Below are 69,841 nucleotides of genomic sequence, written 5' to 3'. Positions count from 1 at the left end.
AGCCAAAAGCTGATAAGAAGGATCAAAAGAAAGCCACTGAAGAGCCTCCCACAGGCTACATTCATGTAAGAGCCAGGAGGGGTCAAGCAACAGACAGCCACAGTCTAGCAGAAAGGGTACCGCAGCACTGTTTTTCTTTTTCTAGCTAGTCAATGTTTGGGGGTTAGAGAGTTAGAATCCCAGGCTTTTGCAGGGGCTGGGCTCAGCCCTCAGCTCCTGCTGAGTCAATCCCATCGCCTAGGGAGAGTGGGTGAACGATGGGACCAAGCTACCCCGGGGTTCGGTTACCATCATCATTTGACGTTAAAAACCCTTGGACTGAAATAAAAGTACGAAACTTTAGTTCACTATTATACCCACACTAATAGGCATTATATTTAATATTACAACTTTATCAGGTCGACCTATTATTTATTTCTTGTTGGTTATAACTCCAAATGGACTGCAGGTAAGAAGAGAGAAAATCAGTGAGAGGATGAAGATATTGCAGCGTCTTGTTCCAGGGTGTGACAAGGTGCGGTGCAGTACATTTGTCTTGACTTTGTCTTTCACAGGAAAATAATGCAATTGCTTTAGTTCATTTGGGTAATAGATCGACATGGTACATTTCTGACAGCTTTCATGTGGTTATGCACGATAATAGGTAACTGGAAAGGCCCTTATGTTGGATGAAATTATCAATTATGTTCAGTCCCTACAAAATCAAGTGGAGGTACAATAAACAACTGTTCACATTTGTAATCCAACTAGTTAACTCATTCCTCTAATGTAAGACCAAAGCAATGATATATTTTCTCTGTTGTCATGTCTTCAGTTTCTCTCAATGAAGCTTGCTTCTGTGAATCCCATGTTCTATGACTTTGGAGTGGACCTGGAAGCATTGCTGGTCAGACCAGAGGTAAGAAAACATGGGATAAGAAGGAAATTATTTTTAAGTTGTTTATATGTTCTTCTTATAGCCATTATTCATTACAAAAGCCAATGAAATCTTTGTCTCTGACATAATTATTTTAGAGAGTGAACGGTAGTATAGCATCACCACTGCCATCTCTGCAACAATGCAACCCCACTCAGCCTACAGCTTTTCCTTATACAACCACCACCGCCTTTGTCCCAGCTAATAACTATCCTCTTCTGGATACTTCAGCTGCACTTTTACTTCAGCAGGGGCAGAGGCCCAATGTCTTTTCTCAGGTATATACATATATATATATATACTTTATTTGTTTTAACAATTTTGTGTGCCATAAGTAGTAGCAGTAGTAGTATAGTAGTAAGAAGATTACAAAAGAAAATACTATATTTAATAAAAAAATATATATTCTAACTATTTGACAACACATCTTTTTCAGGATAATGGTAGTCTATTGTGGGATGTGGAGGACCAAAGACAGAAATTTCTCAATTCATCTGGGCTCAACGACAACTTGTGTTGTTTCCATTAATTTTAATACAGAGAGCTGCCCTACAAACATCTGGTAGTAAGCCCTCATGTCCTGTCTTTCATGCAATAAAATATTTATAAAAAAAAAATAACTTACATGTTAGTTTATCAACAAGAAATTTACTACATTCACATACTTTTTTTTTCATGTACTCTCTTTTCTGACTTTTGCTCTTTTTTTGTGGATTTATCTTATCCAGCTAGCTTGCAAAAGGAGATACCAAAACCAACCAAAACTAGAGAAAAGGAAACCACCAGGAAAAGAAGAATCAAAACACGGCTTCTCTTTTTCTAGCCAGTATCAGCTCAAGTGGAGGGGCCTTCTCCCTAAAGCTCTAGTTCCAAGTCCAACCGAGTAAATTAAGCAGCATCTGAACATGAATAAAGGGCAGCAACATCAATGGAGGAAGAACACAAAGGACAGATATAACCGACCAAATAAGACCAGATCTTTTTGTAGATCCCCTGTTCCTGTCCATTTTGACTCCCCCAAGTCTCCCATGCACAAATTCCTAGACCCTACGCCTATTTACTGTTTTAGCTTAAAAAACAAGAACCCTTTAATTTTTTTTTTAATTATGTAGTAAAAATATTGTAATATAGAGGTCGACCTTATAAAGCTCCTTTCCTGTTGTTACAGTTATTCTGTTATTACAGTTATTTTTACCGCTGTCTTATTTCCTCCTGTACCTTTGATTTTATCTATGATTAATAAATTCACAATTGAAACTTTGATGGATGGTTATATTTCTTTATTTCATTTCAACTATAGGGAATATGACTAATCAAAATTAATAATTAAATAGTACAATTAAGAAAGGTGATTAACCTCGAGAAAAAATGGTAAAAACAAATATCATCCACCCTTAAGAATTAAGCTGGACAGTGGACAGTAAAAATAAGATATAGCTTGGTAGGTTGTGGCGCTGAGGTGGATGTAACCAGTTCTGCAATTCAATGAGGAATCTTCTTGTGTTGTAGCATTTATGGGGACTGAGTTTTATTAATGAGATGATTTCCCCCCCTACCCACCCTTTTGTAACGGTTGTACACAGAGCATCTAAATGCAGTCGCAGAGGCTTCTTTTTCCCCGTGCAAATCTGATCCAAGTATTAGCCACTTGTTTACTTTTCCTCTTCCTAACAGTGCCAATTAATAATTGCTCTTTCTTTCAAGATACTCATCACATTTCCGCAACAAATATTCAAAATTAACAAATTCTTTAATTCCAACAAATTCAGAAACAATGTTGGGTATTTTTCATTTACGATGTCCAAATATATAGCCATAGCATCTTTGGATATGGATCAACAAGATTCTGAAGACAACATGTATTTGCTGTCCAAAGCACCAGAATTTTTTTTTTTCATTGACTGATGATGGCCATAGAAGAATGATGATCTACACACACACACACAAAAAATCTATTTTTGGGGGAGATAATTTGGCTTAATCACATCTATTTTTAGTGACTTTTGTTAACTGATTTTATTCCACGGGATGGATAGGCAGATTTTGAGGCTTGTAATTCGTTTGTATTGGAATATTTGGTTTTCAGTTGAGAAGGAGAATATTGTGGGGAGAATTTAGAAGAACATGGGAATTTTATTTTCAAAGGTCGAGGAAAGAATGAAAGCTAGGCAGTCAAACTATAATGGTCATGGAATTAGAAAAAAAGTGGTGATCCTGATTTGAGATTGTTACCAGAATAAATATACCCAAAAAGCTATGATAATAATAATAACAACAATCAAAGGTCCGGATTAAAGAGTAACAGCAAAAGCCATTGACTTTGTTGTCCTTGCAAAACTTCATAAAAAGAAAGTCAAGTTGTAACCGTCTTGATTAAAGATTTTAGTTTAAAGATTTTAGGCTTTTCTTGAAGTTCCCTCAAACTATTGAAAGCAAATGTAATTGAATTCTTTATTTTTGGTGACAAGACTTTGGAACTTGCCACTTGGCTAACTTTAAACATTTTTAATTCTTCTGTTATGCGAAAAACCTACCAAGGTAACTGGATTATATTTCTAATGATTGCATTATGATTTGATTAAACAGGTCATTAAGTACAAAATACAAAACCATAGGCCCCCCAAGAATGAGCATCAAAATGACTAAAAAGTGATTTGATTAAAGCATTCAAGTTAATTAATCCCTAATCAGATGGAGATTTAGGGGCCCCTTACACCAAGGGTGAGTCTGGCAATTATTTTCCAGGCCCCATATATGACAGTATTAAAAAGTGGGCTATAGAACAACCTGCTTGGAAGAGAAATTTGATTGAAAATCAAACTTACTGCAACAATAATGTAATTCCCAATTATCAGCATCCTCTGTATGACTCCCGTAACTAAACAGTTCTCTATTTTTTTTTTGGGTTGAGTGTTAGGTTCCACTGTTGTAGATGCAGACAATCCATGTGGTTCGGGTGTTCCACCTGTTTTTAACGCGGACCCACATGCCTTATTTCTTGCAGGAGTGGCTCAACTTTTCTAAATGCTGCAAGGAAACAAAGAACAAAGTTGGATCGTTATTCAGCATTTCAAGTCCCATCTGGAAAAAGTGAAAGAAAATTCTCAGCTCTAGAATCAGCTTGCTTCACCCGATCTTTTTACACTTTGAATTTCATTTCCTTCTATGTTTATCCCTCTAAAACACCTTTCTACTCTTTCACTGCAATGAAGATAACGTTTAAAAAAGAAAGCAAGACATGACAATATATATATTTATTTATTTCCTCTTTCATATACAACATCAAGCTGATAACGATGATTCAATTCTTAAAATGATTGGTAGCTAATAAATGCAAGAAGGGTAGCCCACTAAACTTTAATTTCTTTCCAAAGCTGGACGGACCGTCACATATTTGCCGATTGGCTCTTTAAAGAAACAAAAAAAAAAACTTATTTATGTCTTCAGATGACAGCTGATCATCATATCCTGGCTGTTGTCATTGTTTTTTGAAGTAAAATCAGATGTTTCTCAAATCAAAGCTGTTAACTGTCTCCAGAAGAGGAAAGTGTTGTCATCTGGATAAGGGGTGCTTATATTAGCATACAAATTCCATCCTCCACGCATTTGTAGGCTCACCTACTGATCAAATTGGTTTTCAGGGTCCCTCATGTTTTTCAAATCTTTCTTCAAATTTTCTTCTAAGTTAATTTTTGGGTCCCTTTGGTTATCAGTCGTAATTAAAACCCCCGGCAATATCATTTTCCGGTGTATAAAAAGAGTTCTGGAATTGTCGCCATTAATTAGGCTACATTGCTTTAATTAATTAATTTCTTCCAGATTCCAGCCATCGTACTATTAATGCATTGCTTGAATGAAAAGTTAGATTCGACGTAGAAGCTATCCTCTCGCCAATTGATAAAAATATTAGGCTGGTCAATCATAGAATAAAACAGGTTCCCTGTGATGTTACGATTTTATGTATACGCCTTGTCCATTGTCCTACATATATCGAATAGATATAGATAAAGATAAGAGTAAGTGCATAAAACTATATATGAATCTGATTCTAAACATGGAAGTAATCTATAATATTGACACTTGGGTAACACTTAGCTGTTTAATCTGATGAGATGTACACCTATTTTTAGTTTAAAATGATAATTTCAGTTTTCTTTTTTTTTTAATAAATTACGATTTTTAAAAGAAGCGTTATTGGAATTTAATTTTTTGAGTCAGAGATATATGTATTCTACCATTAAATTAAATACTTAAGTGCAAATCTCCTTTTTTTTTTTCAAAATTGATCTTAATAAAAGAAGATATTGATACCCTTTTAGCTAAGTAAATATTTACATCTGTATAATGAAGAAAAGCGTATCTCTAGCTACCCCAATTGGTCTCTTTTACCTTTATAACTTGAAATGAAGTGATGGTAGTTTTTGATATAATGATGAGGGAGGTGCCAGGATTTAACTCAAGGAGATGAATACTATATAATATAAATATTTATGTAAGACCGATATAATATTATTTTAGTACATTTTTAAACTGAATTCAATTATTTTAGAATTAATTTTTTTTGTAAAACATTGCTTTTATTGTGTTGATTATTGAAAATATATATTGCGATGAGAGTAAAATTTTGAAAGTTCTGAACAAAATAACACCTTATTTAATTGTTACTTTTATTACTTTTTTAATTTTTTGTTTCCAGAAATAAAAAATTACATTTTTAAGAAAAAGTAAACAATACTTTAGAAGAATTGGCAATGAAATGTTTGACTTTTTGACAGCAGCTTTTTTTAAAAAAAACTTTTATTGACAGCAAAAGAAATAACCTTTCTCCTTTAAATTAATATTGCATTTTTTTACCAATTTGTTTACTTTTAAATAATTATAATTTTGTTTCAGCTATTCTTTTTGTTTAATAGTAATTTTGATGAAGCAAAAAGGTACGTACGTAACTAGTGATTCCACAAAAACAAATTGAAGCATTTGGAAAAATAAATTTAAGCCAGTGATTCCACCGTTACTCTCTCCATTTCTTGTGATTTGGCCATAAAATTTATGAATTTCAGATTGGAAATAAGAGAATAAAATTATGATTTATAATTATAATTTATGAAGATGCTTCCAATGGATGGACCCAAAGAACCTTTCTCCTCTTGTCGCATCCTTGGTTTTCTTTAATTCTTCAACACTTATCTTATGCTTTGAATCATAGAAAAGTATTATATTATTAGATTCGTATATCTAGCTAAAGTCATAAAAAAAACCTTGGACATAATTTTTGTGCTTAATTCGTAGTATCTTCTCACAATATGTAATAAATTAACTATTTATGAGCGGCATTTATTGTTTGCTACTATATATTTCCATAAGAATGTTCCTCTTTTTTAGTTTTTTTTTTTTATATAATTAGAGAAAAGGAGAATTAAACTATATTTTTTAAGTATAGAGATCATGTATCAATTAATAAGGTAAATGCCCATGTGTTCTTTTTTCTTTAGTTTATATTCCTTATCTCCCTTTAATGAAACATCATTATTCAACTGATGTGATTTGTAATTAATACCAATAGGACATATTAAGCTTCTGATGAGTCCCCAAGAAGTTTATTTACACACTCAGTACCATTTTTTTTACTTGAATTATAGTAACGGAGGCAATGTTTCCTTAAACATTCTCATTTAAAGAAAAAGTTTCATCAATTTATAATTTCAAGTTTTAATATAACACCAAAAGACTATACTAATTAGTTAGGATTTTGACTCATTTCATGTATTTAATTCTAATTAAGGTCAAACAAAAATAGATTGTTTAGATTTCTCCAACTCCTTTGATAATTGGAATGTAAATTCCAACATAGCTAGTTTGCTGCTTTTACTACCGTTAGTGTCTCCTTGGTCCTTGCTATGGAACACTTTGGAATGTCTCCCGAACTTGCAAGCAAAAGCATTTGTCTTGAATCTTCGATCCTTTCTATGACGAGTCTTCATCCAAACAACAGAGATCGATCACTGCAGGTTTACATAAAGTCGCGAAGGTCAAGAAGACAAAGCCAGGGGGAAAAAAATAAGAGGAAAACTTTGCATATAAAAAGGAATATTGCATGGTAAAGCAACAAGGACGCCTGGCTACCTGCTTGACACTTGTCAAACATTCACGAAACAAATGTTTGACGTTAGGTATAGAAGAAAAGAAACAACCTAAAAGAGAAAAAATGATTTTAATTAATATTGTCTCCAAATTGGTGAAGCGACTCAAGCAAGGTATGAGCTAATTTTCTCTCCATCTGTTTTTATGCAGGAGCCACGTGAGAAAACCTGGAGAGACTTCCTTCATTCACTTTTTTGTTGTTGTTTCGGTGTTATCATCATGATGCGGTACATGCATGACCCATCAAAATCATGAAGGGGACATGACTGCCGGTAAAGGAGTAACCCATCATCTTTTCTTTTACTTATGTCTGTGTGCAGACCTTCATGGGTCATATGGCCATGCTAAAACTCTTTTCATCGTTGTTTAATGGTTTTTGTACTGTCGCGTTCCCATGTCATGTATGACCAAAAAAAGAACTAATAAAAGCTACATGTCAATGGGAATGCATATTTATTTATACACATAAGATTTTGGTTTCTGTTTAATCTTAATTAATGACGTGTCTATAATGTTGGCCAACAGACAACAATGTGTGGCCACTTCAAAAGTTGTAAGCTTGTCCTTTGGCAGACTAAGAAATCTTAATTACCATAGATTTTGGAAATTGAATTTTAATAATTGGACCCCTTTGGAAATATTTTATATATATATATATATATATATATATATATATATATATATATAAGAAATTGAAAGTATTCCTACACCTCATATATGTGAATGCAGGCACATTGTCATCTCCTGTTAAATCATGCGTACCTGAATGTAGCCCTGATATTGACCATGTATCCCATTGCTGGTGACAAATCATATGTAGAAGACATCAGAGCTTGTTATGAAAATTGAATCATTAATTTAACTCATAAGAGAAATTTCCTCGAACATATTTTCTTTTCATATTTTGATATATAGTACATCCATTATATGAGCAAGACAGATCAAATTTAAATCGATATCATAGGAAGATGCTTTGCATAAAAAACTTAGTGCACTTGAGACAAGGTATTAGATAATGACGCATTGATAAAAGTTAATATGCTAAAGTGGAGTACTTTTATTAGTTAGTATTGTGTTTATTAAACATAAAATAACCTTTGAAATTCGTTTATATAAAAGAGTTTGGTTAACGGTTGCTTTGAATACTTAATTAAAATTCATATTTTAGTGTATATTGTTATACAATATATTCGGATATAGTATTGAACAATAAATATAGAACAAATTAACAATGCTTTCTTTTTGGAATTCGAATTTTCTCATGATTGCTCTAACACCAAAGTCAAGCAACGAATTTATTCTGGATTAATATTTAATTAATTTGTATTTAAAGTAACAATATTAACATTGTTTATAGTTTATACTAATTTGAATCCTAGTATAATTTTTCTTTACTTTATATACTTGCATTCTAGTGGATAAATAGAGATGATGCCCTTGTGTTAAGATACAAGCTGTGTGTGGGGATGCATGAAATTAAAATGATTTGACTGATGGAATGGAATATCAAACAGTATATTTATATAAATAATTGAGAAATTTGACTTTGAGATATTTTGTGATTTCAACTTATTCTTGTGCAATTAAGAAAAGAAGAGGATCTGGTTATAAATAGAGTCTCAATTATTGTTTAGAGTTTGATATAAGTAGATTTTCCATCATTAATTGAGGAATATAATTACGAGTGTGTTGAAGTATTGGCCGACTGATATAATTCACTACACTGTTCAAAAAAATCATCAACTTTTATAGATAGAAATGACAAAAAGCGAGATTCATTCTCCGGAATTCAACCTCTATCAAAAGAATGAAAACTAAGGGCGCATGGGCATGGCATCGAAAGCTTGATCCCAAACAAAACAAAACAGAAAGAATTTGTGAAAAAATGAAGGGAGGCTTATTTAATCTTTTCAGTTGATGGAACGTTATATTCCATCTCTATCGGAGTCGGTAGGGGATAAAGGTCCAAAGTAAATACTGCAATGGATTTCTTTATCACGCGTTTATGTAAATCAAAATTATTATGTAATTAAGAATTAAGATAGCTTATTCATGTCAATTTAATCAAGATTAAGTGATAAAAGATAGGGTGGAGAAAAAAATATTATTGTACTTCTTTCGTACATAAAATTAATATAGTTTTTCACTTATAACAAAATAAATATTTTTATCGAAATTGATTTTGTCATAAGTATAATTTTATCTATAAATTTTCTACAGAATAGATTTTGTCAAAAGGATATTTTTATGTATGAATTTTTTATCAAAATTATTTTTTATATTTTAAATATATTTTTAATGAATTTAATTTTATTAAAAATTCAAAGATTTGATGCCCAATTGATTAATTTGGCGTTCATACCAAATCAATCAATTTGGCGAGAAATTTTTTGACAAAAAATTTTATTGGAACTGCTCTTTATTTAACATTATCGATTTGAAAAACTTCGTTCATGTTTAATATTGTAAAAAAATTAGATTTTTTGCTAATTTTATATTTACAAAAAAAATTTCCGACAAAATTTAATCAGGAATTGTTTAGCAGTATAATTTTTAATTTAAGAGGGATTTCTCCTTTTCAGTTTGGACCACTAAAATTCGCCGACGCTCCCCTCCTTCCCCCCTTGATTTTCATAGCACACCAACATCCCCCTTTGACTCTACCTTTCCCTCTTGACAACGAAAACTCTACATTTCTGTTTTGTCATTGTCGATCTCTCCCCTCCTCCTTCGATTTCCTCTTTTTCATCTTGTTTTTCTCTTCTTTTCTTCTCTCCATCGTCCTTTCTTCTTGATTTCCTCATCTTCCTTTCCGTTTTCTCCTTTTCTTCCTTTATTTCCTTTCGTCATTTCTTCCCCATTTTCTCCCGTTCCTTCAACTATACTTTTGTTGCATTTTCTCTCACCCCGAGAAGTTGCATTATCAAAGGTGGAAATTGGGAAAGAAAGTTTGGCCCTTTCTTCTTTCTCTTTGATTTTTCATCTCGATAATATATTTTTATTTTATGTTTATATTTAATATGCTGACAGTATATAACCTCAATACATTGACAAAGAATAACCTCTATACGCTACTAATATATCATAATATGTCATTTCATTATTAGATAGAGTTTGATATGAGGGAAGTGAGCGCATATTTTTTACAATGTATCTAATTAATTGCATTGTAGTGTTTGTGTTGTAATAAACTATTGTAATGTAAAATTATAATGTAATTACATTATTACTAATGGATGTGATGTGATTGTATGTAATCAGATTACATTGCCATTTACAATGCTATTAAAGATATTTTTACTTTTCAATTTTATTACTTTGTTACTCTCAATAACTATTTTCTATCGGATGGTAGATAGTGACTGCTTATAAAATTTATATTGTTTTTAAAGGAAATAAAATAAAATAAAATATATAATATAAAAAATTATATTAAGAAATCAAAATTAAATATATGACATTAAAAATATATTTAAGAGATGACATTATATAAAAATTAACAATAAAAAAATAAGTATATTAAACTTATATTTTAATAAATATGAGTAATTCTAAAAATTGACATTACATTATCAACAAAGTTCTTGTAAACCAAATACTGTAATGTTAACTTCTTTACATTTTAATCATTACTTTACCAATATACCAAATATTACAGTGTTATATTATTTACAATTACATTTCTTAGAATCACATTACATTATAAAGTATCAAAAGCCATTTTAAAATTTATATTTAATACATTGATAGTTTTAATACATTATGATTAGCTTATCAAATACTATCACCTCATCAATGACATAAAATTAAAAATCTTTAGAGATTTAAATTTAAATATTTTTAATTTTACCTCGCTAACAATAAATGGTGAGCTAGTAATGTATACATGATTAGTGTATTAGTTATAAACTCTAATTATTAACCAATTATTTAATTTCATATGGATTGGAAAACAAATATTTAAAAAGATTTTAACGCTTAATCAAATAAAGAATAAAATCTTTTCATAGGCTTCTCTCGAACTGTCTCTTGTTCTTCTTTTTCACATGCTTTTCTCAAACCCTCTTTGTTCTTCTCTTGGTACACTCGTCTCAAATCAGATAAAAAAATAATTTTTTTTCACAAGCTTCTCTCAAAACCCTCTCTTTATTTTTTCCAGGCTTCTCACAAACACCCTTTCTTCTCTTCCATGCTTCTTTCCAATCAAATGAAAAAATAAATTGGTTTTACAGGCTTTCTCTTAAACCCCTCTCTTGTTTTTTTTTTTCCAAAGACTTGTCCCGAACCCCTCTTTGTTCTTCTCTTCCGCGCTTCTCTCAAAAATTTTTTCCTCTTTGTACATGACTTACAGAATAATTTCCTGCCTCAACTTTGTGAATCATTGGCTATGATATCCAGGAATCAAATATGATAATTCAAAACCGATAACTAATTAATTTGGGAATCAAGATTGAAGGTAGGGGGATAATAAACAAAGATGAATTCAAAATCAGAACATCTTTCTTGAGATTTTTATTGCTTTTTATTTTGTTCTGGATAGACATTTCTTGTTTGTTAAAACTTTTATTGTCTAAGAAAAAAAATTTATTTTTTATATGATTAAACTTTAAAAATTTTTTCAATAATTAATTTTAAGTTATTATGCAAATTTATCTTTATTTAATAATAAGGTGTCATATTGTGGTGAACAGACCATATATAAAAGTTATTTAAAATTAGTACGTCAAATATATACCTTCACTCCATTGAACTTAAAAAATGATAGAAGACAAATTTTACTTTAGTGATATAATCAATTGTAATAATCTTTGATAGCACTATGAAGATAACTCGTTACATCGACTTGGTGAAATCAATTCTACTTTTGCTTTCGTTTTTAATTTCAATCATTTTATTTTTTTTCAAGTTTCTACATCAGTTTAGAGCTAAGCAAAGTACACCACGGAAAGAACCAGTGATAAATAGACGATCCTAGCAGTGCAGAAATTTTGTTAGCTAGTATACAATTTAATCAGATTCTTTCACCCTAGCTAGTTATGTAAATGTGAAGTTGAAAACAACCACTCCTCCCCGGTAACATCAGAAACACGACAGAAAACACTTCGGGGATGTGTCTCCGGCTGTTTTGGCTGAATTCGCAAAAAAAAAAGAACCAAAAGCCTAACGATCGGATTTAACCAAAATCTTCACTAGTTCGATTCGATTCGTCTTTTGTTCTTTTAGGTAAAAGATAAGAACGGGGATTATCACATTCATTATTATCAACCCCAATGGGCGCAGTGGCCCACTTTCGGGAGGGGAGGAAGGGAGGGACCAGCCTCGGCTCTCGATAGTTGGGACGGTGCAGCCTCTGGTTGCGGCCAAATGGGGTCGGGGGTCCACCAGGGGGCTTCACTTGTTAATCGTAGAGTAGAGGAGCAAGCCCGCATGGCACGGTCCCTTCCCCATTGAATTGCCTTGTCTCTTTTGTCTACTATCTATACAGAAGAGAGAGTGAGAGAAGCATGAACTTAAGAAGATGGAAGGCGACATTGATTTAATTAATGGAGATGTCTTTATCTATTATATTTGTTTGCAAGGCATGGCCCGTCCAAACAAATGGACTGGTGTCATTCTTGATCCCACTTGTTTCATATTCTTCTCTGAGGTATAGCCTGCTTTTCATGCTCTTTAACCATGAAAATTAATTTTGAAAATAAAAATATATCCATATATTCGGAATTCTGTAAAATATTAGACAGTTTTGTAGGTCCAAAGAGACACATATTTGTAGAGTTTTTTTTTTTCAAGTTATACAAAAAAAAATAACTCTTCTTTATCTCATCTCTATGATTTCGAGATCAGAATTTAAGACCTTTGAAATACAATTTTAAAGTTTAAACGTTGAGATTTATACATTTTTTAGATACACGAACTTGTAAAAAATGAGAATTTCTATTAACACTAATAAATTTGGGATGTGGAGAAACTAGAAATCTTTGAATCGATTAAATCCATAGGTAATAAGGAAATTTATAAATTTAGTTTTCTACTAAAATTAAGTAACTTGGAACAAACTCTAATTAATTGCTCACACAAAAATTAAGCTGAGTTTTTGGTTTAATTATTAGTTTTATTATTTACATTTTGCTTTCGTGTAAAAAGAAAAAATATGTTTACATTTTTAAAATTATATAAAAAAGTTTTCAACGATAAAATTAATTATGTTGTACTGTGACTTTATTTTTAATATGATGTAGTTATATTAATGTTACATTTCCATAAATAGATTTTTATTATTATTTGATTTTACTTTATACAAGTAATTAGTTTTGAAAAAACAAGATGCAAATGTGAAAGTTACACAAATAACAAGTAAACAAAACCTTAAGTAAGTAGATAAAATATGAAAGGCAAATTTATATCTTGTACCATTTATATCTTGTACCATACCATATATAAATTTTCCAAATTATGCAAAATGAATAAAAGAATAATTAAAAAAAGAGATATATTAGTATCATGACTATATGATAGGCTTTGGCTTTATTGTAAAAATTAAAAAACATGATGGCAACTGTGTCAAAAGAGAATCTTGAAAATTTTGTTGTCTCCAAATGTTAAAGACTTACTGGCAAACCTGCATGCTCAATGCTTCTCTTTTCTGATCTATTCATTGAATTTCATAAAAAGGCAGTAGTTATCCTTTTCATGACTTTAGCTACTTGACTTCCATGCTTATAATTATGATAATTATGTAATTATAGTGCTAATCTTTGACAAAAACCTACGATGATCTTGGCTGGGGTCAACCCTGCAATTTTCTATTCTGTTTGATAAAGCACAAAGACTGTTCTGTATTCCTCTTGTTTCCATTCCTGGTTCTTAACTCCTTAACAAAATCCATTTACATAAAAATGCTTCCATGTCGACATAAAAGATGCTTAATGTCGGCATTTTTTTTTTATTTGCAGTAAATGACAACAACAATTTTCTTTTCTTTTTTTTTTCCATGAAGAGAAGATTCGAATCTTATCATTAATTATTGGATTAAATGATATGTTATTCTATTTTAATGTTTAATGTTGTTAATTATTTTCGCTTCTTGTCCCCCTTTTTTTAAGTATGTTTTTTATTTGAAAAAAAAAAGAGAATTGAAGTAATTCAAAATGAATAAAAAAATAGATATATATATCATTAAATATGTTTCAATCAATTATTGTCCCTTTTCATTAAAAGGTCACGTCATTTAAACTGTTCCAACGTGAAGATTAAATTTAAGGAAAAAGAATAAATAACAGAGACCTTATCCTAGACGTGAGAAATAAGGTCAACAGGAAAGAGAGAAAAACATATAGAAGGAGTTCATGAACCTTTGGAAGTCATGAATCTCATCAAGAAATTAGTTACTACTACTTGGTGAGACCAAATGCCACCTTCTGCCGCTTATTAATCGAATCCTCAGGCACAAGTGTGTCCAAAACCATGTCTAAATTTTTGACTTTGTTGGGTTTTTTGTCTGTTCTACAGTTAGATCTCTTTAATAATCAATAAACGAAAACATCTAGATCAGACTATACAGATATATATATATATGTATATTTTCTAACTAGGCATAATGTTAAACACCTGCCAAAAATGGATTAATCAAAGTACAGGTGAACTTCATTCTTGTCGAATTAGGTCGACCCAAAAGCAAATTGACACTTGTCTATTTGACCTCAGTGAACACTTGACAATGTTTGGCCTTTGCTATACAATTCATACAGGCATCTCTGTCAACCTTGCCAATTTGTCCAAGCACACAAATATAAGGAAACCAAAGGGCTGTTGTTATTCGATTTAAAATTTTTCTTTCCTACCAAGTAACATATCTTCAGATTTTTTGTTCTTGTTTTCCTGAATACGTGCGCTGCATTTGGATTGAAGCAAAGCCAATCAGCAATATCAGCTGAGCTTTGTTTTATCCCTTTATCTTTAGAACTCAAGGTACCCAACTGTAAATAGGGAAATAAGAAGCTCCCCCAATTGCTCTCATCATTTGTTATCTAGCTACTTGAAACAATAAAACAGGTAGACTGGGACCGTAACCTGAACAATTGTCTGCCTTGGAGTCTCATGGGATGTCTGATTCTGACCAGAAGATGATTGTATGTAAAAGCGTGGATATCATGGAGTGTTTAATTTAATTTGTAACCATTAAACTCCAAGAAAAAACATTTCTCTGTAAGCTTCCTGGAGAACAACATCATGGATTCATGGTCCCCCTCACACGGTACGATTCCAACAGGATTACTGAAATTAGGCTTTTAGGCTTTAGGGCCATGAGCAACTGGGCTACTAAGGGTAGCTTATAACTGCAATCGGCTCTCTGGTGTGGGTCTTGGTTCGATAAGTCTTACTCTTATTGCAGCCTAAAGGTTAGATCAACTTTTGCCTTCTTGTTGGGACAAGGGCTAATTAAATCGGAAACTTTTAAGAGTGCTGTCAGTGTTCTTTGGCTGGGCTAGGCTGTGGCTGCAGTTGGTTCCCGTACCTTTGAACAAGGTTCATTTGGGCAGTAGGAGTCCACCGAAAGTAAACAGAGGTCACAATAGGTTTAGACTGCAGCACCCAATATAGGTGCATCTTTTCTTAGTTGGTAAGTACACGAGAAATGCAACTAACACTATTGAATAGAGGAGCATTTTGCCATTTTCCATGATGCTTTTAGACTGAAATAGACATCAAAAAGATGAAAATGCTGACGGGGAGATCAGTCGTTGCTAACATGACGGGCTAGCTCAACAATGAAATCCAAATGGAAAACGAACGGTGATGAGATTCATCCTACAGGGACTGTTTTTGTTCGCAACATTCAATGTAGCAGACAATGCCTGGAAAAGAATTGACTACTAGTGGATTAATTGCGAAGGAGACGTAACCCTGAGCATCCAAACTTTTGCTTCCTATGCTGCCCGATGCCCATCCCTTCGAGAGAATTACACATGCAAGCACATGAAATCGGCCAAGTCGACCTTGCAGTCAAATATTTGACGGGTGATCAAGGAATTTAGGTGGTCCAACACCATGAAAATGAATTCTCTAAATTATTCCTGTCTTGCATTGAAAGGAGTTTGACCCATACGTAAAATATACCATTATAATTCACATATATTATCGCTCCTTATACAACATTAAATCATATATGTCAATACAAAGATTTATTAAAATGACTTTAATTTTAATAAATAAGTTAGACTAGAATGTCACATCAAACATAAAATGTAACTCTCTGGTCCATCTTACTCGTAGAGGGGGATCGATAAACAAAATTCCATCGAGTATATTGCCTTTAATTTTTTCCAACTCGACCATAAAAACATAATGAAAAACTACCAATCTAAGTTGGGCTTTTCCCTTTCTAATTCTAGGCCTTCGGCTAGGCACATCATGTATACCCATAAAGCGGTAAGCGGAAACCGTAGAGTGAGTAGCCATAACGGGCGTATACGCAATGTTAGATTAGAATTTCGATTTGATAACATGGAAACCAACTATGGCCTTGGCATTTTTCAAAGAGGGCGATGCTTTGTTTTTTTTTTTTTTTTTGTGTGACATTTTGCAGAAAACTGAAAGCTTATTTACAAATTACAAAGTGGAGAAAGCTCTTAGCTGGTAGCAGATTAATTGCGAAGGGGATTTAAGCCTGAGCAGTGAAAGCATAGAAGTTACTTCCTAGGCTTTACCCGGAAGCTCTGCAGAGCCCATCCCTCCATCATAGGGGACTACACTTGTTAGCACATGAAATCAGTGAAATCGACCTTTTATGTTTCTTGTCTTGTACAGAAATTTAGGCGGTCCCGTACCATGACAATGAATCATCTCTTTATGTTTCTTATCTTATACCAAAAGGACAATAAAAAGAAAAAGTTTGACTCACCGTATATGCATAATTTAGAAGTTTTACCTAATACCCTATTAAACTATCTTGTGTTCTATGTTAGAGTGATGGTCATTTGACCTAATGGCATTTATTGGAAAAAAAAAATGAGGGGTTTACCCTACAAAATAAGGCAGAAGAATAGGGGGTAAAAAGGCACTGTTAGTATAAAGGCAGAGGAATGCCATTTTTTGTTAAAAAACAATTTAAAACATAATTCATATTCGATAATGTAATGCCAACTTGATGCACATCCCTAGAGAAATAGAGGTGTGAAAAGGGTAACAAAGAAGAAGAAGCAGAAGAAATAGAGGTTTGGACTAGGCCCATGTAACAATAAATGGGCTTTTAGTTAACTAGTGGTCGAGGCTAGTAAATTTATTAGTCACCCAATTTGGGCCCATTTGAAGGGTGGGGAGCTGGGACCAAGACCCAAAGACCGCCTGCCTCAATTCCATCTGGACCTCTCCTATTGTTTCAGCCTATTAAAATATGGAAAGAAAGAAAAAAATTCCAATAAGCGGCATATAGATTACACAACTCATGTTGGGCTGTTCCTTTCTTCTTCTTTTTCTCACTCTTTGTTAGCTCTAGAAATTCGATCTGGTTGCTCACTCAGATCCATACTGAAACTGTCATCCATCAAATAAACTAGGAAAGCCAATATTTTCCATAATCGTCCCTCAAATCCCATTTAAATGAGGATTTTGCGGTTGGGTCTTTTAGTAGCTTTGTTTTCTGGGTTGGCAGCCATTCTCATTTACATCACTGGACTCTCCAATCGTTGTGCGTATTTAATATACATACTTCCTTACTTCTTTTTTTTAAAAAAAAAAAAAAACTTTTTTGGGTTTATTTTCATTGTTATTGTTTGTAGATGAGAATCACCAACTGTCAGGTGAAGATTGGGAAGCATTGCAATCTCTGCAAAGTGGTTTCCAGAAGTGTGTGGTCAGTCTACTTTTTCTTTTCTCTTCGTATTCTAACTATTGCTTGTTCACTTCAATAATCTTAACTTGGGTACTGTCATTTTATTTTCAAAAAAATATTCTTGTTGAATTAATGTTGTATATAAGAAATCTAGTTTGATTATGTTATTTTTTTCTTTTCTTCTTAATGGTTTGATTCGGTGTATTTGATAATTCATTCAGAGTGCAAATGGATTAGGTTTACAAGCTATAACTGGTAAAGATTATTGCCAAGTAACACTAACCTATCCTAGTGACACTGACTCCAAATGGGTATGTTTCTGCTTTAACAATTCTATGAATTTATTTTTATATTCCGGAAATTTAGTTCTCTCCATTGGAATTGTTGTTTGAAATTCATAGATGTAATCATGTAAACAGAGGGATCCCAACACTGGAGAAGTTGAAGGTTTATCCTTTGAGTTTAATCTTTGTGAAGCAGTGGCCACGTGGGAACAGGTGAGTGTGCTGATTTGTTTCTCCAATGTGGTTTAAGTTTTTCCCGTATAATGTTGCTTATTTAAGATTTGTTTTATTTCTTTATTGTTGATTTGTTATTTAGTGAGTTGATTGTTTAGGTGAGGAATAGCACTACAATACTCACTAGGGAGTTCATTGATGCTTTACCAAATGGGTGGGAGGAGTATGCATGGCGCAGGATTAATAAAGGAGTGCTACTGTGAGTACTCTTTTTGGTGACTAAAATATATGAGTAGTTGCTTCTACACGGTGTATGCATCAATAGCATCTGATAAGGTTATGAAAGAGAATATAATGACATAACTGGTACATCTGATAAGTTTAAGACCCAGAATATAATGACTTTGCTGCTCATATACATTACATTCCTGAAGAAAGAGGGATGATATAAATTTTTTCCATCAGAATTCAGATGCCACTCTTTTTAGGATTCAGAGAACATCTAATTTCTGCATGTATGACTTTACTCAAAAGCTAAATTTACTTTTATATTTCAAATAGAATCTCATATGTGGTTTTTGGTCTGGATGTTTTACTTAGAGATACTTGATATGCAGATTATTACTATGTGCTTCTGAGATAAACTACAGCTGCAAAAGTTTTATGGAGTTTGTTTCTGTATTGCAGGAACCACTGTAAAAATAAAGCTTTATGCATGGAGAAGCTTTCACTTGTCCTCCCTGAAACACCACCTTATGTTCCAAGGCAGTTTGCTCAGTGTGCTGTTATTGGCAACTCCGGAGATCTTCTGAAAACAAGGTTTGGGAAGGAGATAGATAGCTATGATGTTGTCATTAGAGAGAATGGTGCCCCTTTTGAGGTTAACTTTGGCTTTCTTTTTTTCTTTCACTTTGTTCTTTCGAATAATTTTTCTCATAATTTCCATATGTGAAATGTTCTATTGCAGAACTATACTGAATATGTGGGCAAAAAAAGTTCATTTCGGCTTCTTAACAGAGGATCTGCCAAAGCTCTTGATAAAGTTGTAGAATTGGATGGTATTGGAATTTTCCCACTTGTTGTTTACTTATTATACTTTCATTGTAGTAGAAGCATGCTAAATATATGCATTTTACAGAAACAAGGCATGAGGTCTTGATAATAAAAACTACAATTCATGACATTATGAGCCAGATGATTCGGGTTAGTATATTGTTTCCATCTAGTTCCTTTCTGTGGTTTTGATTTTTCTTCAAACTAGTTCTTCTTGTTGAAACAGCTGTTATATACAGCAACAATAGTTTTTCTTAACACGCATATGCACACATGCAAATGCTAACACACAACACACCTATGATTTAACATTTGTATTGGTTTGGAAAATGTTGATCCTTATATCGGTAGGTGGATTGCCTGTCATTGTTATTACATTTTCTCAACCCCCCCTCTTCCTGCATTTATTGATCAAAATGATGTAAAAGAATGTGTCTTTTTTCCTGTAAAAACTGTGGAGCTTCTTATGCAAAATTGACTGCTCAACCACATTCTTCAAAAAAAAAAAAAAAATCCTATCGGAAACTGTTCTTTAAAATATTGATGGCTGAAAAACTAAAAGATGGAATTTTTAGCAGCATGCTCTTTTCCCCTTTGCTGCCACTTTTTTTTTTCTTTTGACATAAACTTCATAAACTTTTTTGTTGTTTTCATATGCAGGAAATTCCAATAAGAAATCCTGTATATCTCATGCTAGGTGCATCCTTTGGTTCAGCTGCAAAAGGAACTGGGCTCAAGGCTCTTGAATTTGCTCTCTCTGTATGTGATTCGGTAGATATGTATGGTTTCACTGTGGATCCGGGTTATAAAGAATGGTATTGTTCCTTTTAACTATCTTTCCCTGCAACTTAACAATTTAATTGTGCTTACCTGACAAAGAGGACCTTCATGATGTTCTAGGACTAGATATTTCTCAGAATCTCGGAAAGGCCATACACCTTTGCATGGCAGGGCTTACTACCAGATGATGGAGTGTTTGGGTGTATGCTTTCTCTCCCTCTCCCTCCCTCTTTATATTGAAATCTTTGCATGAGTTCTGTCATGGAGTTAATAATTAGAGAAGTTCTCCTTGTGTAATTATTAGTTGGAAGAGTTCGAATTCTCTCTTTTTCATTATGTTACTACAGTCCTATCATAATTAGCCTAGAGAAATCATTATCTTTGACAATTTGCATTTGGTATTGTTAAGCTTATTAAAATCCATTCTCCAATGCGAGCTGATTCCAACCGAGTGGTGAAGTGGGTGCCAAGTCGTAGTGCCATAAGAGCTGCTAGAATTGCATCAGAAAAATTGTTGAGGTAACAGTCTTTTATTATTTCCTTTTTCATCATATGGTAATTAATAATGGGTGATAAGTTGCAGGCTGTATTATACACCTTATGTATCATACGGGCAATCACATGCACAATTATTGGCCAGTTGGACCCAGAACTTAACTCAATAATTAGGTTTTCCCAGGATCTACTAATACATAAGACATGCTGATGGTTGCGGAGACTTGCATTTGATAATCAGTCTTAGCACGCAAAGAATGTTTGAGAACATCTGATCTGACCTTAAGATACTATAAAACAAAGATATTACTGCTCTTGTTATGGGTTATTTGCTGCTTAAGTCAGTTTTCCATGATGCAAGTTGCTTCTAAAAGTTCATTTGCAGCTTTTAAAAATGCTAGAAGTTGCTCTATTGAAAAACTTCTTTGGCTTGTTATTAGCTTTTTGACGTAGACAACTGCTTAGAAGTGGAGGTGTAAGTGAACTAATATGTTCAATCAGCTGCTTGTGAACAAGTTTGGTTAAAGCTCGTTTAGGTTTGTTTATGAAACTTAACAAATAAGTTCAAACAATATCTTTAAGCTTGATTAATAATGAACTGAGTTTGAACATAGGTAAGCATGGCTCTTTTATGTTCACGGACAAGTTCGATAAGCTGTTCATGATAAAAAGCTTGATAAGTGTTTGTTTAATTCTTTTTAACATCATTATTTTTAAGCTTTAATATCTTTCAATAAAATTGAAAATATAATTTAATATTTATGTCATTGAAAAGTAAATATTACCTATATTAAAGTCATACATAATCTTTTCAAGGGTTTTGCTAAAGAGTGCTGTAAGAGCACTCTTTAGGGTTAGTTAAATTACTATTTAGAGTAATATTCTTGTCTTAAATGTAGTACTTAATACATTGATCTTAAAGAATGTCCTTAGGGCACTCATTAGCCAAACCCTTTTTTGAAAAATAATTGTTGTAGGAAACTTCTCATGTGTCCACCAGTTATCCTTTGTGATATTAAGGCTTGAGGAGAGAACAAAATCTCCTTTCCTGTCATTTTATCCTGCCATCCCACATCTGAAGACAGTGTGAGTGGGTGGTCCTTGTGCTCTACAGATAAAGTCCTCCCCCCTCCTCCATAAGCCAATGGTTGTTAGGGGTACTCAATGTGCAGGATCACAAAAAGAAAGCCTTAGCATTGTACATTGACCTTGAGTCTACCATTTGTGAGCTAAAGGACCCATTTTTATTGTGCTTTTGCTACAAGTTCTTTTATAGCCTGGGCTCGGCTAAATTAATTGAGCTGAATAAAGCTCAGCTCATGTACAAGATTGTAAAAATTTAGCTGATCCGAGCACAAACGAGGAGATGCTTGGCTTGGCTTGGTTCATTGACACCCATACTTAAGAGTTGCACAAACAGGTACTAATTATGTAAAACCTTTAGTTTTGCCTATATTGGCATATTGTTGCTCAAGAATCTTGTATGGTGTTAATCAGTGACCATTACAGGTATTGGTAAGATCTCATTGGATCTCACCACAAGAAATCTCACTGTAGTGGTCACCAGAATCTTGTATGGTGTTAATCAGTGACCATTATAGTTATTGGTAAGATCTCATTGGATCTCACCACAAGAAATCTCACTGTAGTGTTCACCAGTGTTAGTGGAGTTTTTTTCTTGAAAGTTGGTGTTAGTAGAGTTTTTAGTGCAGTGCATTAGATGAAATTTGATATAATGAAAACTACTCTGTTCCAGCTTAAAGCTGTGTTCCTAAATATGTAAAAAATGCAATTTCTTCTTTTTGTAGGAGGTTTGGAGCAGGATCTGAAGACTTGCTCGGTTCGTGCTCAATAATAAAGAAGCAAGTTAAAAGGAAACATTTGTCAGTCTCTAAGCTCAGAAAGACTGCTGTTGACCATAAAAAATTTGTGAAAGGCGCGACCATGTATCCTTTAGAGCACAGTCCTGGACATGGTCAGCTTTGTACAGTCCCAGTTGATTGAATCTTTGGTAACCGCGCTTGATCTTGATATTCCTCACTTTGAAATTATTGCTGGATATAGTTTACACAGACAAATTAAAGACTGAAAAAACCGAGGCCGCTCTGGGCTACATTTGAAGCAGCCGCAAGTAGCACACTCAATCTTAAAAGATTCATTTTGGGAGTGAAAGTTTTCAGGCTGCATTGCCTTTTAAAAGCTCCCTTCAGTCGAAAAGCAAGTGTAGATTAGAAAGTCAGTTTTTCAAGGTTTCATGCGTGGATTCATTGTTATTTTTCAGTGCTAATAGGGTCTACATTGTATTCATGAATTCATGAGATTCTGATGCAGACGCTTTACCCATTTCTTAATTCATACAGTTGACTTTCTAGCATGTCTATCATTAGCTTGGTGCCTGAAATTTTTCCATGAATATCAAACGAAGCAAAAGCGCGAGAAGTCAGGGTTGACAAAAGATTCGCAAATCACAACTTACACTTGAAATTTCTTGTGAGAATGTAAACAAAATGCATTAATAGTATCTGTGGTGAGGAGCAGGTCAGTGTGTGGTACAGCAATTTTTCAGTCACCTTTTTAAATGGTTGAAATTCCTAGGCATAATGACAAATGACTTTCTAGTGTCTATAGCTTGTTGATTCTGGATGACCCTTTGGCAGGAATTACTGGAATTATTTCTAGCTTGTAGGCTAAGGCTGTGGCCCCATTTAGTTGACATACTGAATCAGACTTTCTTCTGAGTTTTGTGTGTGAATCAATATTGGTCGCATTAAGTATCAATTATTTCTGGAAATGAGATATGTAATTTTGATAAATACTCGCATCATTAATTTAGCTAAATAGTGGTAATTTTTTTGTCCTCTTAACTTTTCTCAATTTATTAGCATTAATATGAGTATAGGACCAAAACTTGTATAATAAATAGGATAGTTTTTTAATGCTTTTACTTTTCTTTTTTACTAAGCAAAACATATTGAATACAGAATTTATAATACATCCTCTTTGCTTTGTTATTGTATGGTCCTTTAGATCATAATATGTTGCTGCATATCATCTGAAAATCAATTACTGCAACTACTTGAAATAATATTGAAAATCTGGAAAACCTTTTGTTCCCTTTCGGTAGGAAAAGGGGACACGCGTCACTAACCCAACATGTCAATTGACACTCTCCAATTCCACTCCCTTCCTTTCTCTTTTCTTCTCCTCACTTCATTTACTTCACTCTCTCTCTCTCTCTCTCTCTCTCTCTCTCCATCCAAAAGCCACTCCCTTTTATCACAACTTTGCCTTCCTCACTTTCTTCACAAATAGAAGAAACCCAGAAAAAAAAATAGAAAAAGCCTAGAAAAATAAAAATGGCGGAAATAAACCCATCGGACGGCCAGCTAAACGGCGTCGTCGGACCCCTCGTGGTGGCTTCATCTGAGACCGTTGGATCGAAACGCCAGAGACGTCCCAGCGTTCGATTAGGCGACATCGGCGGCGACCAACCCTACGATTCTCATATTCGAAGACCCTCCTCGTCTTCCGCCGCGGCGGCCGGCGTCAAGCAATGGAAACACCAATCCCATCATTCCTTAAATCCCTCTGTCGCCGCTGCAAGTACTAAATCGTCCAAAACTCGCGCTCTAACCAATCTCAGCACTGACTTCAACACCAACAACGAAACCCTCGATGACGAAAGGGATGCTAACAACAATAACAGCAATTTAGATAGCGTCGCTATTGGTAGCTGGAGAGTCAAAGATTTCAAGAAACGGGGCTCCGCCACGAAAAGGGTCCGATCCAATTGGGTTTCCAAAATCGACGATTCCGGCGGCGGAGGGGGCGGAAACATCAGCATCAACGGCAGCAAAAACAACACTAACAACAATAATGTGGAAACAGAGGACAAATACAGTGCCGGAGAAGATAACGATGATTTCGACATGGAGAACTCCGAAAGCCCCATGAAAGAGCAGAGTCCGATTCATTCGTTTGATAATCTGGGTGTCGATGGCAGTGAAAGGGAAGTTCTTTATCATGGGAATAGTCAAAGGAGACCAATTCGGACTAGGGTTTCGGACGGGGTGGAGTTATCGGGGCCGTCTGATACCGACATTAGGCAGTGTGGGGAAGATGGGGTTAGGATATGGTTGAACAGTTTGGGGTTAGGAAGGTATGCCCCGGTTTTCGAGATCCATGAAGTGGATGATGAGGTTTTGCCTTTGTTAACATTGGAAGATTTGAAGGATATGGGAATAAATGCGGTTGGTTCTAGAAGGAAAATGTTTTGCGCGATCCAGAAGCTTGGGAAAGGCTTTTCGTGAGGTTTTTCATGATGCTTATAGGGTTTTTGAAAGGAGAAACTTATCAGCTATGGCAATGTAAGAGTTTGAACCTTGTTAGCTTATATGTTACTTTTCCTTTAATGTAGTGGTAGTAGGAGAATGAGTAGGTTCCTTTGTTAGTGTTTTTTTTTTTCTTTTTATGTTGCACTATATGAATTTTAGTCTGGTGCAGATTTTTTGCAGTGCATTGTGCTTATGGTGCTTTCGTTAAGGTAGTGCTTACTATTGTTGAGAACTTTAATGAAAAACAATGAGGGAATATTAGCTTTTCTTTTGGTTAAAGGAAAGTGCTTAACCAAATAAGGCAATTTCAAGCATATTCTTATGGTTTTCATATTCTTTATGATTATGAAATGGAAATTATTCTTACAATTAGATATTATGGAACTGCTTTGTATTGTGATTAACATGGTGAATTCATGCTGAAAGTTGCAGCTATTACTCAAGAGCTGTTTCTTTACTCTGGTTATTGAAGATTCTTATTGAAAGAAGTTGTTAAGATGAAACTCTTGTAACTGTTTATTTTGAATTACCATGGACTGGCTATAGATATTTGCACTCCATCTGTTCCTTTTGTGCTCTTTGTGCGTCTATATGAGAATATATGTATTAACATCTAAACTACTTTATCTTAGTCATCCAGAGGTTACCTCTCACTATGCAAATTGTGTTTTAGGATCAATGATGATGTTTGAGTTTCTGTTTGCCTGAATTGCCCTTTGGTGTTTAGTGGGCTTTTGTTTGGTATTGGTAATGTAAATGTTTAGTTGCTGCAATCAGATACCTAGTGCCACTCGCCTCAGCATTCATTCCCGATGCTCATATTCTTGAAGGTTTCAATATGCAGAAGACATCATAATTTTTCTTTGTGGTATGGATATCTGCTTCTAATTTGGCCATTAGAAATTTTTGCTTCTCTCTTGTCCTGGGCACACCTTGCTAATATATGTGCTTCTGAAACAGTGAGTCTGAGAAAAAGGTGTAGCCATTTTTGTATACTACATGAGTTAGTATATTTTTTGTATTCCATTAAGTCCCTCACATTACTTAGTGATTTTGTCAAGTATATTCTAGTTATTAAAGAACTTGGCAAGATGGAGAGAAAGAAAAAACAAACAAACAAAATAGGAGTTGGTGCAGAAGGGATTACATGTCCAAGTGCTTCTTTAACACTATTGTATTTTTTTATTGCGTGACTTGATGAATTGAGGATAGGTATTACTGAAGAGAAGAGTAATCTTGAAGAACTTAGCCTATGTGGTCATGTGCATATGTGTCAAATATTAAGAAATTGAGTTTTAAGCTATTGTTGGGGTGAGTGGAAATCCAAGTCCTACCTCTTTCTGAAACTTCTTTCTGAATAGATCATTGATAATTGGGTAAATTACTCCTACCTCCGTAACTTTTGATCATAATTCACTCCAGGTCCATTAGTATTAAAAATGGACATTCTGCCCCAAAATCTTAAATACTGATAACGGATTTTATAAAATTACTACAATACCCATAAAATTAAAAAGTTAAAAATGTCAACAAAATTCACCTTGAACTTTCAAACTCTCTTGTTCTTCTTGGATGAACCGATTCTGCAAATTTTTTTTGTTACAAGAGTAACCATTTAGATGCCAGACAAAGTATTAAACTTGAGTGATTTTGGATTTTCACTTTGATTTTATTAACGTAGTTAAATTGTTGTGTTGTGTTTTGGAGCAATCATTTTGTTTGTTTAGAATGGTCGACAAAACTCTGCAGCATTTCTTTATATATTTCTATCAAGGATTTTCTACCTATTTGTTAGTTAACTTCAAAGCCTGGGGTAATCAAGCAAAACATTTGGCAACACTTTGATTAAGCACCGACCCACAACTGCCAAGAACCCACATTCCAAACCTAACCCTAAAACCCACATCCTTCCCGTCAAATCCATCCCAAAAACAACTAAAATTCTGGGTTCAGGCTTCACGAGCGAAGAGGCTTTCCCAAGAACCTCAAGATCAAATTGTTGAACCCAAATTTTGGCTCAAACAATTCTCAGTTTTCTCTCCAACAACCTGAAAAACTTTCCCCTAGCTTTCTTGACTTCCCTTCTTTGGCTCTTAACATCGTCACTGACATCTATGAAGTGAGATTCAGAGTCTAGGCTTGTCCCTCTTTTTCTGGTTACTTGAAAAAGAGCAACAACAGCTACTTATATATTCATTATTGTTGGTTTTAGCTTAATCTCGGGACTATGCTTTTGTTTTGGTCTGGGTTTTTGGGTGTACAGTAGGTTGAGTTTTTGTACAGAGGACTGATAGGGTGAAATGTTGTTCTGGTTGTGATACTGAGTTTGTATTGTCCACTGTTGAGGTGAAGAATGCATTATGTATCTTTCTTCCAGTAGACATTTTTGGTAAATATTTTTGTAGCAATGCATACCAAGCTTTAAAAAAAAAAGTCATTGTTGTGGGGTTGATGTAAAGTTTTAACCGTGGGAAAATGAAAGACTGAGAAAATCTGGGGTTTTGGTGTGGGATTAAGAGTTAGGGTTGGGGAATTTGTTTGGTTGATTCAATTGTTTTAGTTATTGTTCTTGTTCCTTTTGGTATGATTTGTCCGATAATAGAGGTCTCATCAAATTGCATTTGTGGGTTAATTTTAATGATAATTCTGGTAGAAGGATGGATATCCAACTGAGTCTTGAGATATCAAATGAGTCTTTAGATATTAGATGCCCAATGGAAGCTAAGTCCTGGTACAAATTCCATCAGAATTGTATTTCCATTGGAGAATATGAACAGTGCACAGAAGGGTAAAATGGGTATAAAATTTATGACATATTGAAAAACCAAAAACATTAACGGTAGGATGTATATGTCTGACGATATATATATTTTTGGGGCAAAGTGTTCATTTTCAATGCTGATGGATATAGGGTAAATTATGATCAAAAGTTAGGGAGGTACGAGTATTTACCCTTGATAATTTTATATTTATAGTTGTGTGAATTATTCATGGACTTTGCCTTTTGCTGTGAAGTCCAACTTCTCATGCTTATTGTTCTTCTATGATGAATTGTCTGCCAGTGTGATGTAGCTGCCCATATTGATGGATTTGTCAAACATATAGCTCATGATTTGAATTAATTAAAGCCAAATCCAGTATTGGTGGATCTGTTTTAGGAGCATATTCATGATTGTTTCTTATTATATTACGCTGGGTTCTTTCATGTGCAATTGTCTAGAATTGGGAATGAGATGCAGGGATGAATGGTTCTGGCATTTTTGTAGCATATATAAAAAACATAAACATATAAGGATTATATGGTGACAGGAAATTGTTCATAAATCTCCATCTTGGTGAGGGAGTGTTAAAACTGGTTCCTGTATAGTGGCTTTGCAAAGTAGTATAGCTCCAATTGTACCCAAGTGCCAATGGGAGCCAGTGAATGGGGTAGGCTGAGTCTAGCCAAAACATTAAAGGAGACGTCATGCATCAATGTTTCTCGAGTCCAGTAACAAAATTCTTGCCTCGAAAGGAATATCCTTCTTCATGTGCTTGTGCATGTAATAAAATTTGCCGTTAATTTGTTAGTGAGCTGATAATAATCATCTAAATTAATCTTTGGCAAATGATGATTTTTCTTAGTTTATTTAATGATTCTTCGATTACACTCTCAACTTGACTGCATTTTAGCCAACATCTTTCGCTAACACACTGTCATGGTTGATTGACCTTGACCTGTCCGTAATTTATGCATTACTAGATATTGGCTTGATCTGCGTGGCCAACTGTGTTGAGTTGCAAATGACTCGAGGGTTAACTGGCTGCCTTATTCGTGTGATGCAAGCCTGCCATCTTTCTTCAGATAAAAGAAAGAATGAGCAATGTATGATGAGAGGGACAAGAGACTGATACTCTGCCAAAATATTTTCTATAGAAAGAAGAATGGGAAAAGTTAGTTAAGAATGTAGAAGTTGGTGGTGAAGCCTGTTTTCGTCGTCTTGAGGTCTCCTATTTCTATATCAAAGGTGAGACTTGCCGCGGGTTGGGAAGGAGAAAATGATCATACAATGAGATGAATTAAATTAGTACCTATACATTAAGTAGCAAAAATCCCAAGAACATCATGCGCAAAACCACTAACATGTAGGAACCTTAGGATACTACTGGGCCTATTGGTACTACAAACGAGTGACTGATGAAGAAGAATCACTTGTTAGATAAAATCTACATACGGGAAGCAATTCCAAGCAACTTTTCAACCTTTCACTCCAATTTGATTGTGTCTTTCCCCTGCTCCAGTTTCTTAGGCTCTGCAGGGAAGTATTTTATGCCCACCATATCCCCGACCTCACTGATAACCTGTCATGAAGACAGCAATTACAATTAACCCTTGAAACAATCACCTTGTGCACACTAATTGATCACTCCAGTAGCGATTTCTGATCCACATTATAACCAAGGCAATAGAGTAGGGCAGAAGGAAGCAGAGAGCCACTAATTACCTCCAAGGCTTTAAGAAGGTCTTCCTTAGTATGTGCGGCAGATATACAAATACGTGCCCTGGCCAAAAGTAGTGGGGTGCCAGGGAAAGCAACTGTAACAACAGCAATCTGTTACAGCATGATTACATTTTCAATAACTGGTCAGTACACACTAGACAGAGAGTCATGCACTGTTAAAATAAATATAATGAATGGCAGAACTATAATGTCAAAATAAGTTAAAAGGACAGCTGAAATTGGCTTTAATCTCACATTTTGTTTGAGGCACCCTCGGGAAAATGCAGGGATCTTTGCCGGATTGTAAAGCATTATAGGCATTACAGGAGAATCATTGTCTCCAAGGACCTCAAATCCCATCTTTTGCAGCTCTGACCTGAAAAAGTTGCTATTCTCACGTATCCTTGCAAGTTTTTGAGCCCCTAAACATTACACAAAAAAGCCTCAAGTCATGACAAAAAGATTTGAAGATCCAAATGTGAAATCACAATGGAAGTTCAACAATCTTAGAAGGAGAAAACATCGAACCTCTACTAGAACCATCCTCCCCAAGAATAACCTTTATTGCAGATATAATTTGCCGTGCAGCTGGAGGCGATATTGATGTTGCATATAGATGAGCAGGACAAGTGTGCTTGAGATATTGTATAAGTTCCTGAAATTGACATGGAAACAAGTTAGTTGCAAGATTTGTAGAACGAATCCTGGATGATCAACAGAACCAAGCTAAACTTTTGTTTTTTTTGAAGAGCAGAGAAAAGGAATTCATTAAAATAAGGGAGCAGGAAATCCCTTTGTGAGAATGAACTCAAAAAACAGAAGATATTCGTCAATATACCTCCCTTATGACTGGGCATAATTTACCAATAGCCCCTGCAATGGACCCAAGATCAGGCATTCAAAAGAATCATCCCTGCCTCACAAGAACAAAAGCAGCAGCAAGAGCAGTCCACCCAGTCCTATACATAATAACGGGGAACAAACAGCAAACCTAAGCTCTATTCTATACACCTAGACTTATATTCCATATCAGCATATATATCTTTTAATCCAATCCATCATTTTCACACTCGATCAAAGAAATCACCAGCCATCATCACACTATAGAAACCCTCCAGTAAACTGATAGCAGGCATATCAAGCTAAACTACAAATGGAACAATACCAAAATGACAACAGTGCAAGGCGACTTTAAAAGATCCAGGGAAGTTAGCAATTAGCAAAAGCAACAAACCTTGGATCCAGCAATATAACCACCAAAAGACCCAAAAGATTTTGTAAAAGTTCCCATCATGATATCCACATCAGCAGTATCCACTCCTAAGAGCTCACATACTCCTCTTCCTGTCTTCCCAACTGCCCCAATGCTGTGAGCCTCGTCCAAATAAACATATGCCTAAAACAAATGGGAAATAGACATAACTTACAGTTAAAGAAATCAAAGATGATGGCTGAAAATGCATTATAAAGTTGTTGGAAAAATTTTAAAAAAAAGGGAGGAAATCATTAGAAAACAGGACATACATAGTATTCATGTTTATGGGTTAAGGTAACTCGACCTCATTTAGCTTTAGCAGTTAAAAAGCAGTTATTACAGTGATTTTTCTTTTCTTTCCCATTATTACTTGATCATTAACCGAGTGCCAAAAAGAAAAGGACAAGGGCAGACTACTTTAAGGACAACCCAGAATGAATTATCAGGAGAACATGATCATTATATTAACTGCATCACCTTATACTTCTTGCATATTGCAACAATCTCAGGAAGTTTACAAAGTTCGCCTTCCATACTATAAATACCCTCCACAACAACAATTATCTTCTTCCACGGTCTATGTGTCCTGGGCTGTCCCTCAGCGATTTGTTCTCTGAGAACTTTCTCCAAATGAGAAGGTGCTACAATAAAAAAGACAAAAGTGATTTATTTATATCAGCATAGTGATAAGTCAATTAATTATTAATTAAGTTTAAAATACCAAATAAAACTTACTATTATGTTGAAAAACTCGGATGGTAGCTCCTGAGCCTCGTGCACCATTGACAATTGAGTTGTGGTTTAATGAATCACTAATAATCAACCCTCCCTGTAGATAAATGCAAAGAAAAATAACAATGACAATAGTGACAGAGCAAAGACCAAAATAAAGTTTAGATATACACATTTTACATGAAGAATGCTCATGCTATCATTGAGTTCATACCTTTCCCATTAGGACCGGAAGGACAGCAGAGTTTGTCACATAGCCCATGCCAAAGACTATAGCAGCTGGCTTCCCAACAAAGTTTGCAACACATTCCTCCAGTTCTTTATGCACTGTCGTCGTTCCTGGTGGGGAAAAGGCAGTGGACAATTTCAGATAACCAGGAATGTAACCAGATTGACTGCGAGGCAGAATTAAAAAGTATACCTCCATCAACACGAGTACTACAGGTGCTTGCTGAAAATCTATTTAATGAATCAATTACACGGGGTGTGCAATATTCATCAGATGCCGCAAAGCCAAGATAATTGTATGATCCCAAGTTCAGACACCTATTTATCTTGTCAGTTCGCCTGTAAGGGATGCAAATCAGGAAAATTAATCAACATAAGCTTGTGACATCAACATTTAGCAATCAAGCTTTCTATCTCAATCATTCACCTAAGAAGTGAGCAATGATCAGATGCCAAATTTTCTTTTGCATATCGTATAAATGCAATAACAAAACAAAGTCGGAATATACAGAAAACTGTTGTAGAAGAAATGAAAGTGAGCTTGAAATAGGATTGAAAAGTGAAAGCATAACAGAGGAGTCACTTCATTGTTTTATTATTGTCATTCGAGTAGCGCTCAACAACGTCAAACCACGCATCAGGAGCACTTGATATCGGTCTCCCAAAACAATCCTACAGAGGTGAAAATTTAAAACATGTTACCAGCATTATTACGCAACAGACAGTCATGTACAAGTTGCATAGGAAGAAATTGCCAAAAAGACTGTCTAGGATCAAAATGGAGCTACCTTGATCTTCAAAGATACAAAAAGAACAACAATCAAGTGCTTCTACGCATAACGGATTAATAAATTACCATTAGGAACCAAACTTAGGATTCAAGCATTTAATTTCTCGAGTGAAATTATCTCTATTAAAGCTTAATTTGATAATTTGTCTTCAGACATCTCCAGGAAACTTAAATGAATCAAGACATCATTTAAGAAAAAGAAAATACCTGAATGCGAAGATACAAGCGTCGAACGTAGAAATCTTCAAGTCCTAAACAGATCGGAGCATATCCCTACATAATACAAAAAAAAAAAAGAAAGTCACGCAACTCGTTTCTATCTACGCAATTTTCAAACAAAATAAATTCTAATAATGGCGATACTATTATTCTAAAAAATGAAAAACAAATAATAAGACAGAAAAAAAAATGAACCTGGAGATTGCTGGCATGCCACCAATCAAAAATTTTCCTGAAGAAATCACGGAATTGGCCAAACGCGAAGAGAAGGCCATAGCTGAAGTAGGTGGTTAAAGCGGTCAAATACGGAATTGTGATCATGTTTTCCCTTCGAAGCTTTTTTAATCTCTCTGTCTCTTTTCTCTTTTTATCTCTCTTCACCGAATTAAGGGGAAAACAAATTATAATTTAGATCTGGAAATGAGAGTTTTAAAAGATTTTATTTATTAATTTATGCTTGAAATAAGCGAGAAAATGAGATCACAGAAATTCAAAGAAGAACTTCACCAGGAGGGAGAGAGAATTGAATTGGCCAGTCTCTCTTCCACCGTTCCACGATATGATTTTCAACTTCAAAACAGTTAAAAAAAAAAAGAGAGACAAGAATTTTGACTTCTGGTTTTCAGAGATGGACGATTCGTTTGCTTTGTAGAAAACAAGGGAAAATCGCGGCAAGAGGAATTTTCTTGACTAAATATAATGGGTTAGGTTAAGAAAATTCTAGTCAAAGCCCAAAAGGTCTTTAATGGACTGGGCCAGACCTTTTCTGATTATTATTCCTTTGAACTTTGTTCTTTGACTTTGTAAGAGATACAAGATCATATATAATCTTTCCTCGTCTCTACTTAATTAAGGTTATCCATTCACCAAATTTTTTTGCATTAAGCATGCCTAACATGCAAACCATACTGTCCCACAATGGCAATATCGACATTTCAATCTCTTTTCACCCTATATGCTTCCAAAGCCAAAACCTACATTTGCCTCCTGCTTAATTGTCCCGCCAAATTAACCTATATATATATATATATATATATATATATATATATATATTAAAAGCGGTAGAACAACAGTTCTATTAAGAGAATAGTTTAGTTGGATGTTTTTTCAGACCCATAAATCACAGTTAACGAAAAGCCATGAACCGTATTCAAATCCTTGCCAAACCAAGAATTTGCTAAGCTTCCGATTAGGAAAATCATCACCTGCTATCCTTTTTCTTTCTTAGCAGATGATAGATCCCATAAAGTTGAACCTAGCACAAAAACAAAGTTGCTCAATAATGGTCGATGGTAACTCATAAATATTGTTAGACGAACATCAAATATTCTGATTAAACCTTAAGTGAAACAAATTTGAAAGGTCTAGTCCCAAGCTCAAGAGCAACTCTACGAAAAAGCAGACGCCCTGCTTTGGAAAACAAATGGGCCCATTCAGTCCCCAAGGTGAAATCTGGTTCTTGCTTCCCTAGGGGGTTGGCAGCGACTGGTTTTGAAGGTGGTGAAGCAACTAGGTAGGCCAACAGAACAACAATGGAGATGACAGAAACCTGAAGCCCATGATTTGTCAATAACCTCTGCACTATGGAAAGAAGAAAGGTGAAGCAGAGGAGGAGGAAGTAAATTTATAGAAAAACTTCCTTTTTACTAGGAAAAATTCTCCATCACAATAAGTTCATTATAAATCTGAAAGTTTATTGTCCTTTCGAGTTTCAATAAATTCAATTGGCCCTTTTTCAACAAGCATTAAACCAATTTAACTTTATTTTATGTAAAACAGGGCAAGAACCTAAGCCACTCATGCAATCATTTTGGTTCAGTGATCCAGCTCATGGTTCTTGTTAAAATAGCATCTAAAACCAATAATGAACAAGACACTTCTACTCCAAAGAACAGGGAAACGCTACCTTGTAGGCCACAGGTCGTTTCGTCAAGGATAAGAAGCATTTAAAGAGGATATCTAATACATGAAGCCTGAAACAACATTTAGAAAATGGCAAGAGCAATCCTTACCTGTGCCTGAAATTTGGGTCACCGTGATTCGACACGATTAGACATATTCAACAGATTAAGTTCCGATAAGAATTTACCAGTTCAAATTTGTCCTCTGGGAATTCAATCAGCAAAGATACATACCCAATGGAAGACTGTGATTTGAATATGCTACCTGCAAAAGACCAGTTACATACTCAAGATATTGAAACTCAATAGATGAAAAATGATTTGAAATAAAGGGAGGGGGATGATCCTTTCTGCCTCCCAATCTCTCTTTCTTAAGCCAGTTTAAAATCGATTTACTTTGGACAATTTAGTTATTACTATGAGTTCGAGTTCATAGACAAGAGACACATAGGCGGGTAAGAGTGCAGCACATCAACAGCTAACAATGTAGTTTAATTACTATTTATACATATTGTTGCTAGGAATGTACCTTAATTAGTAATTTTGCGAATACTTTTTGCCTTCTTTTAGTACAAAATAAGAAACAAAATAAGAAGCTAATAATAATTAACGAAAAGAATCTTAAGCCCTTTTAAGTAATGGACCCCATTATTAAACCCCACAGCAATCCCTCGGTTAAATCATATTATGCAAACAAGAGTCTAATGCAGTGTGAGCAGTAGGCATTATTCTGACACAAGGTTACCATCAATCAGTAATGAGACTGAAATTAAAGACCTCCACTAAAGCCCTTGATAATTAATTTTTCCTACCTATATATCCGTCACCCAATTCACCTCAAAGAACGAATAAATAAGTGCTCTAAGCAGAATTTGAAGCTCAAACTCAGTACTTATTATGCCTGACGGAGCATGGTTCATGCTTTTAGATAACACATATTTGGGAACTTGTAGGAAATTGCATTGATTTTTTTTTATGCATGGAAGAGATGTAGGTCAAGCATGAAAGATAAGAGCCAGTCAGGATAGCCAAAGGAGACTGCCCAGAAACCATTAAAAGGACTCTGATGAGATTTATGAGATTCAGCTTTTCTTTCCTCAAAATCCTTTTTGGATATAGGCAAGTCATCCTTGGCTACCTAACAAGACTCTTAAATCTCCATACAGGACCGCTCTTCCTCCCTCAATTTGCTACTTGGGTGTTGGATATGCACAATTAAGCATTGAGAAAGCTCTATTTATAGCCATTGACAAGTGAAAAGAAATTGGATTCCAATTGCTGCAAAATTAGCTTCCTTGCGCTAAGTCTTTGTATTTCCCCTTATCCTCAGCTTTATTTGTCATCACATCGCAAAATTCAACCACCAAACGTGGACATGACAGAATATGTTCCAATGGATTTAAAGGTCCAACCATATCATAAACGTTCGTTTTGGCTATATCTGTTGTTTTCACTACCGTCCAGCATGATTGAAAATCACCCTTAATTTGAGGTCAAACAGATTACCAGGAAGAAATATTATTAAAAAGAAAGGAACTGGGCAAGGAAGGGAAAAAGCTAAGCCCTCTACCAATGTCCATGGGCCACGTTGGTTAAGCAACTTGCACTGAATCAGTTCATTTGACCTTCCAAGACTTTCAAAGGGTGAAAACGATGTTTAATGATTCTCATGTTTTAGTTGTTCCAGCATGTTTAGGCCCTAAGCTCCAAGTTTTCATTGCCACGTTAGCATTCCCTTACTATTTGAAGAGTAATTTTTTTCCCTCAAGTAAAGAAGAAGGACAAACGCTGCGATTCTGAATTCATTGAAGAAAGTCAGAGTCTGATGGATGTTTGTCTTTGAACAAAAAACCGGGTGGGTTCATAGTCGGCTCTTGACATCCCTTTTTAAAACTTTTTATCAGCCTATAATATTCGCTTAATTCCAATACAAATGACAAATGTCAAAAGCCTTTCAATGTCCATTACCCGAATCAATAAAGCTTTATTAATTTGTTCCAATTTGACTCAAATGCCTGTCAACATCGCATCATTTGACTCTTTCAACTTCTGGCTTTCAAATACTTGGCATAATTTTTAACACTTTCTTCGCATTATTCCAAGCTTCTTGGGTTCAAAAGTACCCCTCAGCTAGACCTATCAATCCTTCACTTGCGTGCGACTTTATACCCTTTGGGTTCTCATATGGAATAACAAGGTATTGTTGTGACTTGAAAAGTGGATTGACGTAACTCTACTTGCCAAGCCAACGAGGAATATTCTTCTTTTTATGTCCTCGTTAATACTGCTTATATTTCTTAAGTTGGGAACAGAGTAGGGCAATCCTACGATCCAGCTAATGTAGGCATGTGAACATTAGAAATACCATTATTAAATAAACTTCAAATGTCGATTGGGTACAGTGCTCGATCACGTTCCTCGGGTGGTAACAGAGGAAATGAATGTATTTCTAGTTAAAATGGTTCCTCAACTAGGCACTTATGAAGTACCATGTCCACATGGCTTCAGTGGAATATTCTTTCACAGACTTTGGAGCAGTATCAAGGTAAATGTGGCTGATACCAGAACAGAAAGGGCCTGAATTAGCCTCTTCCTTTGGGCCACTAAGACTCTGCAACTCTGTTTAGAAAGTTATTTCTAAAGAAGTCTCGTGAACACAGAAAACCAGTGTGCGCTTTTGGGGTTAATCGGCGTACTCATGGTAACGTTATCATTACTCGTGCAGCCTTCCATTATTTGAAGATGAAGGACACAAAAAATAAGAAATATGAGCTGGTCCTCAAACTGGATATGAACAAGGACTTATAATAAAGTAGAATTAGATCTATCAACTCTTGTTTTTATGTATTAAATGTATGGTATAAATATAAGATATTAACATTTATTTAGATAAATATAAAAATAACATAATTTATTAATAAAATATATATATTGTTAAGTTTAATAAATTTACACTATTAATATAATTAAAATAATTAAATTAAAATATAATTTTATTATTTTAATTTATAATAAAAAATTATAAATATCATAATATTTATCAAATATTAGCATTTATATAGATCAATAAACTAGTCTTAATTATGTACTAAACATAATTATCTAATACTTGAACATGACTAAATAAATAGATATTAAACAAGTCATATTAATTCATGATATTTCTAAATTATTATTTTAAATATTTTTATTTATATTAATAAGATTTATCTAATTTGTAAATATATAAAAATTCTAATTACATTGAATATTTTTCGTAAATTCTAATTGTATTGAATGATTTTCTTAACTCTAATAGTATAACATAAAATGCTAATTATCTTTATATATAAACTCTTGCAATTGTAATTCAATTAATTTTTGATAAAAATTAAAAAAAATTGCTATTTTTTTATATTAATTATTATTCAAAAATAAATAAAAAGGAATATACACATATAAGGTGTGAAAATGAATTGGATTTTCACTTTAGGCCTAAGGATGACAAGACGAGCGATTAGGATGATTTGATCTGATTGCTGATATGATGGGAACGAGGAAGGTTTGCACTTTGAGCTCCTGTGGACCCAGACCGGAAGGACGAGGGCTTCTCAAAATGGCCATTTCCTTCCTTAATTTTCCTTTTAAAATTTTTAATAAAAGATAATAGCACCGGATGGGGATGGTATAATTCATCATTGTCTAATCATTGTACCTCTGCACCCATTGCCGACACCGTCTGACTGCCTAAAACAAGCAATGCTACTAGGACGTTTTCCTTCCTTTAAATAATTTAGTGGCCTTTGATATGACAAGAAACCAACTCCCAACTTCTCCCAAATTACGTAGACCGAACCAAAAACTTGGATGATGCATTATTGGGATGTCATTATTGTCATGCGCTTATCCTTACAAGCCAACACTAGCACAATTTAGTTTCTTTAACAGTTCACTTTTTATATATTGTTGATAGAATGAAACGCAAGATAAAAGATGAACTTGGTATTGAAAGATTTTGTTTAATGATAAATGTTTGTATTTTTTTATAAAAAAATTGGTTCTTAATGTTTAGAATAAAAAATTGTACTGAATAAAAAATAAAGTTAAGAATATATATGATTTTTATGCATTATCTCACTTCTTATAATATAAGTATGCTATGTGTAAAGTAAGTAAATATTGCAAATATATTTTTTAATTCTATTATATTTTATTTAATCAAGTATATTATTTTTATATTACACATTATTCACTTTCATTCTTTTTCTTTTTTGAAATTATAAAAACAATAATAGGATATAAATCATTTTTAAATTTATTTAAGTAAAACTTTAAGCATATTGCATTTACCATATAAAAATAGAAGAGTTAATTTTTCTTGGAAGAAAAAAATTTAAAAATCAATTTGAACATTTCTATTATAATTAATTATATATTTTATTTTTTATTATCAAGAAACTAATAGTTAATAGAAACATTTTTTACTAAAAAATTCACATATGATTTTGTCAATTATATGATAATTAAATATTTTAAATATATTCTTTACTCATGTATTTGTCTTTAAATAACGCTTAAGGTCTCACTTTAATGGTATATGAGTAGACTTGTCAAAATGGGCTTGGCCCGTCGGCGTCAGCTTATTTTTTTTAAAATATAGGAGAGCCGGGCTTAAAAATTTTGGGTTGGTACAGGCGTTTATTTTTTTTAAATATAGGACGGGCCGTTTAGGCCGAGGGCTGATTTGGGTTGGTACGGGCCAACCCGGCGGCCGCAGGGGGAATCGGGACTCGCGGGAGCCGGAGGGGGGCGCAGGGCCGCAGGGGGAACGGACTGTGGGAGCCGGAGGAGGGGGCAGGGCTAGCCCGACCCGGCCCATGGGCTAGCAAGGACTGGGCTGGGCTGAACATTTTGTAGCCCATATAAAATATGAGCTGCCCAGACCCGGCTCATATTTTTCAACCCACAAGGGCAAGGGCCGGGATGGACCGACCCGGCCCATATTGATAGGTCTATATATGAGTATATATATTAGTAATATAATAATAGATTTTCCACTTCTCCAACCCTTATCCTGAATAACTGAATTAAAAAAATGCCCTAAATGTTCTCGACCGTGCAGATGTCTAGCAGCTTGACCAAGTCATCATCTTTGTTTTGCTGTATCTCTGCACAGGAAGATGCCCACCAATTTCACGACTTTGCATACAAAAGAAGTCTCCAAGAGTTGATTTGATGAAAATTATTTTCTAAGTTACTACTTAGAAAATCCAAACTGTCAACTCTCCTCTCAACTGCTTTTAAGATGTATCCAGTCACTTCAAAACTTGCTCATTTATGTTTTAATAACCAAGAGTTGTTAACTTAATCACCAAATTATAAATGTCGTTATTGAGCAAAGAAAAAGACTAACACACTAATTAATTATAAATAATTCTTTTTAACATGAAATCAGCATGGACTTTTCAGTTAGGATGAGAATGAGACTGCATCTGTTAAGTTAGATTTGAAATTTTCTATTTGTCCACATTTTAATGAGACACCTGCCTTATTTTGGGTTAAAATAATGGGTTAAAAAATTGCATGAAATTTCCAATCTAGTCAAACTACAAAACCGAAGGAGCAGGGTGGTGTACTTGATACGCACGAATCCAAGCCCATGAACAAATGTTAATGGGCCCCAAAGACAGTTACAACTTGGTCAAGGCCCACCAAGTCAGAAATTAACCATCATTCAAGGTAGATAATGGTTGGTAGGACAATCTGACGATCATAAAGGCGCTGTGACAGAAAAGATGAAGGTTGAGCTGTGACTGAGGATAGGAAAATTCGCTGTCCGACCTGTCAATTACAATAAAATAAAAGAAAGGGCAGATAGGGTATTTACTTGGAAAGGGCTGGATCCCACCGCTTTAAGTCTTTAAATTTCTCTCTCAGACCTCTGATTCTGTCTCTCTGACGGCCCTTTTCGGCTCAATTTCCAATCATCACAGAACCCTCCTCACCCTCCCTTATCTCTCCATTTTATTGTGCCGTGTATTCCACTCTCCAATCCAGCGGCTCTTCCTCTTTTGGCTAGTTCTTTTGGTGGGAAACATAAAATAATGGTTGTTTTTTATTTTTAATTTTGGGTTAGTAACAGCGTTTTTGCTTGAACCTCTTACAAAATACTATCAAACAAAAAGAAAACACTTTTTATCAAATGGAGGGACGGACGTAAATAATAGTAGCAGTGGAATCAAGCAAATGTCACTAATTGCATGTTAAAAGCATTCGAGATAGACAAGTGGGATATAGATTATCACATAGAATAATATCATCTTCTAATAAATAATGTATTAATTAAATATAATCCTAGCAATAGACTTGATGTTTGTCTATTAGGTTGCGAAAAGAAAATGGACGACAATTACTTAGTTCAAAATTTATTAATTTGAAAAAAAAATGAAATTATTTCATGATGAACCCCATTCCAAAAAAAAAAATCGTCATTTAAGGTAAACATTATGCATTTGAAGCAATGATTCAAATTCAAAACCATGGTTTGAACATATGAATTTATTTGCATTAATTTCATGATCCAACCAATCCCCATCCATCTTTAATTCCCTTGTTTAAATTCCTTAATAGAAACGAAAAAAAAAACACTTTAATATCAAGTCAAGTGTTGGGCCTATAAACATTAGGCAATCAAAACATTTAAAATCTTAAACACAATGTCGTCCTTTTAATGTAGAGCCTAGCACAATAATGGAAATAGTATAGGGATATAGTTTTACCGCCGGCGGGAACCGCAGTTAATCCCATTAATAATTATCCAATCCATTCCAAATTCCAATAATGTGCAAGTCAAAAGCCCGTGTTTTTCACGCTTAGGAATTGCGTCTGATACTCAACAACGCCTCCCATTTCTCACGGTATATCTCCTCCAGTACACCTCTGCTCCGTCGCTTCCCAACACTCTTCACACTCTCTCTAGAGTCGTAGACTCTAAACCCTAAAGTCTTATCTTTTTCTCTGCCTTTACATTTTATGCTCTGTTGGTCTCTTTTCCATTTTCTCTCTCTTTCACTGCACAAACTTTCTAATCAGCAGAAAAGATAATCAGGAAAGAAAAATAAAAAGAGAGGAAATATTTGGTCTGAGCAGAGCCGCCATGAAAGTACCAGAAACCGACCCGATTTCTTTTTCGAATCATCTTTTGGCTTCCCTTTCGGAACAAATCCGAAACATCAACAATTTCAAAGGCAAATGGGCTTTGATCAAATCCAAGCTTTCTGGTCTCCAGGCTCAACTCGCTGACTTCTCCGACTGTCCCGCTTCTTCCTCTAACCCTCTCGCCGTCGACCTACTTTATTCCATCACCCAAACCTTGAACGACGCCACCTCGCTTTCCCAGAAATGTCAGCTCGCCGATTTGACTGAGGGAAAACTCAAGACCCAGAGCGACATCGACGCCGTTTTGGCTAAACTAGATCGACACATCAAAGATAGCGAGATTTTGATTCGGAGTGGAGTCCTACAAGACGGCACCGTCTCAACTTCTTCGTCAAAGAAAGAAACAGTACGAGTCGAGTCTAGAAACTTGATTACTCGTTTACAAATCGGAACCACCGAGTCTAAAAACTCGGCCATGGACTTGCTTTTAGGATTACTCCAAGAGGACGACAAAAACGTGATGATAGCCGTGGCGCAGGGGGTGGTTCCCGTGCTCGTGCGCTTACTGGATACGAGCTCTTTAGAAATGAAAGAAAAGACTGTTGCCGCTATCTCGAGGGTGTCAACGGTGGAGTCAAGCAAACACGTGTTGATCGCTGAAGGGCTGTTGCTTTTGAACCATCTGCTTCGCGTTCTTGAATCCGGAAGCGGTTTCGCAAAGGAAAAAGCTTGCATTGCTTTACAAGCTTTAAGTTTTTCAAAAGAAAACGCCAGAGCAATTGGTTCCAGAGGTGGGATTTCGTCTCTCTTAGAGATTTGCCAAGCTGGCACTCCGGGATCTCAAGCTTTTGCAGCCGGGGTTTTGAAAAACTTAGCTTCTGTTGATGAAATTAAAGAGAATTTTATTGAAGAAAACGCGGTGTTTGTTTTAATCGGGCTTGCAGCTTCAGGGACTGCCTTAGCACAAGAAAATTCGATTGGGTGTTTGTGTAATTTGGTTTCTGATGATGAAAATTTGAAGCTTTTGATCGTTAAGGAAGGTGGGATTGAATGTTTGAAGAATTTCTGGGATTCATCTCCAAACCCAAAAAGTCTTGAAGTTGCTGTCGAGTTAGTTAGGCACTTAGCTTCTTGTTCCCCTATAGCAGAAGCTCTGGTTGCTGATGGTTTCGTTGCCCGGCTCGTGGCTGTTTTGAACTGTGGGGTTTTAGGGGTAAGAATTGCGGCTGCTAGATCTGTTTATGAGCTTGGCTTTAACTCGAAATCAAGGAAAGAAATGGGTGAATGTGGTTGTACCGTGGCATTGATTAAAATGATGGACGGCAAGGCTGTTGAAGAAAAAGAAGCTGCTGCAATGGCACTGTCCACGCTTATGTTGTACGCCGGTAACAGAAAGGTTTTTCGAAAAGATGAAAGAGGAATTGTAAATGCGGTGCAGTTGTTGGATCCTTTGATACAGAATTTGGATAAAAAATACCCTGTTTTGATCTTGTCAGAGCTTGTACATTCCAAGAAATGTAGGAAGCAAATGGTTGCCGCTGGTGCTTGTGTGTACTTGCAGAAACTTGTTGAGATGAATGTTGAAGGGGCTAAGAAGCTATTGGAGAGTCTTAGTAGGGGTAAGATTTGGGGTGTTTTCGCCAGACCATAGCAACGGAAGATATCTGCAAAATGAGGGCATTTAACTGTATGTACAATAGTTGTGTTTTTACTTTGATTTCTTGTTTTTTTTCTTTAGTGTTCTTGTTCATAGTGGATGTTGATTTGTTTAGAGTTAGAGTATATCTTTAGTGTAATTGCTGGTGGAGAAAACTTTCTTTTTAGTGTAGAGACATAATCTTGGTTTGGTGACCTATTTAGAGCGGTGTTCAATTTTTATTACCCGAAATTCAATGATTTCGCATTTTGCAGCTCTGTCATGTATGAACTCATGGTTCTGTTTTTACAATTTTCTGGAGTTTTTATTGACTTCACAAAGAGGTTGTTGATGATGACTGAGTCCTAACTGAATTAAGTTATATTACATTGACTCTGCTAGCTGGTTGCTTTCTTTTCTCGCTTAAGTGTTTGATACGCCAATTAACCATATTCGGCCAGTGTAGGATGCTCGGAAATTTCAGTAAGAGTTTGCATCAGGGGAACTAAATTTTGGTTTTTTCATTCCACAAGGCGGAGCTCGTTTCACTGCTAGACATAGGCCTTACAGGAGTGAATTTGCTAATCATTGCAAGCCAATTTCTTTGTCTTACAAAGAGTTTCGTGAAAACTTATACACAGCATTCTATATCTGCCACTCTATTTTGGTCCTATATTTAGGTCCTTTTTTCACCTTAACTTTTAAATCTAAGCATTAGCTACGCACTGATCCATTTTGGGTTATTTCTTTTCCAGTTTCTTGTAAATTTAAGCTTTCTCATAACTCCTCCTTAACCTTAAGTAATAGAAAGAAGATAAGCATAACCATGATTGTGTTGGTAGTCTGGTAATAACGATGATGATTTATGAGTGTGTTTTGTGTGCAAGGATGTGGCTGCATTTGTTCTAAGTTTAGTCTCTGTCCATGTTCTCCAACCACTGCAAACTTCTACTGATCCTTGCCTAAACAGGCAAGCACTTCCTCTTTCCAGCTCTTCTAAACCTTCTGCTCTCAATATTCTGGGGTCCCAGAAGGATCTACTCCATCAGTGTGAATCTTTCTCATTCAATTCCTGTATAAAATTAGCAAAACTATATTACCAGATTCGATTTTGAAAAATAGTTTTGTTTGGTTCTTTGGATGTCTGGCTGATCTTATATCCTTACAATGGTGGGTATAAACCACGTGCATTTGTTCTTGACCATGTGCATTTGTTCTATGTTATGCCTCTTTCGCAATCTTCTGCTGGCTGTTACATTAACAGGTAAGGACCTACCTAAAGTTGTTTGCAAAATTGACTTAAGCCGTATATCGATGGATTCTTGTTGGGTAAAAGGAAAAGGAAGGGGTCGGGTGTGAAACCTGCTTGGTTGAAACCTTCCTGCCTATGGCAAAGGGGCACGGAAATATACAGCTGTGTCTGGAGAACCGTAGAATTTGGTGATCCATTATATTTTATCTGTTTACATAGAGAATCAATCTTTTTTAATATTGAACCTTGTTGTAGAAGGAATACTAAAAATTTATCAATGCCGACTTTAAGGAAAGAAAGAATAAACAATCATTTGGAGGAAAGTAGTAGTATTATGAACAGTGGGAAGAGAATGCACAAGCGTGCTTAGCTGTTCAAACTTAGAGATGAAGGATGGAGCAATTTGGGTTGTCGATATTGTATAGTATTATTGGATTAAAGGCATGTGAAACGGCAAAGAGAGGGACGCCTTTTCCTTCTACGCCATGTGGAAACGCTATAAGAGGATAGGTCAATAATCAATATGGATATGGTAATGGTTGACGGAAAACAAAAAAATGTTGAAGGAAGCTTCTGTGATATTAGCATACCAAGAGGTTCATTGCAAATTGAGACTGAGAAAAAGAGATTTCAAGTCGCAGTTTGTCGCTCTTGTATATGAACACAATACCAAGAGTGTAGCAAAACTATATTACAAGAATAAAAATAGTTACTTATAAGACCCATTGTATTAGAGGAATACTCTCATGTTGGGGATTGGAGAAGGTTACTTTAAATTATTATGTAAACAATTGTATTTGGAATTACCAAAATCAACCCGACTTTTCTTAAATAAGCTAAGAAACCAACTGAGGACTGATTCCTATCCTTTGGTGGCATTTTTTGGACATAAAAAAATTGGGGCCTCTGACTTTGAGCCCTGCCCCAGCCCATGTTCTGTTCCACAAGGCCCAGCCCGCTTCTGAGGAGTACGAAAATCCAAGATGAGTCTGGATCCTGAAAAGTGGGTTTGATGGAATTGACCCAGTCTTGTGCTTAAAAGATCCGGCTCTCCACATTAGTCACCCCTCTCGCACAGCCACACCACCCTCCATGAAGATCAGGGAGATCGATGAGAGAATAAAACAAATAATGGAAGAAGTTACAAATACTTGAGTAGGCAATTTTCAACCATCGTTGTTTAGAAGAAAGGTGTTGTACTTTTTGCCCAAGTTGGTGGTGAAATTAGAAATTTATTTTTCTCTTTATCTTTTAAAATTAAAAAAATAAAATTGAAAATGACAATATTCTCTATTTATTTATATGCATACATATATGTATACGTATAAACGTCGAGAATTTCCCTTTTTAATGTTGGGTAGCAATCTAGGATAAAGGAGAAGAGTTGGGTTAATAATCAATAGCAAAAATTTTCTCAAACTTCTATGATTATCAAGTTATGAAGCATGAATTAAATACTTTATAATGTGTAGAATATCGTAGAAGGGAAAATAAACGGAAATAGTCATCCGGGTGGGAACTGGATGAGAGGCAAACTTTTCGTAGATCATCTTTCCAATTCAATCGCTTGTGGTGAGTAGAGTTACGCATCCAACCTTATCATTTTCCTTATTATTTATGTTAGTCACTAGTTTAGTAGAGTACCAAGTCTAAGCCTGAGATTTCCTAGCTACTCAAACAATGGCCCACATATGGTATTCTTACAAATTATAGGTGCTGTGCCAAAATGGTTTCTAATTCCATATATTCCCCACTCTCTTATTGAGGAATTTAAAGCCATCCATCCATTTACTAAATTTCGAATTTCAATATCAACATGTACCTACCATAGCATCGTTGTATTTGTTACTACAGATGGCAAGGAAAGATACGTAAAACGGAAAGTTTAATTAGTTTCCTTTCCCACCGAAGAGTAAACAAAGTTTGCAAAAATGCGAATTGAGTCATCGCCATGGTCGCCTGTCTCTCATCTCATCCGTCTGTCACCCCAAATTAAGGAGTTCTAAACCTTAATTTGTCTAGACTTGCTAGCGGAGATGATGGTAAGAACCAGCAAGCAAAGGACTGACAGATACGAGAATATCAAGGAAGCGGTCACCTTGTGGCAGAATTTGCCCAAACGGTCGCAGATTTGCAACCAACCAGCATGGATATTACCGAAGCGACCTACGTATCCGATTGCAGTCCCAGCCGCCACACCGGAAAGCGCCAGCGACATCATCAACTGCCACGGCCAAGAACCAGGAATATTAATTAGCAAACATCTTGGTGAACAAAAACATACTGCTGTATATATTATTTTGTGGATTTGTATAAAGCCGACAATACCAAATCGTGCAGGAACAATAAGAAGTAGTTAGCAGGAGTCAGGCCACGGCGGCTGAAGAAGAACACAAACAACAAGGAGAGAACAGTGAACCCACATGCAAGGGCATTTGCAAAGGCGAAGAACCTGAAAAAATGGAGGATTTAGCACTCGGGCAGGTTTCACAAACAACAAAAAAACGAGCTCTAAAATTTTGTAGCATGTATTTTATTTGTTATATTGAGTTTCTCCTTTTCTTACTTGAAAGCAGAAGAATAGCTATATCGAGCATCGAATGGTATGCCAAAAACCATAACTGTTTGCTTGGAAGTGAGCATCACCCATGTGGCAGCCAATGCGGTCGCAATCGCCACAATTCTCAAACAAATTTGTGCTCCGAGGACAAGTTTGTGTGTTTTGAGAGATGGGTTTTCTGGAAACTTGGCTTCAATGTTTTCCATTGCGTTGCAAGGTACAGAACAAAAAACAGAGAAGAAAACAGGGAAGGGAAATGCTAAAGCAAACAGAAGACGTAACTGTTATAGGAAAACGGAAGTGAAGCCAAGGAGGGTATTTATAGAAGAGAGAAAGTGAGGAATCTTTCAATGTGACAACTCACAACTATAATATATTTGATGATCTGCTTAAGTGCCGAAAACGGTGGTGTCTCAACTTTCAATCTAGAACACACATTGTTTTTTTCTAAAAAATTGAAATCAAATAAAATAAATGAAACTGGTTAAATTCTTCGAAATTGGGTACAGAGTTTGGACTGATAGGAGTTGCCACTAATATCGGCCATTAGCTGATTTTGACTTGCAAAATTTTCCTGGAAACAGGCTAAACGTTCGGATAGTGAGTGGACTAGGCTATCAATATCAGATAATAGCAAGAGAAGCCGTAAACATAATGAAAGCTTGTGATTTGGCTCGTATGTAAAATCATTTTGAAACGTTTTTGAGTGATTTCTGGGCCAGCGGACAATGCTGCTGTCCCATCATTTAATAAAAGTAAGCTTCTACAAACAAAGAACTTGTAATACATTTGGCAGTTTTGGCACTCAGCATTGTTCTTTGCTTCATTTCTACCATTTGTTTTATTCAAAGAAAAAATGAATAATTGAGGATTTGACTTGAACTCGGTAACTGATATCCCAGTCTTCCAGATGCTCTAAATACAACAAACTTTCTCTTGAGATCCATACAAAAATCCTTAAATTATATTTGGCTGCATATCATAAAGGCTTCAGTGCTGAAAAAGAGGTCGAATTACTCACCACTTTACTACTAAGCATCTCTAAGCTTCCTCTACTTGAAGGTATAGAATGGAAGTATGTACCCACAAGGAAGTTTAAGAAATTTCAGTGCCCTTACACGAGAAGTTAAATCTCTCTAATTATGGATTAAGGAACTAATGCTAGTAGTAGCATGTGAAGATTAATTTTTATTTTTTATTTTTGATAAATCTGCCCCTTTTTGTATTTTATTTTTTTTTTGAAATCTAAATTCTGTTTCAATTATAAAAACATGATATCTCTGTCCATATTTTCTTTTTATTTATAAATACAACGGAGTATTTCATGAATATTTAAAATTTTCGAAACAAAAACCGTGAATGTTGTAAGGATTGATAGTATAAATAAAAATATACCTACTTATATATATATATATATATATATATATGTTATTCACAATTGAATGTATACCTTCCATGCATCCATGAGTTAATGTCTTCCATTCATTCGGAAAAAGAACATTAATTAAAACTGAAACTCCCAAAACTTGTTTCAACAGAAAAGACGATATCTTCTTTCTAATTGATTTAACATGTTTCAGATAAAATAATATGCAAAATTTACCTTTGATCGCTCTGCATATGCTCCATATATGTATACCCAAAGTCGGCAGATTTCAATAGTTTTTAAGTGTTGTAAAGAAATTGCTCAAATTCATGCAAATTTCATCTAATTTTCCAAGATTGCAGAGAAGAATGCTGGCTTTTCCAGAAAGAAGATTGACACGACACGTCTCCAAGAGACTAGAAAACAAACCAGTAGTAATTGATGAGAAGGTCAGGCATTCACTTTCGGGTTATTTGCATAAAAACTGTCTGCCTCTCCTTTGTAGCATAGGAGTACGTTTTGTTATAAGTAGTAGAAGTCTTTGTCAAGTCTTAACTTGACGCATGCAAATGCAATTAGCTAATAGAAGCTTTCAAGTTATATCTTCCATAATCCATATCCAAACTGAACCAAGTATATATCTGCTTATTGTACCAAATCCAAACTGAACTAAGTTCAACCTTATCCTCCCGACGATGGTTCGAGACATGAAGTCTTAACTTCCATAATCCATATCCACTTGTTTATCAAGATTTCTCTCCAAGGATAATGTATTCACATATATCAATGATGCCCAAAATGCATGTTTATGAGGAACGTAGCATGGTCATATATTGTTTTGTCTGAAGATATATATCACAATAATTCATAGAAAATGGACAGAACTCATCGTAGAAAATGGCCTAGCAAAAATATATATACTACCTAGGTACTGCTACTAGCAAAATCTTCTATGTAGGATCAGGTGTTTCACTGGTAATCATGTTGCTGGATCGTGATTAATTCTAATTAAATTGTGAATTATTAGTTTGATAAACCATAAGTAGGACTCTTAATTGCAAGTGTTACTCGAGATTTTAAAGTCAAGTCGCACCAACCCTATAGTTTTTAGGAATCACTTTTGCTATCAATGTCATGGCTAACCATCTCTGAATTACACAGCCAACATCCCATAAAATACTTTTCAGTCTTCATTTAGCCAATAAAAGCCCATGTAAATTCTGCCATTACGGGGAACATTTGCATCCTGTGAGAATTTAATGCAAGGGCAACTACATGTTTTTTTTTTTAACTCAAAAAGTAGGTTTGAATCTCCTTCCCCTCAGTTGAAAAAAATAAAAGGTTTCTGGTTGAGTTTTTCCTGACAGGATCTTTTCCCATGGGGCAGAATGAAGCAACTAGGACTAAATGTAAAAGGTGATTGAGTTCCAAAAAGTTGCATGCAAATAATTTTCTTGATGCTGGACCTAATCATGACCCTAAACGTCAACAGATATAGGACAATGATGAGCGAGAAGGACGGTTGGAAAAGATAATTCAATATCTCAAACAGTTGAATGGTCCATTACGAAATTTTGAGCCCAGGACGCGTTCATCCATAGACAGCGACAAGAGGTAACCTTTCACTGCTTTCACACTTTCGATTCCTACATACTATCTAGTAAATTAAACGTGAAACCAACAAAAATAAATAAAAGATATTTGAATTCAGCTGAGTTTCTTTTTGTCTACAAACTGAAGTTTCCTAGCTAGACCCCACGTGGAGTAAATGTAAGGTTTCGTTACAAATAATAATGAACATTTGCTAGCGAAGATGTGTGTGATTGGTTGGTGGATGGGGATTCCTTTTCCCAGAGGCAAGAGGCAATTTGCAAAACGTGGTTCCCAGTTCTGACAGACTCCATCATCTGTTGCTCTACCAAACTTGAGCTCTTTTCCACTTCATGGCCCAAACCATTGCTCGAAATTGTCCAAAGTGAACATGGAAATCGATTGCCATGTCCATGGACGCGGAATCATTTTTAATTGAGTTGGAGGAGGAAATTGTTTTGACCTAATTGGCTTGAAAGTAGGAAAAGTTGAATGAATGTGAGGAACTTGCCTTCTGTGGGACAAGCTATGGAGGAAAAGCTTTCCGGACTCATTTGTCTTGCTCTAGCTGTTTGAACGTCCATCCTCCTATCTTCTACAACTACTCCAAAGTTAATTTTCAAGTTAGACTAATCCATTGTTATTTTCTTTTTAAAAAAGATTAAAATACAAATTCAAATCATTATTTTTTTTATGTCTGTGTAAAAAAGAAAAAAATCTTTTTTAAAATTATTTTGACACAATGATCAAATAAATTTGTAAATTATATAAGAAAATTAAAATAAATTTTTATTTTTTTATTAAGTTTAATCAAATCTCTATACTTATATTTTAGATCAAATACACCTTATGACTTATGATTGATTAATTATTATTAATTAAAATATTATTTATTATTTTATATTCAGATAACATTAATGTGACATTTGATGTAAAAGAAAAAAATATCACTACATCATGTTATAATCTCAACATATTATATCATCATTAATTATAATCTATTAATATATTACGTTAAGGTCATGTAAAATAAAATAATAATTAATATGATTTATTTGATTCAAAATGAAAATATAAAAACTTGATTGAACACAATTAAAGTATAAAAAGTTATTTACATTTTTTAAAATAATTTAAAATTTTTAAAAATATTATGTCAAAATAATTCAAACAATTCAAGTTTGGCTAAATGGTTATTAGACTTCAGACAACAACACAGGACGTCAAATGGGAAGAACCAGCAAATGACGTGTTGCTGCTAGTAGGCCCCATGGTGCGTTTTTGATAAGAATGGACAAAGTCATTAATTATTGTGAAATCATGATACTCTCGTCTCCCATTATCACAAGAAAGGATGTTCTTTGCACTAGTAAATTAATACTCTTAATTTTTGGCTTTGATCTATTGAGAAGAACAAGAGTGGGAAGAAAAAAGAGATCATGACATTGCCTAATTATTGAATTATTCAAATATAAAAACAAAAATTATGTACAAAGAAATGGGGTTATTGCCCCCATCAAAATCAAAGGGATAAATGAAAGAAACTGCATTTACAGATATGTACAGAAATGTTAACCGGCAGTTTAGGGAAGAGAACCTATGGGGCCTTTTAGCTGCTGATGTCGAAGTACTTTGGATTTGATGGAAAATCATACTCCACATGTAACTGTAACGTAAATGCATCTCATTAGGTACACTGAAAATCGAATTCAGGCTAGAGATCTCATCATCCATGAGCAAATTCAGGTTCAGAAACAAATATAGAAGCATTAAGATTCCTCAACTCTGGTGATAGCAGCAGAAATGGATGCTCTGAGAAAAATTATATATTCAGATTCAAGAAATAAGGAGAGGTATTTTATTGGGTGAGGGAAGCAATGCCTCCACTGGATTCCTTTAGCCTTCATTGTTTATCAGACAAGATCATAACATCACAAAACCTCAATCATCAGTCAATTTCTTTGTGTGTAACAAATGGAGCCTATATGCTTCATGTTTAGCTGGATGGCTATTAGCAAAATCAGTGAGTCAATTCTAAGCTTTTTTCTTCCAAATGTAAAAACTAAAAGGAATATGTCAAAATCTTCTAAATCTTCACATTTTGATTGATGAAGATGGAAAACAGAAATTTGTGCTATATCCAAAAAGGTCCTGCAATGCATGCTGAGAAATATGAAGTGAAAAAATAACTGCCAGAAAACAAAATGAAGCTTGAAGCACTTAAGTAGTACTAGGACTGCACACCCATGCACGCAATATTTATATACCTGACCCTCATCCGCATCTGAATGGCGCTGTGGGAAAACCACCCTCATATCACTATACAAGTAGAAGCGTCTCTCCCCTTCAATGTTCATGGTTCCTGCTGGCGCAGACAGAGGATCAGATTTGCACCTTCGGACAGACTTTGAACATTTCTTGGGGGAAGGACACAAAAAACGGAGATGAAGAGCATAGCGCAGAACACCAGCACCAATAGGATTCTCATTGACCCTTGATGAGCTATGTATAAATTTGTTTAAATTTACATTGCCAGCATTTAATGGACTGTTGTCTTTGTCAGTTTGTATAAGTTCACTAATGTTCAAACCACTGGAATCATTGTCTAGGTTCCCAACACATCCAGCAGTTTCACTTTCTATATCTTTCATATTATGATCAAGATATCTGGTAGTATGTAATTTTCCACTAGTTGGAGACGAATTATTTATATTCTGGATCGGAGGTGCTTTGACATCATTTTTTACCTCAGAACTTTGATGTCTTTCTTTCCCTGGTATATTAGTTGCGGCAGCAGGTGCCAAAGTAATCCTTTGGCGCAGAAATGTCTGTTGAAACACACATAAAGTGCCAGCAAGAGAGAGAAGGGTCATTATAGAATATCAATTAATAATAGCAAAGTTTTAATAATTCTGGAACTGACAATTACAAGGTTATGTATTTCTAATCCAGATATACCTTTGTACCAGCAGGCATGTCAGTCAGATCATAGTTACAAAGGAAGGTGTGAATGGGTGTCTTTTCTGGATTGCTTAACACCTGTGGACACCAATTCAGTCTGCAGTTATTCATGACTGTTGGGCTATACAACCAACTAGTAACTGTTGTAAATATAAGCATATATAATGACCTTAGGCAACACCTAGAAATTAGCAGTTAACGGCATCAAATAGCATGCAATATACCTCTGAAAGGCAATGTGCCTAAAAATGCATACAGTATCGCACAAAACTTAAAAGCGTAAAACCGTTACTTCCAATCATTGAGGCATCATCAAATGGCCATTAACTGATAACATTTTGTAATAAAATGACAGATGTGGTGAATGATTGACCACAAAGGGGCTGCAGCTAAGCTAGCATTACCAATTGTATCCGCCCCTTCATGGGCACGCGAAGGCGGCAGTTTTCAGCTTGTGAATCATCCATGCTCAAGCTCCTTTTCATTTTTGAGCCCCTACACTTGTCTGTTGAGATATGCCTAGCAAGATCTATTGATGAATAATAGAGCAAGTAGTTATCTCCATCAACACTAGCTACCGCAAATGGAAGTTTCTGTGACTGTGGGGAGAAATTCCCCCCAGTGATACTGAGAACAGCAAGGAAGCCATCAATTTTCTGCATACAAGAAACAATAAAGAAGTTAAAATTAATTGTGGGTCTAGGAGAAGTCAACATGAATAGCACCTTACATTACAAAAATTTTGCTAACCTGACTAACTTTTCCAGATAACAACCGACCAGATAACAGTGACTCCTCAAATGAACCAACCAAGGACCTTCTGACAGAGTGTCCACTAAGACTTCTAACTAGTTTGCCAGTTATAGGAGCAACTCCAGAGATAAGCTCATGAGAGCATGGATCAAACCTATTCTGCAAATCTTCAAAATGATGAAATGATTTACTGGACAACCTAAAATCCTTCTCTCTCTGTACTGATACCATTCCATTAAGAGACTGCTCCATATCCTTGAAGGTCATATAATCATCATCTAGTTTTCCTGCCACATCCCTGCATCCTTCAGCATGTTTTATTCTTTCAGTAAATTTTGGACCAAGAGGAGACAAAGACAAGGGAGGTGAGGCTGCCTTCTTAACAGGTATCGCTATAGCCAGTGTTTGGTACCTTTTTTTATTTGTTTTTCCAGAATAATTGAGCACTGGGGTAGTAGGTACAAAATGATTGTCAGATTGCAGCTCCTTATTCTTTAGCAGAGGGCCATCAGAGAGGAACATTGAGTTTGCTCCACAATTATCATCTGGTGAATTCTTCCATTCTGGTAAACAAGATGTCGACCAGACTGCAGCATCAACATAGCTAGAGTTGTTAATATGAGCCTTTTTATGCTCTTGTGACACATAAATACTGCAGTTCTCAGTTCCACTGCCAAAACCACTTTGGTTGATACCACCACCAATATCCAAAGCATCACCATTAAATTCATCAGGGCAGAGCATTCCACTCAAAGGAGACAATATGCGCTTCCTTGCTAGTGAGCCATTAGACTCAGCTGGATTACTGGTGATGCTAACAACAGTGGACGAAGTTTGGACTCCATTGAACACATCAACTGGAGAATGCAATGCCCTTGTTTCAAAACCAAGAATTCGAGGAACAGGTTTCTGAATATTATGTCCACTTTTATGGGTGAGCCAGCCATTTTGTTCCATAGTGCCAATCTTCAGCCTATAAATGTTGGATCTACCATCTTTATTCACATTCAAAGTCACAGGATCCTTTGGCTGCTCCCCTGTGATTTTTCGTTGCAAATCTCCAAATGAAGAGCATGGCAAATCCAACTGAATTCGATTTCCTAGGATTCCTCCCTGCACCCCTATTAAATCACAGCTGCTCACACCAACAATTCTGTGTGGGGTCTGCACAAATGTGCTCAGCGATGCAGCCACTTCCTCAGCAATACCACTGGAGGAAACTTGAGGCAAGCCCATTTTAAATATCCTCCTTTGAAGTTTAAAAGTGTGCCGTTCTTTTAGTTACTTTATTTTCAACTCTTGTGCACTGTATTCCTTATGTGCATTAATGCTTAACTTACTAAAGAAACAACGAAATTCATTTTGCCCGGTGTTTATCAAACTAATAAACTTTCACAGATGAAAAGAAGCAATCTTGGCTACTGCAATTGTAAATAGATGGCATAAGTATTGTTATCTATAAACTAAATTCACCCCCATTTCAACAGCACCTATTTCACCCAATTGAGCAGCTGAATTCTCGATCTGAACAGAGGGGCAAATCACCTATCTACTTTCATCCTGGCAGCCTGGCAAGGAAAGAGAAATAGGTAGCTCTGGCTCAGGCTTTTTGATTCTCCATTATACCATCCTGCAATAACATTCCACCAATCAACCAGTGATGGAAGAAAATGCGACAATAGAGACTTTAATTTATATATATGGAATTTGTCACCTCCTATCTTGATTTCAAGCATTTCTATAGACAAGAAGCTAAGAATAAACAGGAAATTGTCAGAATAAAATCTTTTACTATAAGGAACATTAGAAAAGTAAATACCCCAAGAAGAGAAACTACTTTTTAATTTGACAAGAACAGAAACAAGATCAATTCTGATTGCCAAACTACCAAACCCAGTTAGAACTGAAAAGATCCAATGTTACTTGTACGCAACTCCAACAGAACAAATAATTCAACAACAATGCAATCACCAGCAACCATGATCAAAGCAATGTTAATAAGAAGAAATCTAAACACCAAATCAGTTCCTCCATCCATTAAACAATCAGAAAGAGCATTTCTTGAAAGCACGGATTCTCTCGAAAGGATCTCTATTAAGCCACAACAAAACCCAATCATACTATTGGTTTAGATTATGTTGATTGCTTCCATTCAGATGAAGAGATTTATGACAATCAAAAACTTTCATCAATTTGACCAGATAAAAGAATCAGAAAATATTCAGTTCCTTCTTCTCTGCACCTTCTAGACCAATCAAATAAATGATCATTCAGAGCACTACACAGCTTCAAAAATCCAACTTTGAAGAAGATATGATATCGAATAGTATAAAAGCCAAAACTTCAAAATTCCCATCTAAAATAAATCATAAGCACATAACCGAAAAATCAATAAGAAAACGCACCAGTAAAGTTCCTGATCATCAAACATAAAAATGAAGCAAAACCCAGCTGAAAACTCAAACCAACCAATCTAAAACACAAAGAGACAGCAAAAGAATCAGAACCCCAAATCTCCTTCTTCTTATTCCCAGAAACTTTTTTTCTTCTTCCTTCTCTTTCTACTCTCTTCAACTGTCTTTGCGGTTCTTCGCATATCCATCTAAAGGCTCTCTCTCTCTCTCTTACCTATCTGTATTTCTATACCTGTTATCTGTTTCTACAGCAATCTCTAATCGTAATCATTTTTTCTTTTTCCTCTGAACAGTGTTGGTGAATTGTTCTAGGCCTCCCAAAATTGAAAAAAAAAAAAAAGAGAGAAAAGAAATGTGTGCCATCAGTTAACTGAAATTTTCTTGGCTGGTTATAATTTTTTTTTCTTTAAAACCACATCTTGTCAAAACTCACACGCTCCTCTCCTTTTCCAGTTTTGGCTTTGGGTCTTTTCTTATTAGGCGTTTTTGGTTCAAGTTGCAAGCTTGTGGCCCTCCTTTCTTTTTTTTCCCCTGCATGTCTTTGTGTACGTTGTTTTCTTCGTGTTACTCTAATGTCACGACATGTCAACTTTGGATTCCAGCCTCCCAAGGCGGGCTCTACCTCTCTAGCTATGCAGCCACATTGCCTTAATCCTCCACTTCCTGTCTATTACGTTTCCTTAGGACTCGTGCGTTTTTACTTTTCCTTCTTTTGCTTTATGGGACAAGGCCTTAGCACTCTTCATTACTATAACAAAGATAATGTGTACTGATATCATAAAGTTTAGGTATAATATTCAAATTTTTTTTTGAATTATTTAAAATATTTAAATAAATGTTTACTTTTTATTTTATTTAAATAAATTTATATATTTTTATTTTAAATTAAATAAATTTATATAATTAATAATTAATTAATTATTATTAATTAAAATATTACTTATCATTTTATATAAATATGATGCTGATATGATATTGATATGAAAAGTGATTATTTCATCATTTCATGTCATTATTTATTATAATATGTCAACATAGTACGTCAATGTTATGTGAAATATAATGACAATCGGTATTTTAACTAAGTTAATCATATATTATAAAGAATTATTTGATTCAAAATAAAAACATAATAGTTTATTTAATTCAAAATAAAAAAAGAGAGACTTGATTGAATGCAATAAAAAATAAAAACTTATTTAAAATTTTTTAAATAGTTAAGAGAATTTTTTAGATACTATACTTAATTTAATAGCATATTAATCTTGATTTAACTAGTTTATAGTCATAATCGGTAAGTACAACTTATCTTATAATGTTTCATTAGAGTTACTTAGCATCTTAAGTCTAACCAACTAATTTGGTTGGTAATTTTTTGTTTCATAAAAAATTGTGTAATACAAGTGTAGATATTTGACTTTAATTACTAACTTATTATTTTTCTAAATTCAAAACTAAAGATGTCAATTAGTAGGATACATGTTATTTTTGAAATATTTTATCTCGAATTTTATTATTTGATAAGATACTAGAACTCTATAAATACCTAATTAAATTTAAAATTATTATCCGAATCAGTACCCAAACTCTCTAAACACTACTTGTTAAATACCTAAACCCGTTAAATACTTGATTTTACTTCATTTATTTATGTGGATACCCGATTAATTGATTCAAACTCGAGTAAGAAACAAAACAGAAATCATTAGAAAAAGCCTTGCTTCAATTGTCTTTTTCTTTTATGTAACTTATTCATAATTTCTACATCTGGATCAGCTAAATTCCACTAAGACTTTGTTGCGTAAAATTGAATATTTTTTAATTTGGGAGAAAGGTTTTAGAGAAGTGTTTACGAGTTCTCACTATAAATTTTCTAAGGTTAGGTTCATCAAAGAGTGAAATAACAAAAGTGCTAGACTTTTATTTGGCTAAATCTGAAACGCTACTGGCATTAGTACTCCACGATTTTTCAAATAAATTATAAAGGGAAAATTCTCTACGGACAAGGTAAGGTGATGTATGGACGCATTAAGGCAAGAGTCCGAAGAACAACTAGCCATGCTGCCAAGTAAGGTAGAAGAATTAAACTTAGCTACGCTTGCTTTGATCGAAAGAGAGAGAGAGAGAGTGTGCAGAGAATGTTTGGAAATGATTGATTCATTCATCATCATAAAAATGTACAAATGAGGGCCTTATGTACAGAGTCTTTACAAAAGAATAAGAAAGGGACAAAAGAGCCTAACTAATATAATTAACAAACTAACTAATCATTTAAAGAATGATTAATGGTAATTTTCAATCAAGCTAAAACGATGCCGCTTTACTGTTAATGAAATGGTGCACTTCATACTTCTTCTCTTCCTTTTTTGTTTGTGATGAGACGGCACGTTTCAACCTTATTCCCTTTACTACTTACAAAGCAGCTTCAGTCCTTGTATGCAGAGAGTCTGTTATACTTATTTCTCTACTGCTTGAGTTTTTGTTCTTTACGATCTGAGTTGATGTTCCTGCTTGATACTCCTCCTCAAGAGGAACCATAAACGTTGTGAATGGTCATCTTGCATAATAATCTTTGAAATTGTCCAGGTTGCAAAGCATTAGTGAATGCACCTGCAACTTGTAATTCTGTTGGTACATAAATTGGTTTAATCATACCATTCAAAATCTTTTTTTGGATAAAATGACAGTTAATCTCTCTATGCTTTATCCTTTCATGAAAAATTGGATTTCTGCTAATATAGATGGATGGCTAATTATCATAGTGGAGCTTTATTGTACCTTTGTGTTCAATTCCAAAATCAAAAAGCAAGCTTTTATCCAGATTACCTCACAACATGTGGTTGCCATTGATCTACACTTTGCTTCAATTAAACTTCGAGCTACCACTACATAAGATATGTTAGGCTTTATAAATGTCAAATAAAGAAGCTTTCCAACAAACTGTCTATACTTTGTGGGATCTGCTAATTCATCTTGTTTGCTTGCTTTTCTTAACTTTACATTGTAATCAATAAGTGTTGACATAGGCTTAGTTCCAAGTAGACCACGTTCTTCCAGCAAATCAAATGTGTACTTTCTTTGACATATTGAAATTCGTTATGGTGATCTTGCTATCTCAAGACCAAGGAAATTTTTTGTTGTGCCTAAATCCTTAAGCTTAAATTATGAACTCAAGTGTTCCTTGACTACAACTACAACTTGAGCAAAGTTGCTGCCAATCAGAATGTCATGAACATATGTTAGCGAAGCTACAAAATCACCATCAATTGTGTTCATAATGAACAATGAATAGTCTGATAACGATTGTTTGAATCCATAGTGGATAATGGATGATGTCAATTTAGCATTCCATTGCCTTGAAGCTTGCTTGAGCCCATATAAAAATTTGTGGAGTTTACATGCTAACTTTGATCCATTAAGATATTCCCCCTTAATTGTATATCCCTCAACCAGCTCCATGTAAACTTCTCCATTTAAATCTCCATATAAAAATGCATTGTTTACATGTAGCTGAGTTAGCATCCAGTTGTCTGTAGCTACAAATGCAAAGAAAATCCTCATTGTAGATTGTTTAGCCCCAAGGTTAAAGGTTTCTTGGTAGTCAAAACTAGATACTTGATTGTACCTTTTGGCAACCAATCTTGCTTTGTACCTTTCTACTTCACCTTTTTCATTCAACTTGGTCTTATAGACCCCTTTACAACCAACAGTATGACAATTAGCAAGTAATGGTACTATACTCCAAGTGTCATTTTCTTCCAAAGCCTTTAGTTTAACTACCATTGCATCTCTTTAGTGTGAATGAGTCATTGCTTGATGATAAGATGTAAAGTCTTGTATGTTTGACAAAGATATAGTGAATACTTTATGTGCTCGTGACAGATTATGTAAAGAAATGAATTTCGATATAGGATGTGACGTAACATTACTAGTATGAGAAGGTAGATCAATTGGATATGCTTTTAGGTACTGTGGTATGTTTTTCATTCTTGTACTTTTCCTATTTGGCTGAATTGAATCGATGGTATGGTCTGTTTCAAGTTGATTAGTACTGTCACTATTAGGCACACTACTACTAGGTGGTGAATTTTGAGAAATTTCATCATTTCTTAATGTGGAAGGCTACTCTAAAGCTGGTGAAGACTCATTAGGACACAATTCAACTTGAGTTTGGTCAAGGAAATGTGAATCTGCAAGATTTGAATTAAAAATGACAAAAGAAGTAGCATGTATACTAGGTGTTTGATGAAATGTAATATCCTGTCTATCATGCTTTAAAGAGTGGAAAGGAAAGGTATCCACATGAAAAACAACATCTTTGGATACTAGGACTCTTTGTGCTTCAAGATCATATACTTTGTACCCTTTGATATGATTTCGATGCCTTATAAAAACACATTTACTAGCCTTGCTATCAAACTTCTTCCTATGTTGTGTTTGTGTGGAAACAAAACACAAACATCCAAATAATTTGAAGTGGTTGAATAAAAGAAGCTTTTTGAAAAGTATTTCATATGGTGACTTGTTCTATAAAACTCTAGTTGGTACTCTATTTACTATATGTATAGCAATTAAAACTGCATCCTTTTAGAGCCTAAGTGGAGCATTTGACTAAAGTCTTAATGCTCTTGCCACAGTTAGAATGTGTTGGTGTTTTTTTCTACAACACCATTCTGTTGTGGTGTACCAGTGCAGGACAATTGATGAACAATTCCATTTTTATTGTAAAAATCAATGAATTCAAACTCTTTACCATTGTCTGATCTCAAACACTTTCTAAAATTGTCAAATGAATTTTGAACAAGGTTAGTGAAAACATGTATAATTGATGAAACTTCTGACTTGCTTTTCATCAAATATATCCAAGTAAAATGTGAGAAATTATCAGCAATAAGTAAAAAATATCTATGACCATTTAAAGTAGGAATTTCATATGGTTTCCATATGTTCATATGAACTATTTCAAAAGCTGCTTTGGTGTTTTAAACATGAATTGGGAATGACAGTCTCTTTTGCTTTGCCATTGGATAAATTTCACACAACAAATCACTTGAACAACTAATTTTTGGAAAACTTTGATGTAATACATTAATTCTTTCCATTAAAGCATGCGCCAATCTAAAATGCCAAATATCAAAATCTGTGTATCTTGGCTTGGAGGAATTTACAAAAAGGACAAAAAGATTCTTAACAAAGTTTTTAAAACAAAAATGAGAGAAGTCTTGTTCAACTTGGTTATCCTGCATCAGGTAGAGACTGGAATGACACCTTAGCAACTCCAATTACTCTCCATGATGGAAGGTCTTGAATAACACAATATGTGTCAATGAAAAAAAGGCATGAACTCTTTGATTTGGTTAATTCACTCACTGATATGAGATTAAAATTAAAGCTAGGAACACATAGAATATTTTGAAGTATCAACAGATGTGTTATCCTAACAGTTCCTATGTGAGTAACAAGAGCTCTACCATTGTTTGGCAAGTGTACAAAGTGATTATTGACTGGTTTAGCAAAAGTGAATCTGTCTAAAGAGTGATAAATGTGGTCTATAGCACCAAAGTCCAAGATCCAGCTATCTTGTTTAATCACAAGGCGACTGACATGTTTTAAACTATATGGTAAGTTATTTGGAGTATTGAAACATGGATAATTAAAGACAATACCCTCAAAGGTAGAGTTGATCAAAGATGGTTTTTGTTGAGGACTCTTTAATGAAGAAATTTTACCATCATTGCAAGTGATCCCATTTTCACTAAAGAGCTCCATGAGCTTGTTGACCTGTTGTTTGATTGCTGACATTTGGGACATAAGACCATTGCTAACTAATTCATCACTCTATTCTGATTGTATTCCTGACAATTGACTGTCATTCATGCTTGTAACATTATTTGCCACAGTTTTCCCTTTCCTAAAGTTTGTCTTAGTTTTAATGAACTTGAAATCTTCAGGAAATCCAACCAACTTATAGCATTTCTCCTTGATGTGACCTTTTTTGCCACAACGTGTACATTGTAAGTCTTTTCTAGCCTTTTTGCTTGCCTCATTAACAGTCAACATAGTAAATGATTCTAAGGTAGGTTGTGCTTGAACGATCAAAGCTCTTTGAGTTTCCTCCCTTAAAACTATGCTATAACTTTTATCTAAACTTGATATAGGATCTAAGAGAATGATTTGTGACCTCATTGTAAAAAAGAGTCATTCAGACCATTTAAGAATCTAAGTACCATGTCTTTATGATATTGATCGGCATATCTTTTGAAACAGCTTGCATTGCATTTACCACAGTCACAATGTGGTAAAGGTCGAAAGCTTCTCAGCTCTTCCCAGACTCCTTTAAGTTTTATAAAGTAAGCATCAACAGTCCTTGACCCCTGTGTTATGTTCTCTAATGTGTATTGTAAGTTACAAACTCCAATCTCATCGAACTGAGCAAAATTTTGCTTAAGTGTATTTTAGATCTTCGTTGTAGAATCCATATAAAATATTATGGATGCTATAGGTTGTGTGATAGATTCTAAAAGCCATGCCACCAACAAATTGTTATATCGGATCCAGGAAGGGTAAATAAGATCCGCAATTTCAGGCTTTGGTAATGTACCATTGATGAACCTCATCTTATTTCTAATTGACAACGCTAATAGAAATGATCCCCAAGAAAGATAATTGTCTGTGGTTAGTTGGGAGTGATCACAATGATCCTAGGTGATCAATGCAATCCAAGTCTTATGAAGACTCTGGAACTTTAATGGGAGATACTTGTGATCTCACTTCAAGAGAAGTTTATGAGACCTGAGGTCTCGATTCAATTGACTCTGATATGATTCACTAGGAAATATGGAAGATCAAAGTGTAAAAGAAGAGATGTCTTAACTTACTGAAGAGTTGAAAGAAGGATGATTGATGAAGGAAAGCTGTAACAAACTAAACAGCTACTATGATCTCCCAAATCTACCTCTACAGAACCTTTAATGGCTCTAATATCATGATGAAAAGAGAAAGATATTGTAATATAAAATATAATACAAAATTTTTACATTTAATTATAAATATTATAATATAAAATATACTTACTAGTTTAGAGTCAAGGGGATGATATCCCAACTCAAGATAGTAAATTTCCTATTCGAACGTATTTTAAATCTTATTATAAGAAGTCTAAACACATATAACCTAATCAAATATTCTTCGGTAGTCAAAAATAATATATCCATTGTTATCTCTATTCAAAACAATATCTCTATAATTTCTCATCGGAAAATTTGAATATTTAAGTATTAACAAACAATGATATTACATTTTATCATTTAAAAGTATATTTATTTAAACTCAAAATTCATATTTTTTAAGACATATCAAGAAAAAAATTTAATATTTTAAATATATTATCTTGCGATAGTTTTTAGATTTTAGTTTTAAAAAGGATTGTAGTTTACCTTTTTTTTTAAAAAAATGTAGTTACTGTTGTGGTTTTGAGAAGTTCAAAAATACTGTAACGGATTGGAGAGGATAAAATTACCGCTAAGATTTGGCGCAAATGCAACAGCTGCCGTTAATTTTCTTTGCGACCTTTTTGTTTTTTTTTTTTGTTTATTCCTCACAACAAAAGGGCAGGAGGAGAAAAGGAAAAATAAACGTATTTAAAGAGACACAGAGAGAGTAAAGACTAAAGACTAAAGACTAACGGGTAACGCTTTAATTATTCTTTGGCTCTTCCAGTTTCCCTTTTCAATTTGGTGACCTCTTTTTTTCCTCTTCTCCCAAATTATTATTGGGTTTAGGGTTTGATAGAGAACGAATATTGAAAAGATGATAGACTTTGCTCGAGTGCAAAAAGAGCTACAAGAATGTAGCAGAGAAAAAGACACTTCGGGCATTAAGGTCTCTCCTAAATCAGACAATCTTGCTCGCTTGACTGGCATCATTCCTGGCCCTCTCGGCACTCCCTATGAAGGAGGCTCCTTTGAAATCGATATCGCATTGCCTGGTAATTTACGACTCAAAACTTTTAGCTTGCTCAATTTCATCTTTTTCATTACATTAACTTTCATGGGTTTGTTTTGGTTTCTGGTTAGATATCTTATTTTCTGTTCAAAAGTGAAAACCTTTATTTATTTATTTATTTGTTTTTTGAGTTGAGAATTGGGCTGAGGGTATTGGGTTTTTTGATGGGAAAGGTTTTTTTTTTTTTTTGTTTAGCTTTTCAGAAAAAGGATGAAATTATTATCCAGGTTTTGATTTTCAACTGAGCTTATATTATGAAGTGGGGAAGTTAAGCTTTGCATATAAAGTGTTGAAGGATTGTTTTTTTGACTGGAATGTAGGTAAATACTATCAATTGGCTGATAGTTTAAGGAGATTTAGCTGTGTTTGAAATAGAATGGATAATTGATTACTGATATATGTTTGTTATTGATTTCTATTTTGTAGATGGGTATCCGTTTGAGCCTCCCAAAATGAAGTTTGTGACCAAAGTTTGGTAGGAAAAATATGCATCGTCTTATTTTATCTGCATATTTGTTTTTAATCTGTTAATCATGCATGATAGTCGAACTGGTTTTAATGCATTACAATGTGCCTGCGATTGATGCACTGATAAAGGTTGTACTTTATTATGCAATAAAGGGAGTGCAGAAGACTTGGTTCATTGCTCTTGTGCGAGTTGTGGTCCCAATCCTAGTTTCTAGGTTCTGTTTTTATTGATCAATTCTTGCTGTGCATTGGTCCCTTATGACTTGGTTGGATGAAACTATCCATAATTAGCACATTTATTTATCTTTTTGTGGTGATGAAATAATTTGATGAACCTTGACTTGGGGATCTAACCCTGACTATGCACAATTGTTTATTTCTCTCTTGCTCTTACTCATTGCATAGCTAAAACTGATTGAACCCTTTTCTGTTTTGGAAATTCATGGTTTTGTGTTGTAGTAATACATTAGGTTTGCATCAAAGTTGTTTCTTCTCTCTTTTCCCCTCATTTATGGAGCAAGCACTTTAAATAACCTGTATAAAGGGTTTCCAGTCTTCTACTGCCTGATAGGTATGCCTGAAAGGAGAAATGGAAAAACAAAATGTATAATGTTGCTGATTGCATGCTGTTGAAACAAATAGGCACTTATGACTAACAGTTGACTAATTATTATTAGTCAAAATATCACATCATTTTATATCTTGTGATGCTGACTTAGCATTCTGACATGTCATAGTGGATGGTGATGTGGTATGTCGATGTGAAATAATGACATAGCCATGTGGCATTTTCACCCTCCAACTCAGTGTCACATTGGTATAAAGATGACAAGTGGCATTTTAACAAGTTGCAATTAGTCAACATTTAATCATAAGGGTTTTTTTGATTTAAAATTAAAGTATAGAGGCTTGATTAAACTTAATGGAAGAATAAATGCTTATTTGAATTATCTTAAATAATTCAAGAGAGCATTATGCCATTAAATTTTATGTTTGAATTGATATGCTGCCTCTAGGAGTCCATGTCTAGCAAATTATACATATTGTGCGTGATACAAGCATAAAATGGTGAGTGATCAATTATTTTCTGACGGTGATTAATTGAAACTTCCTTGTGCTCTGTTACCCACCAAAGGCACCCAAACATTAGCAGTCAGAGTGGGGCGATATGCCTGGATATCTTGAAGGACCAGTGGAGCCCTGCACTCACTCTTAAGACAGCTCTTCTTTCTGTTCAAGCTTTGCTTTCTGCACCTGAACCCGATGATCCTCAAGATGCTGTAGTAGCACAACAGGTTTGGTTTGTTGGATGGGTTTTCTATATGCTTCTTAACCAAAAAATCTCTTGTTTGTTTATTTCTATTGGCTTTATTTGAAAGTGCAATAATTTGTAGATTACTATGCCTATGTATGCTGTCAGTCCAGCTTTAATGCCTCTTTTTCAATCATTTGCGGTGAAGTTTTTATCACTCTAGTTATTGACTTCTTTTTTCCCTAAATAATGCAGTATCTTAGAGAATATCAGACATTTGTTGGTACAGCTCGTTACTGGACAGAAAGTTTTGCCAAGGCCTCTTCTTTAGGCCTTGAGGAAAAGGTTTGTATTCCTTGTGTATCTACATATTCATTGAAGCAAACCAATATTTTCTTACTAAGTATGCTCTTAGTAAACTCAGAGGTGGCATCGTTTTTAACAGTAGACATTTGCCTTGTAGCAGACACATTCTTTGAATTGTTCTTGGTAACAGGTCATTGTTGACAATCTTAATTTTTAATGAACTAAATTTTCTAATCTAGAATTTGATGGGTACAGGTGCAACGTCTTGTGGAAATGGGTTTTGCTGTTGGTTTGGTGAGAAGTACTCTAGAGGCTGTTGGTGGTGATGAAAACCTAGCTCTTGAAAAGCTTTTATCCAGCTGATCTGTGCTGGAGCTGCCAATTGTTCCTACTTTAAGTTATTTTTCACTGACCTGGTGAATCTGAACACTATACAGTGACTCAAAGGATTATATCTGAATATAAGCTGTTTTATTTAGTTGAAGATGTGATTCCATAAAGTTCAACTTTCTCATGGACTGTGCTTATTAGCGTTTGCTGGACATGCATGTTCTACTTGCAATTTGTTGATTGGCAGCTTCCTTGTGCTGAGGAGCTGCTAATGGTGGCTCTCTTGAAGATTACTTATAGTCCTGTCAAAATGGACTTGGCCCATCGGGTCAACTCATTTTTTTAAAATATGGGACGGGCCGGGCTTAAAAATTTAAATCCATATTAAAATCGGACCTAAACGGGGTAGCCCGTTTAGGCCCGAGGGCTGACCCGGGTTGGTATGGGCCAGCCTGACGGGTCCAAAAAAAATTAAGTCGTGGTTGGGGGTAGACCTGTCAAAATGGGCCGAGCTTATAGGGCTGGCTTATTTTTTATTAAATATTGGGTGGGTTGGGTTGAAATTTTTTGGCCCATATTTGAACCGGGTTTAAATGGGCCAGCCCACCAAATCAGTGGGCTGATATGGACTGGGGCAAGGCCAGCCCATGGGCCAAAAAATAATTTTAATTAATTTAATAATTTTATATATTTTATATATTTAATTATGAAAAATCAATAATTTAGTTACAATAGTATTGTTTTTTTAATATTTCAATGTCTTTAATCTTCACTTGTCAAATTAACAATTTTAATTTAAATTAAAACTTATTATCTCTTTTCTTTTATGGTAATGAATGTTAGATGATAAATTGATAATAATTCAGACCTTGAGACATCATTGTTGTCTAAATAAGATTAAATGTTTTACTTGAGAATGAAGATTGAGGAGGATATAAATGAGTCTTGAAATTTTATTATTTGGTTATATACTTATGTTTATAAGATAGTAGTTGTGTTAAAAATTAAATTTATTATGTAATTTATTTATTTTTTTATATTTGGTGTAATTTATTTATTTGTAACATGTTTTTATTATTCAATTTATGAATTAAATCATAGAACAATTTTATTAATAAAAAATTATCAAGTAAAATATTAAAAATTAATTTTTTTTGAAAAAAATAAAAATGGGTTGGCCCAACCCAACCCATAGGCTAACAAGGGGTGGGCTAAATATTAAAAATTTGAAATTTTATTTATATTTGATGTAATGTATTTGCTTATTTATTTTTGATGTAATTTATTTGTTTGTAATATATTTTTATTATTTAATTTATGGACTAAATCATAGTATAGTTGTATACTTGTATTGATGAGTAGTAGAAATAATTTTTTTTAAAAAAAATGGGTTAGCCCGGCTCGGCCCATAGGCTAGCAAGGGGTGGGCTGGGCTGAACATTTTGTAACTCATATAAAATATGGTCTGGCCCGGACTGGTCCATATTTTTTCAGCCCACAAGGGCTAGGGCCGGGCTGAGCCAGCCCGGTCCATATTGACAGGTCTAATTACTTATATGATAAGTCCTTTCTCTGATCAATTAATGACTTCGGAAAAAAGATAGCAAATAATGAACCTAGGAACGAGGTAAATTTCTGAAATTGTACTGGCAAAGAACGGTGAGGATTGAAGTTCAATGTGGAACTTTTCTTGTTTGTACATGCATATCTATAGTCTATACCACTAACATCTATAATTTATATAAAGGAGGCTTTGATGGGGCTCTTAGATGGTGTAACGTAGGCATTTCGGCAAAGAGTACTGCAGGTCAAAAGAAGAGGTCAACTTTTTCACATGAAATCTCAAGAGAGATCTGTTATGAGATTTGGCTTTGGACGAGTTTCATCACTTATAACCTGTATGGGTGATGGGTCGCAATTGACAGGATTTGTTAAGTGAAATTCTAATTTACTAAAAACTGAGTTGGAAACCTCTGTATGATAGCCCCATGACAACTTCCAATTCAGCTGGGTTTCTAATTTTTCCAAGTTACGTCCAAAACAACGTTGTAGTGGACCTTAAGGAAGAAATGCAAGAAAGAAGGAAAGGGAGAAGAGTAGAGAACCGGGAACGTCAGGCATACAGGGAGGAGGATGCATGAGAGAGAGAGGAGGGAATGGGTGCTTGGTGACCCCTCCACCACCGGCACCCAGACCCCCTTTGCCATTCTTATTTTTTCACAAAACCTCAACAATTCTCTGCCCAAAACCCAAGGAATTTTGTGACTGGGAGAGAACAAGAAGTATTAGAGAGGTAAGAGGTTGGCATTGGAGAGGAGAATACAAGCCCTGGTAATTGTAAATTATAATAATCCAGAAGGATTCAAAACCATTTTCAACTTTTAGTATATAGTAGTATCATCCCTATCTCTCTGAAGGATGAGGATTTGAGGTTGATGTACGTGAAGCTGCCATTTAAGGCAAAATCTAAGGAGATTGTGAAGCGTTGACTAAAATATACACTGTTATCACAATCAGGTTCCAGCAGGTAAAATTGCATTTGTTAGCTCATCCATGCTTCAAATTTGATTCCCAAACACTGGCTATGCTCAATCACCATGAAGCAACGTTATCCGCAGCAGCCATCCTTGCTCGAGTGTCAATGTCTCTGTATTACTTGGAATTGCACCGTCAACTTGTTTCTCTTCCCAAAAATTATGTTGCCTTCCATTCCCAGTTCGTTGAATTGCACAGTGGATACTGCATGATACGCTGTTGAATGGGGTGTACAGCGGACAGACATGGCTCTTCATCAGAAACCTGCGACTGAACCTTGCTCGATATGTCTATCCTGGACTCTCGACTCTTTTCTTCTCAATGGGAGGTTGATAAAGATAGAATGATAGCCTATTATACTGTAGATCTCGTGACTCATCAGATATCCTGATGATCTGGTATCAAATGATGGATGGATGTATCAAGAAGGCTGTAGAGTGGACCCGCTCTCTCCACTTGGTCCTCAATATTTCCGGAATTCTCCATGTATGATGGTGCTCCAAAACTTGATTACAGCAATTGATGTTACGAAAAGAAAGCCACAAGGATGGAAACCTATTAATTAGGCAGATGTTTGCTGAGGTTTGCTTGCAGGTTTGTATGAGATTTTGTGCTTGTAATCGTCCATTCATCTTAATTCTGGAACTAGTAAGTTGGAGGGTC

The 69,841-nt window shown here is 34.8% G+C and overlaps 8 protein-coding genes and 1 long non-coding RNA gene across 14 annotated transcripts in view; 5 read left to right on the top strand and 4 right to left on the bottom strand.

Moving 5' to 3' along the window:
* The window catches only part of LOC110417909 (basic helix-loop-helix (bHLH) DNA-binding superfamily protein), a 3,011-nt gene extending 834 nt beyond the window's left edge, over positions 1–2,177 (top strand). The window contains exons 2-8 of one of the 2 annotated variants that reach the window (XM_021430504.2): positions 1–116; positions 449–514; positions 644–712; positions 815–898; positions 1,015–1,194; positions 1,353–1,481; positions 1,645–2,177. The exon at positions 1–116 is cut by the window's left edge and continues 67 nt beyond it. In XM_021430504.2, the coding sequence (XP_021286179.1) occupies positions 1–116; positions 449–514; positions 644–712; positions 815–898; positions 1,015–1,194; positions 1,353–1,445 (608 nt within the window). In that variant the 3' untranslated portion in view covers positions 1,446–1,481; positions 1,645–2,177. The remainder of the gene's footprint in view (positions 117–448; positions 515–643; positions 713–814; positions 899–1,014; positions 1,195–1,352; positions 1,482–1,644) is intronic. The other variant, XM_021430503.2, reaches the window with a different exon arrangement.
* Positions 2,178–17,490: 15,313 nt separating this feature from the next.
* On the top strand, positions 17,491–23,042 carry LOC110417853 (Glycosyltransferase family 29 (sialyltransferase) family protein). The gene is made up of 12 exons (XM_021430418.2): positions 17,491–17,744; positions 17,836–17,909; positions 18,110–18,199; positions 18,308–18,385; positions 18,505–18,605; positions 19,034–19,226; positions 19,314–19,404; positions 19,485–19,549; positions 20,060–20,214; positions 20,300–20,381; positions 20,589–20,698; positions 22,483–23,042. Exons 1-12 carry the CDS (start codon positions 17,657–17,659, stop codon positions 22,676–22,678), a joined length of 1,323 nt encoding a protein of 440 aa, XP_021286093.1. The 5' UTR covers positions 17,491–17,656; the 3' UTR covers positions 22,679–23,042.
* An 839-nt stretch (positions 23,043–23,881) lies between these two features.
* On the top strand, positions 23,882–25,341 carry LOC110418242 (uncharacterized). Its single transcript, XM_021430913.2, has one exon. The coding sequence runs from the start codon at positions 24,031–24,033 to the stop codon at positions 24,982–24,984; it is 954 nt and encodes a 317-aa protein (XP_021286588.1). The 5' UTR covers positions 23,882–24,030; the 3' UTR covers positions 24,985–25,341.
* Positions 25,342–29,030: 3,689 nt separating this feature from the next.
* Positions 29,031–33,383, bottom strand: LCB2 (long chain base2). 4 transcript variants are annotated; one of them, XM_021431335.2, is made up of 13 exons: positions 33,221–33,379; positions 32,909–33,127; positions 32,702–32,767; positions 32,288–32,376; positions 31,898–32,043; positions 31,691–31,815; positions 31,480–31,573; positions 31,222–31,385; positions 30,724–30,885; positions 30,018–30,144; positions 29,745–29,911; positions 29,493–29,600; positions 29,031–29,349 (listed from the first exon to the last, which is right to left on the bottom strand). In XM_021431335.2, exons 2-13 carry the CDS (start codon positions 33,032–33,034, stop codon positions 29,254–29,256), a joined length of 1,470 nt encoding a protein of 489 aa, XP_021287010.1. In that variant the 5' UTR covers positions 33,035–33,127; positions 33,221–33,379; the 3' UTR covers positions 29,031–29,253. The 4 variants fall into 4 exon arrangements, with proteins under 4 accessions (XP_021287010.1, XP_021287011.1, XP_021287009.1 ...); XM_021431336.2 differs by having other exon boundaries at positions 32,909–33,088; XM_021431334.2 differs by having other exon boundaries at positions 32,909–33,383.
* Positions 33,384–34,030: 647 nt separating this feature from the next.
* On the bottom strand, positions 34,031–35,800 carry LOC110418603 (uncharacterized). Its single transcript, XR_002445407.1, has 3 exons — positions 35,427–35,800; positions 34,726–34,879; positions 34,031–34,289 (listed from the first exon to the last, which is right to left on the bottom strand). It is a non-coding gene; the product is annotated as an uncharacterized LOC110418603 (long non-coding RNA).
* Positions 35,801–41,518: 5,718 nt separating this feature from the next.
* Positions 41,519–43,665, top strand: LOC110417832 (ARM repeat superfamily protein). The gene has a single exon (XM_021430388.2). It carries the CDS (start codon positions 41,750–41,752, stop codon positions 43,400–43,402), a length of 1,653 nt encoding a protein of 550 aa, XP_021286063.1. The 5' UTR covers positions 41,519–41,749; the 3' UTR covers positions 43,403–43,665.
* Positions 43,666–46,356: 2,691 nt separating this feature from the next.
* LOC110418318 (CASP-like protein 1F1) lies at positions 46,357–47,590 on the bottom strand. The gene is made up of 3 exons (XM_021431012.2): positions 47,206–47,590; positions 46,968–47,091; positions 46,357–46,863 (listed from the first exon to the last, which is right to left on the bottom strand). Exons 1-3 carry the CDS (start codon positions 47,403–47,405, stop codon positions 46,642–46,644), a joined length of 546 nt encoding a protein of 181 aa, XP_021286687.1. The 5' UTR covers positions 47,406–47,590; the 3' UTR covers positions 46,357–46,641.
* Positions 47,591–51,575: 3,985 nt separating this feature from the next.
* Positions 51,576–56,786, bottom strand: LOC110418098 (uncharacterized). Its single transcript, XM_021430717.1, has 6 exons — positions 56,275–56,786; positions 53,867–55,499; positions 53,521–53,772; positions 53,114–53,194; positions 52,423–52,983; positions 51,576–51,821 (listed from the first exon to the last, which is right to left on the bottom strand). The coding sequence occupies exons 2-6, from the start codon at positions 55,103–55,105 to the stop codon at positions 51,765–51,767; spliced, it is 2,190 nt and encodes a 729-aa protein (XP_021286392.1). The 5' UTR covers positions 55,106–55,499; positions 56,275–56,786; the 3' UTR covers positions 51,576–51,764.
* Positions 56,787–63,847: 7,061 nt separating this feature from the next.
* On the top strand, positions 63,848–66,797 carry UBC27 (ubiquitin-conjugating enzyme 27). Of its 2 annotated transcripts, XM_021430527.2 has the most exons (6): positions 63,848–63,970; positions 64,065–64,270; positions 64,714–64,762; positions 65,891–66,050; positions 66,263–66,352; positions 66,569–66,797. In XM_021430527.2, exons 2-6 carry the CDS (start codon positions 64,093–64,095, stop codon positions 66,674–66,676), a joined length of 585 nt encoding a protein of 194 aa, XP_021286202.1. In that variant the 5' UTR covers positions 63,848–63,970; positions 64,065–64,092; the 3' UTR covers positions 66,677–66,797. The 2 variants fall into 2 exon arrangements, with proteins under 2 accessions (XP_021286202.1, XP_021286201.1); XM_021430526.2 differs by having other exon boundaries at positions 63,943–64,270.
* Positions 66,798–69,841: the final 3,044 nt, after the last annotated feature.

Source organism: Theobroma umbraticum, unplaced genomic scaffold (genome assembly GCF_002168275.2).
Source record: "Theobroma umbraticum cultivar Fairchild unplaced genomic scaffold, ASM216827v3 scaffold_50.0, whole genome shotgun sequence".
Classification (NCBI taxonomy): domain Eukaryota; kingdom Viridiplantae; phylum Streptophyta; class Magnoliopsida; order Malvales; family Malvaceae; genus Theobroma; species Theobroma umbraticum.
The sequence above is the reverse complement of the archived record's forward strand: the minus strand, read 5'-3'. Positions and strand labels throughout refer to the sequence as shown.

Coding starts and splice junctions, on each gene's coding strand:
- LOC110417853 (XM_021430418.2), top strand. CDS start 17,657: ATGAGGATTTTGCGGTTGGGTCTTTTAGTAGCTTTGTTTTCTGGGTTG. Junction 17,910..18,109: donor GTGGTTTCCAGAAGTGTGTG/GTCAGTCTACTT, acceptor TAATTCATTCAG/AGTGCAAATGGATTAGGTTT. Junction 19,405..19,484: donor TAAAGTTGTAGAATTGGATG/GTATTGGAATTT, acceptor TGCATTTTACAG/AAACAAGGCATGAGGTCTTG.
- LOC110418242 (XM_021430913.2), top strand. CDS start 24,031: ATGGCGGAAATAAACCCATCGGACGGCCAGCTAAACGGCGTCGTCGGA.
- LCB2 (XM_021431334.2), bottom strand. CDS start 33,034: ATGATCACAATTCCGTATTTGACCGCTTTAACCACCTACTTCAGCTAT. Junction 31,574..31,690: donor TTCCGGTCCTAATGGGAAAG/GTATGAACTCAA, acceptor ATTTATCTACAG/GGAGGGTTGATTATTAGTGA. Junction 30,886..31,221: donor CAATATGCAAGAAGTATAAG/GTGATGCAGTTA, acceptor CATTTGTTTTAG/GCATATGTTTATTTGGACGA.
- LOC110417832 (XM_021430388.2), top strand. CDS start 41,750: ATGAAAGTACCAGAAACCGACCCGATTTCTTTTTCGAATCATCTTTTG.
- LOC110418318 (XM_021431012.2), bottom strand. CDS start 47,405: ATGGAAAACATTGAAGCCAAGTTTCCAGAAAACCCATCTCTCAAAACA. Junction 47,092..47,205: donor AGCTATTCTTCTGCTTTCAA/GTAAGAAAAGGA, acceptor CCATTTTTTCAG/GTTCTTCGCCTTTGCAAATG. Junction 46,864..46,967: donor TATTGTTCCTGCACGATTTG/GTATTGTCGGCT, acceptor TGGCCGTGGCAG/TTGATGATGTCGCTGGCGCT.
- LOC110418098 (XM_021430717.1), bottom strand. CDS start 55,105: ATGGGCTTGCCTCAAGTTTCCTCCAGTGGTATTGCTGAGGAAGTGGCT. Junction 53,195..53,520: donor TGAAGGGGCGGATACAATTG/GTAATGCTAGCT, acceptor TGGTGTCCACAG/GTGTTAAGCAATCCAGAAAA. Junction 51,822..52,422: donor CAGATGCGGATGAGGGTCAG/GTATATAAATAT, acceptor TTTACGTTACAG/TTACATGTGGAGTATGATTT.
- UBC27 (XM_021430527.2), top strand. CDS start 64,093: ATGATAGACTTTGCTCGAGTGCAAAAAGAGCTACAAGAATGTAGCAGA. Junction 66,051..66,262: donor ATGCTGTAGTAGCACAACAG/GTTTGGTTTGTT, acceptor TAAATAATGCAG/TATCTTAGAGAATATCAGAC. Junction 66,353..66,568: donor CTTTAGGCCTTGAGGAAAAG/GTTTGTATTCCT, acceptor TGATGGGTACAG/GTGCAACGTCTTGTGGAAAT.